Raw genomic sequence first — 72,089 nt, 5'->3', positions numbered from 1 at the left:
CTGCCAGCTCTGTGACAGTTCTTCAGCTTGTCCCCCATTTCCCTCTCTCTTTTCTGGTTTTGGCTGTGCTGCGTCTTTGTTGCATGGGCTTTCTCTAGATGCTTCACGTGGTCTTAGATGCCCCTAGGCATGTGGGATCTTTGTTCCCCCACCAGGGATTGAACTCATGTCCCCAGCTTTGGAAGGCAGATTCTTAACCACTGGACCACCAAGGAGGTTCCTCCTCTCTTTTTCATCTTAAACATAACGCTCACTGCTGATTGCTTTTAACAAAGCATTGTTTCTTCAGCACTCAACCTTCTTTATGGTCCAGCTCTCACATCCATACATGACTACTGGAAAAACCATAGCTTTGACTATACAGACCTTTATCAACTAAGTGTTGTCTCTGCTTTTAATACGCTATCTAATTTTGTTGAATAATCATTTTGCTCCTATCGACTTCCTTTTAGCCACAAATAAACCCTAAACTAAGTATTATTCTTTTTTATGTCTATCTTAATTTCTCACATAGTGTCTAGCCAAATATCTTGCCATGTTAGATATTCTAGACTATTTGGTGAATTAAAAAAAGAGAATTCCTTAGTCAATTGATTAATGGGAGATAGTAAGGGAAGGGGGTAGATTAGGGCTCTGCAGTCAGAGGTCAGGCTTCAAATACATGCTACCATCCTTTGACTTTTGTTGTTCAGTTCCCAAGTCGTGTCCTACTCTTTGTGACCCCATGAACTGCAGCACGCCAGGCTTCCTTGTCCTTTACTTTCTCCCTTAGTTTGCTCAAACTCATGTCCATTGAGTCATTGATGCCATCCAATCATCTTATCCTCTGTCACCCCCTTATCCTCCTGCCCTCAATCTTTCCCAACATCAGGGTCTTTCCCAATGAATTGGCTCTTTGCATCAGGTGGCCAAAGTATTGGAGCTTTAGCATCAGACCTTTCAATGAATATTCAGGGTTGATTTCTTTTAGGATTGAATGGTTTGATCTCCTTGCTGTCCCAGGTACTCTCAAGAGTCTTCTGCAGCACCACAATTCAAAAGCATCGTTTCTTTGGCACTCAGCCCTCTTTACAGTCCAGCTCTCTCATCCATACATGACTACTGGAAAAACCATGGCTTTGAATATCTGGACCTTTATCAGCAAAGTGATGTCTCTGCTTTTAATACGCTGTCTAGGTTTGTCATAGCTTTTCTTCCAGGAGGTACTTACATGTTGTTTCATCTCTCCATACTGCGGTATGAAGACCCATGCAAGGAGGATAGCGTTAACAGATTGAGGTTGTTGGAGGAGGAGTAGCTATGTTAATTTATGTGGAGTGTTTAGAATAATGCCTGGTGCAGGGTGGACACTCAGGAAGCCCCAGTTAGCCATTTCTACTACTGTTGTTTCAAGTGCCGTTGGAATTCAGAGAAGAGCAAATTCTGTGCAAACTGGAATAACTGGAAGAAGCTTCCTGCAGAAGGTAGGACAGGAGTTGGGATCCTGAATGATGTTCGGGAGGAGAAGGTGCATTGCACTTTGTTTTCAAGATCGCAGAGCCAGTCGTGCAGATGGTGCAGTCCGTCATCAGTCACAGAAGTGGTGTTGCTTTTCAGCCTGTAAGTCCTTTTGTTCAACAAAACAAGGACTTTTTAGGGCATTTTTATGTCCCCTGCACCTGGCCCACATTTTCAGTGAAGACCATCAGGACGCAGAGTTCAGGGCTTCCTCCCGGTGCCAAAACCTCTGCTCTCAGCCTTGCTCCAGCCCATCAGCCCAGGAAACATCTGCGAGGGCGGCTGCTCGGTGACACATTCTCAGCATCAGCCAGACTGGCCCAGGGCGGCCTGCTGGGCTCACCTCCTCTGGACCGCAGCAGGGAGGCCTAGGAAAGAGAACTGGGAGGCCGGGCTTGTCACCTGGACACAGACGGCTCTGATGACGTGATCCTATTGTTTAAAGAGCAGCCGTCTGATGCTCTGTTCCTGTTAGTAAAATAAATAGAGCCTCCCATTTCTATGGTGGTGCCTGAGCTGCCTGCCCAAAACAGGCCTGATGGTCCCACCTGGATGCAGTTGCCTGGACTCTCAGTAAGGAGCAAGTGGGAGACTAATGACTTGCACAGCTCTGGCCTGATGAATAGCTCTGGAGGGAACTTCCTGGAGTGGGTGGGGGATGCTCCACCCAGGCATCTTGATTGCAGAGGCTATTTTGAAGCTTTTTTCTTTTTGACTCCCAGAGGGACAACCAGTTGATAGAGAGAGATTTTCTTTGGAGGCTGTTCATGGCTCACTCACCTTTCACCTCAACACGGAGCTGCTGGGCCAATGCTCCTCCCACTGCATCAGTGCTCCCCCTACTCCATTAGTGCTCCCCTATCCCACCAATGTTCCCTCCACCCCAACAGTGCTCCCCCATTCCATCAGTGTTCCCTCCACCAGTATTCCCCCCCCCACTGGTGCTACCCCCCACATCAGTGCTCCCCCCACTCCATCGGTGCTTCCCCCACTCCATCGGTGCGTCCCCACTCCATCAATGCTCCCTCCACCCCATCAGTGGGTTCTCCCCAAGGAAGCCTCATCTAGAAGAGAGGGTCTGGGTGGTACTCTCAGTGGCCTGGTTTCCTGCATCCAGCCTGCTTTCTGCTTCTCTTCCAACTCTTGTCATTCTTACTGTGAATGGGTTCAGCCACAGCTGGAGATGAGGAAAGATTTTTGTGTTCAGAAAACCAATTCCTTTTCCATCTCCAACATCCCATGCCTGTGAACAGCGGAGGGAAAAGTCTTCTGTTGCCAGTGGCCCCGGAAACCACTAGTTTTCCTTTTGAGACTTGAAAGGTAGAACAGAGCTCTGTCTTCTGAGACGTTTTACCTTCTCTCTGCTCATGGACTATGTCAATCAGTACTGAAATACATTTCCTAAAGGGTATGAATGGCAGTGCCAGGGTGGGATGGCATGATGGGTTGGTCAATAGGTGATTTGTAACTGGGGATGAGAGAAATGAGATCTGAGGTGCTTGGGCTCGGAGTTATTTGTAAACATGTACCCAGGAGCCCATCACTCGCTTCTCTCACTGGGGACCCCTGTGATCCGTGTGTGTTTCCCTTTGAAATGGAAATGCGCACATAACTCCAGGCTGGAGGCCAGGAACTCAAAGCTCCAGGAGGAGGCTCAGGTTGAAAGTAGGAGAGCAGAATTCATCTGGTCTCTACTTCCACTTCCTTCCTCCACACTTTGTCTGAAGTTTTGTTTCTCTTCTGGTGTTCTCTTTCCCAGGTCACATTCTCTCTGGTGCTTAGGGATCTCGTCCCATTTTCAAAAGAAAATAAACGAAGCCACAGAACAGGCTTACTCCACTCTTAAAAATACCCAGGAGGTGGGGATGGGGGTAAACATGTCTTAATCTTAAACCTAAAGTGTGATTTGGGAGATGGGTGCTCTATGCTCTGCCATGAATAATTCAGAGCGATAAGGAGATTCTGCTCTGAATGGCTTTAGATGAACTTAAAGAACACGTTGGCTGGGGTGTCAGGCAGCAGAACCAGGGCGAGGAAACCCAAGAAGACAGTTACCGGGGACTTGTGCAGCGTTTCCTCCAAGTGAGAGAGATCACATCTGAATTCGGAGGCTTTTGCATAATGGGACTAACGGTTGTTTTCTTTGTTGTTTGCAGTCTTGTGTTAGCTTTTCTGTACAACAGTGTGGATCGGCTGTAAGTATACACATGTCCCGTCCCTTTTGGGCCTCCCACTCCCTTTCCCCATCCCAGTCCTCCAGGTCGTTACAGAGGTGAGCTCCCTATGCGGCACAGCGGCTTCCCGCAAGCTCTCTAGTTTACACATGGTCGTGTATATGTCAGTCCCAATTTCCCTATTCCATCCTCCATCCTCCATGTCTACCAGTGTATGTGTGCATCTCTGTTTTTGCCCTGGAAACAGTCTAGATTCTACATATATGTGTTAATGCAGAGACGTGAATGGACCTAGAGCCCATCATACAGAGTGAAATAAGTCAGAAAGAGAGAGAAAAAAAAAAGGTTGTTTTTCAAAGTGCAGTCTTCATTTGGGGAGACTTTCTACTTACTCCAACTGTGGAAATCTAAAATTTTCTGGGGCCCCTCCTTTGACAAAACTACAGACAAGGTATCACAGTTGTGGTGTCCCTGCAGTCCTAGAGTTTTGTAAGGCCCTAGAAGATAATATTTAAGACTAGAAAAAAGTTCCTGTTTCTCCAATTAAAAAATAAGACTGTAAATAAAAATAATAAGTTTATTACTTATTATGCCAAATAATCTACAGCAATTCAACACAGAGATGATCTATTAAGCTCTAGTTATTTAAAATGTAGGTACACTATTATATGTTTGATGTATTATGATGTAGTGCCTCCAATATTTAATACGTTTAATTTGTACGAAGTTTGTATGATGACCCTGCTTCAGGCCTATGTGATGAGACATCAGTTTAAAATTTTGAATTGCAGAGGAATAGAGCAGCATAACAGTAAAGAGCTCAGGTCCTGGATTCAAACCCAGTTAAAATTCAGAATTTTTATCTGATCTAGGGCAAATTCTTTACCTCTCAAGCTTCTTTTTCTCATTAATTAAGTAGAAATCAAAGTAATTGTATTTTTTTTATAGAATTTTTTGAAGGAGAAAAGTCCTTTTGTATAGTAATTGGAACACAGAAAGCACTCTTAATTGCAATTCTTGTTTATCTGTTGATCAATAATGGTTTGCCCAGGCGATTGCTATTAGTACTCTTTACCCTGGGCTCTCATTGTCATTTAGGCTGCCTCTAGAAAGCAAATTCATACCTAAAATAAAAAAAATGAACCAGTAGTGGGAGTTCCCTGGCAACACAGTGATTAAGATGCTACACTCCTAATGCAGGGGGCATGGGTTTGATCCCTGGTCGAGGAACTAAGATTCACATATCACAAGGCTTGACTAAAAAAGTAAAAATAAACTAAAAAAAAATGAACCAGTAGTAAGAAGATTTAGAACAATGAACTTCAGATCTTGATGACAATGCTGTTATCATTTCCAACTGTCCTATGTAATGTGAGCACCTCTGAATGACATACCTAGAAACATGTCTCTTAGACCGGAAGTCTCTCACTTGGCCACTTTATTCTAGTACTTTTGGCTTAAAGAACAAAACTCCACATAATAAAGAAGCTATGTTTATTGTTTCTTGGAAATATTTGGAATAATAGCTGTTTCCATTGTCTAAGTGTCCTCTTGAACTCTAACAAATCCACCACACTGTCTCATCACTTTCTCGTGACACAGACATCACAGCCTTCCTGGACTCTGTTTGGACCTATTGCCGTCTTTCTTTATCTGACTTACTCCTCTTCATCCTTCCAAACCTGCTCAGATGTGTCTCCAAAGAAGCCTTGCCTAACTCCATCAGTTTGCATTGGGGACAGTGTTTTCAGCTTCCTGTGATAACATCCAGTTTCTCTTATGTCAGACTGTGTCTGAGTTCAGTTGAATCAAAACAGATAAATGCTTTACTCAATATCTGTTTGTGCATGCTCAGTCACTCAGTCCATGGCATTCTCCAGGCAAGACTGTTGGAATGAGTTGTGATTTTCTCCTCCAGGTGATCTGTCTGACCCAGGATTTGAACCCGCATCTCCTCTGTCTCCTGCATTGGCAAGTGGATTCTTTACCCTTGATCCACTTGTTGTTCAGTCACTCAGTTGTCTCTGACTCTTTGTAACCCCATGGACTGCAGCACGCCAGGCTTCCCTGTTCATCACCAACTTCTGCAGCTTATTCAAACTCATGTCCATTGAGTCGGTGATGCCATCCAACCATCTCATCCTCTGTCATCCCCTTCTCCTCTGCCTTCAATTTTTCCCAGCATCAGGGTCTTTTCCAGTGAGTCAGGTCTTTGCATCAGGTGACCAAAGTATTGGAGTTTCAGCTTTAGCATCAGTCCTTCCAACAAATTTTCAGGACTGATTTTCTTTAAGATTGACTGGTTGGATCTCCTTGAAGTCCAAGGGACTGTCAAGAGTCTTCTCCAACAACACAGTTCAAAAGCATCAATTCTTTGGTGCTCAGCCTTCTTTATGATCCAGCTCTCACATCCATACATGACTACTGGAAAAACCATAGCTTTGACTAGACAGACCTTTTTGGTCAAGTAATGTCTTTGCTTTTTAATATGCTGTCTAGGTTGGTCGTAACTTTTCTTCCAAGGAGCAAGCGTCTTTTAATTTCATGGCTGCAGTCACCACCTGCAGTGACCTGGAGCCACCTGGGAAGCCCAGTTAAATACCTGCAAGGTGTTGTATTAATATTACTTAAACCTAGTCAGTTGCAACTTAATTCACATAGCTCTGTATGTACTATATTCAGTGTATGATTTAGGAGTGTTTTAATATGAAACATAAGAACAAATCTATGAAAATAAAAACCTCCCAGGCATGTGAAGATCTTAAAAGACAAAGCTATTAACAATCAAGCCCTTGAGAGTTCTCACGAAGAGTAGTATAGAGTAGGGAATATCTCTGTAAGACTAGGGACAACACTGGGTTTGAATCCGTTTTCTACTAGTTAGTAATTGTATGAATTAGGTGAGTCATTTAATTTCTCTAAGCCTCAATTTTCCCACCAGGAAAACCGGAAAAATAATAATAGTAATGAACATTGTGGTTTCTTCTGAGCCTGAGTGCCATGTGACATTAATGACCGCATCTAATGGACAGAGAGTTCCCAGGAAGCGCCCTGCCAGGAAGACTGTGTCACTCGGCTGACCACTTCGTGTACCGGGCCCGGAACCTGGCCTGGGAATGCGGATCTTCTCGTTAGTGTTGGTTGCCAGCAGTGCTGGTACCCATCAGACATTCAGCGAAGGGAAGTTCATCTGGACTGTTCCACAGCCTCCTAGCTGCCTGTCTCACCTCACTTCATGTTTCACTCAAGAGTTGGAATGTTTGTTCATTGCAAACTTAATCCTAGGATTCCTTTTAGCCAATTATTTCTTGGAGCTCCAGTACTTTGAGGATAATGTTCATGCTCTTGGGCATGGCCGTCAAGCCTCCTGGGGTCTGGGCTCCACCTGGAGAGGCGTGCTCCTCTCCTGCTCCACTTACGCTGCTCTTCTCTGGTCTCTGGGCAACGTGAGACCCCTCTTTCCTCTGCTCCTTCTGTCTGCTGAGTCTCCCACCTCCCAGCCTACACCCTGGAGTGTGTCATCATTAAAAACCCACTCTAATACTATTTCCTCTCTGAAGGTATTTTTGATATTCTCCTTGTCCATCCCAAGCAGTTTAAGGCTCTTTGTGTACATCACTATTTTATGTATGTGTGTGTGAACATATATGCATGTTCACATCAGGCTGTACTGTTTTCACTGTCTGTTATCCCCAGCAAACTTTAAGCTCCAATGTGTCAGTCTCAGAAGAATTACCTGACACTAGTAGAGTGTCTGGCATAAAGTGCATTATAAATAAATATAGATCGACTCTTGCTACATCTCTTTGTTGAGTCAAGGATTGGGTTGAGGGAATGACTGACTCACTGATTGGATGAATCAACGAATAGTCTTATATGGCAAAGGCTTCCCTGGTGGCTTAGTCGGTAAAGAATCTGCCTGCAAGGCAGGAGACCCCCTGCAGGAGACCCAGGTTTGAGCCCTGGGTCAGGAAGAACCCCTGGACAAAAAAATGGCAACCCACTCCAGTAATCTTGCTTGGGAAATCCCATGGACAGAGGAGCCTGGCAGGCTAAATTCATGTGGTTGCAAGAGTCAGACATGACTTAGTGACTCAGCTACCACCCGGCAAGGACTGTAGGTACAATCTAGTTTGAGTTGAGGGCTGTTGGTGTGATTACACAGGTAGGGACATAATTATGGGTTTAATGAGAGTTTTTTGGTGATGGTGTTGTTCTTTTTCTCTTTCTAGTATTCATTGCTATGGCTGTATGACCCTAGCTTTTTAAACATTAATTTTTAATTGAAGGATAATTCTTTACAATATTTTTTTGGTATCTGCCATACATCAACATGAATCAGCCATGGGTATACATATGTCCCCTCCCACTTGACCCTCCCTCCCACCCTATCCCACCCCTCTAGGTGGTCACAAAGCACCAGTTTGAGCTCCCTGTAACTCTAGCTTTATATAGTATAGACTAGGGTGAGGGGGAGAGAGGAGACTGGTCCCCAGGCCTGGTGCTTACAGTCTACCTTTTCTCCCCACCTGCAAATAAGGATGTGTCTATTTGTGTGGGGAGCTCTTTTCTGACATTTCACTCTCTTATTCTTTGGAAGCTCATTTGAGAAACAGGGAGAGCCCAGTGTCTGTAGCTCATATTTGCAACTTCTCCCCCTGCTGCCCAGGGGGGCCTTTTCCAGACACGGGGACATAATATAGTTGAAGAGGTCACTGGGGTGGGCAGGAGGGTCGGGTGCAGATTCCAGCAGGCCACTTGAGCCCTCTGGGCCTTCTATCCCTCATTTATTAAAGGAGAGGTCACTGTGCCCCCTCCAGCTTGGACCTTCTAGAGTTCTGAGATGACTACGGTGCTGATAAGGATGATCACCTACTGGCGGTGGCCTTAGGAGGGGGTCAGTGATGGGTTCAAGTCCTCTAGGCAAGCTCTGGCCCTCGTGGCATAAAATCAAAGAGGGCACGTTTTGTTCATGTGCTTTATCTTGCCCATCAGCTCTGGGAACTCATTCCACTGGGTGATCACAGTGAGGCGGCCTCCTCATGTAAGGAGACTCAATCCCAGGAGCAGCTGCCCTCTGACCCCGAGCATTACTCACCCTGTCACTAGTCCCAAGACTGGCCCACTGCCTGTCGGGAGCTGCAGCTGGGCCAGGAATGAAACAGGATGCTTGCTGGGAGAGGGGGTGGGGTGGAGAGCCACGGACTGGAGGAAGATGCAGCCTGGACCAAACACACATACATGCTCAGCTTGAGGGCTTGAGGAAATGTGACTGCATCGTGATCTGGGACAGAGACGTGGCCAGACGGGCCCCTGGGAGAAAAGTGTCTGGATGCTGGTACCCAGACAGGAGGAAAAGATCATAGCTGCGCCAAACCAAACAGTCAAGCATGAGGGGCAGCCTTGGCTGATGGGTTGGTGGCTCCAGTCACCTCTGCCTGTGTTTCTCTTCTAATGCAGAGATCTGCCTGCAATAACAAACAACAGGGAGCAGCCCAGATCTCAGTTCCTGACGGGCTCCGTGGTGGGAGAGAGAACAAACATTACAAAAAGCCAGCCCGGGCTAGGGCCACATTTAACAAGGAGCAAGCTCATTCCAGTGGACGGAGCCTTGAAAGTTCTCCAGCAGCTGTGGGTCTGGAGGGCTCAACAATAAATCCTTCCAAGAGGAGGTCATGCACTTTGGTAGATGTTACCCCAGGTACCCTATCCTGCTCCCAGAGACTAAGGAATGGTGAGAGGAGGTGATGGGGAGATGCTGCGGGCACAGAGGGAAGAAAGGTTTGAGTAACATCAAGAAGGAGTCAGTGATCAAAGCTCTAAATCACCATGCTTTCAGGTTGGACCTGGGTTCTGCAACTGGCTCGTGACCTTGAGCAAGTTCATTAGTCACATGGACTGAGCTTCAGTTCTCATCTTGCTTGTGGGAAATGGAAGGAAATCCCTATTGAATTAAGTTTGAAAACAGACGGTGAACTAAGACGTTGTTCAGATATGATAGCCCCAGATACACAGTACTGCTCTTTCTTTTACCAGTGTATGTGGCTGAGTTCATTCTTCTCACATTGCAGACATCCTTCTATGGAGAGCAAAGACAAGAACTATAAGAGAAAGAAATGCCATATTTTTGGAAAGGACATGTTTGCCTTCCCTGATGTTTGCCCACAAGGGCAGTGATTTTGAGGGGGGTAGTTAATGATCATTCTGGTAGGACACACCCTAAGAGATTCTCATACACTTGAAAATAAAGTGGAGATTGCAATGGTCACCAGTTCTGTATCCTAAGAAACAGAAGGAAATAGGCTGTGTGTATGTTATCTCTGCAAGCCTAGCCTCTTAGATTCGGGTTTTGATTCAGGACATCAGCAACTTAACCCAGAGACTGAAACACCTTTCGAGATTCCAGCTCAGGACACAGGGGCCCTTCGCTCTTCCTTCTGGTTTAGTGTCGCAGCTCTGCTGGGCTGAAGGCAGGGCTGAAGCAGCGCTGGTGGACTCTGCCAGAGGAGTGGCCAGAGCGATGCTCATAGAACACAGTAAACAGGACATGGAGGAAATCAGGAGCTGGACTTGGGCTGTTACCGAGCCCCCCCACCTCCCCCCAGCTACCCTGCTCATTGTCAGGAAATGGGGGGAGCTGAGAGCCACTGAGCATACAATGATGCTGCGGGAAGTGGCCTTTATAAATACGCAGGGGTCAGGGCCGAGCCCGGCAAACAATAGGGGGAATGGTGATGGAGGGCAGTGGGTGTGGAGTGTAGGGAAGGCCAGGATGACTCCATCAATGACAATAGCTGAGCAGGCAGTTGGTGGGGGTGGAAGTGCAAGGGGAGGCTGGGGGTTGGGGACCAAACAATACAAATTGCCCGGCGACCCTGTAGCCACAACAAAGGGCAGTGGACGCTGTAAATAGTCCGCAGAGTGTCCCATTGTTCCTTCGAGAACTTCTCCCTGGCCCCCACACGGCGGAGATCTCTGTTTTGCTCTGTTTACCGGAAGCTGCCCCTGATTCAGAGGATGCTGCTCCTCACCAGCGGTGAGCAGTGTGGGCTGTTTGGCCACACTTTCTGCCTTGAGTTCATCCTTTTAAGCAAATAGGCACCAAAGGCAGCTTGGGAAGCCTGGTGTGGACGGGACAGAGAGCAGCAGGCAGTGCTCCCCGACATGCTCTTTGATGTAATCTCCCTCGACTCACTTGGATGGATAGATGGAAGGATAGATCCATGTGTTGCAGGAAGGGGACCCCTTCCAGGGCTCGAAACTGGGCTTTTGTCTAACACTTGGAAGTGAATTGTCCGAGGAGACACATGTGCTGACAAAGCAAGAGACTTTATTGGGAAAGGGCCCCCGGGCAGAGAGTAGGAGGGTAAGGGAACCCAGGAGAACTGCTCTGCTGCGTGGCTCAAAGTCTCGGGTTTTGTGGGGATGGGATTAGTTTCTGGGTGGTCCCTGGCCAATCATTCTAATTCAGAGTCTTTCCTGGTGGCACACGCATCACTCAGCCAAGATGGATGCTAGCGAGATGGATTCTGGGAAGTGGACGGACAGGCAGTGTCTTCTTTCGACATTTCCCAAACTCTTCCAGTTGGTGGTGGCTTATTAGTTCCGTGTTCCTTATTAGGATCTCCTGTCATAAAACAACTCATGCAAATGGTTACTATGGTGCCTGGCCAGGGTGGGCGGTTTCAATCAGCGTGCTTCCCCTAACACATGGGGATGGATAGATGAGAATGTCACCCTCATTTGCCATATAGGGAGATGCAGCCACCAAGTAGAACTTCCCTGGTGCTTCAGTCAATAAATAATCTGCCTGCCAACGCAGGATACACGGGTTCGATCTCTGCATTGGGAGATACATAGGTTCGATCTCTGCATCGGGAAGATCCCCTGGAGAAGGAAATGGCTACCCACTCCAGTACTCTTGCCTGGAGAATCCCACGGACAGAGGAGCCTGACAGGCTACAGTCCACGGGGTCGCAAAGAGTCAGACAGGACGTAGTGACCGAGCAACAGCCGCGGCCACCACACGCAGAGATGGCTGAGTGGTGATGGCTCAAGTCGAAACTGTAAACTCAGCAGAGCGAAGGTTCTGTCCATCCTCCATTATTCTGTTTTCCAGTGCTTCATTGTAAATATAACTACATGTTTAATTGGGTAATGAATTATTCCATGGTCGTCCCTTATCTCTGAAATGGGAGCTTTCTGAAGGCTGGTGCTAGATCTCTCCTGTTGATGTGGTTTTCCCAGGGCTCAACACAGTTCCTCCCATGAAATTGACCCAGAGTTAATATTCATTGAGTAACTAGAGGATGCATGCTTTTTTGCTGGTGAGTTCTCTCCCTTTACAGCCTATACAAGGAGCCAGCTGTACCCTGTGACCTGGGCTGGCTTTATCAGAGGGGCCTTAGTACAGGTCATGTAGATCTAGGAAGACTTGACCATGGATGTGTCCTCAGGGTGCTCTCTCAGGACAACGGAGTTGGCTGTGCCTGCAAAGGAGGTGCTCCTTGAAATATCTTGTAGCATATATAATTAATTAGAATGTTGTCTCAATTGGGGTGAAAATAAAAGATATAAGAAATTCAGATGGAGATTAAGCCACTTTTTATCTATTTTAATAATTGTTTACAACATGCATTAAAAAAAAGAACATAGGCTTTGCCTTTTAGTGAGAAAATACTAAACAAAATGCAAATTTAGAGCTTGCTAAAGGTAGCTTAACTCTAACCTGAACCTTCACATTCTGCTGGTGAAAGTAGAAAGAGCCATATACTTCCTAGCAAGCCATTTTGTGTAAGGTATCTCAAAAGTCTGAAAATATTCAGCTTCTTTAAACCAGCAGTTTTATTCCGGAACTCTTTCATGAAAATGCAGACAAAAAATTATAACCAAAGATGCTTATCATAGCTTTATAGTAATAATGTTTAAAGTAGGAAATAATTTTTCTAATAATGGGGGATATTAAATTAAATTACTAGTGTGAAAAAAGAGTAGAATATTATGATGCCATTGAATTAAGTTAATTAAATTAATGCTGTGCTGTGCTGTGCTCAGTCGTGTCCAACTCTTTATGATACTGTGGACTGTAGCCCACCAGGCTCCTCTGTCCATGGGGATTCTCCAGGCAAGAATACTGGAGATGGTTGCCATTTCCTCCTCCAGGGGATCTTCCCCACCCAGAGAGTTAACCCACGTCCCCAGTGTCTCCTGCATTGACAGGCAGGTTCTTTACCACTAGTGCCACCTGGGCAGCCCCTTAATTAAATGAAGGATATCTTGAAAACATACACATACTTTGGGTCAGTGATGATTGTTTGACTAAATGAAAACATGTAGGTGCGAAATTTATACAGCTTATATTTTCAACTATGAAAAAACACATGCAAATCTAAAAAAGACTGTAAGCAACGTTTTAAACTATTAGTGGTGATGCTTTCAAGATGTCAGAATAGTGGTTTGCTATTTTTTTCTTGATGTTTTTCTGCTTTTTATAAAAGTGAAAATGTATTTATAAACATGCATTTTATAATTGTTTTTTGTAGGTTTCGCTTTGGTAAGTTTACTTTTTAAGTTCCAAATTTTCTCTGTGAGCCTCTGGAAGGAGTGAAGTGTAGGACTGGGTCTCTCAAAAAAAAAAAAGCAAGAGAGGAAGAGAGAGGCTTAGTTGTTGAAGGAAATATTCTTTTGATTTGGGGAAAGATCATGAGGGAATCACTATTGTAATATAGGAAGACAGTCTAAGTGTCCACACTCTTTTTTTCCCTCCCTGCTTGCTGCTAAGCTCTGAGTGAAGAATGTGTTTAGTAGAAGCTGTGCAGAGTGCAGCCCATGACAACTTGAGGTGAAGACGGCATGGTCTCAGCTGCTAGAGGTTGTCGTGGTCTTTGATATGAGAAGGCTTTCGGGTAGAAGTCTGTTTTGATGAAAGGGTGAGGTAAACAGATTATAAACAGGCAGACACCATAGGATGAAGCTGACGAACCAAGGTTAGGTCAAGAAATAAAAACTAACATTGATTGTGTACCCACCACATGCCAGGCACTGTTTTGAGTATATAGTATATGTCAATTCCTTTCATCTCAGTGGCAAATCCATGAGCTGCGTGCTATTACTATCCTCATTTTAGAGATTAGTAAGTGGAGGCATAACGTGCAAGTAATTTGCCCCAGGTCACAGGACTAATGGATAAATCAGGAATTGAATTCAGGAAATCTATCTGGGAGCCTTAGCTTTTTCATCGTGATCTCATCCCTCACTGTAAAAGCTCTGAACAATAGAAAGGTAATGCATGAGTCCCAGGTGTTTGCATTCTCATAGGCCCACGACGCATTCATCAGGACGAGAAATGGCACTTAAATAGAAAATAGTATTGTAAAAGGAAATAGCTAGTGTTCCCTTAAGACCTCAAGTCCCATTCAATACTTATTTGTTTAATAAATATTTATAGAGGGCAGGATGTCCTGCAAGGGGTGATAAAAGACTGACTCTAGAAAGACAGACGGACAAGTAAGTAAATGGTGAAGGGCCCTGAGAGCCCTCGGTGAACTGACACAGATTGATGTGATTATGTGGATATTTTAGAGAAGACACCGACAATCAGTACAGCGGCTGGGAGCCAACAGGGAGACAGATCAGGAAGCGATACAGCAATCAGGTCAGATGTACTGAGGGCTCCAAGTGCAGTCATCTGAGTTGGATGGAAAACACAGTGACCATGTAGTAATTGGGGTATCATCAGGAAAGAGATGGCACAGTCTATCTGGGGGTTGTTATAGTTTAATGTAGAGATAATTTATGATCCAAAAGGATATATGCACCCCAATGCTCATTGCAGCTCTGTTTGGAGTAGGCAAGACTTGGAAGCAACCTAAATGTCCATCAACAGAGGGATGGATAAAGAAAATGTGGTTGTTGTTCAGTTGCTAAGTCGTATTCAACTCTTTGTGACTCCATGGTACATATATATGGTGGAATATTACTCAGCCATCAAAAAGAACAGAATATAAAAAATGAAATAATGTCATTTGCAGCAACATGGATGCACCTAGAAATTGTCATACTGAGTGAAGTAGGTCATACAGAGAAGGAGAAATATCATATGACACCCCTTACATGTGGAATCTGAAAAGAAATGATGCAAATGAGCTTACAAAACAGAGACTCATAGACTTAGAGAAAGAACTTAGTGGTTGCCGGGGGGAAGCATGGGTGGAAGGGATAATTAGAGAGTTTGGGATGGATGTGTACACTCTACTATATTTAAAATGGATAGCCAACAAGGACCTACTGCAGACCACAGGGAACTCTGCTCAATGTTATGTGGCAGCCTGGATGGGAGGGGAGTTTGGGGCAGAATGGATACATGTACATGTATGGCTGGGTCCCTTCGCTGTTCATCTGAAACTATCACAACATTGTTAATCAGCTTTACCCCAATACAAAATAAAAAGTTTTAAAAAATATATAAGGATGATTTATAGAGTCTGAGAGTGGGGATTGAGCAGTACCCGGAGGCTTTACTTCCTCCGAGTTTGATGGGCGACAGAAAGGGATGGTTATCAGAACCCAGAACAAGCCGTGTGGAAAGGAATTGTGATGGGATCTAGCCTTATGTCCAGAATATAACCAGTCCATGGGGACCTGACAGGGAAGGAGAAGGGAAATAAGTAAAACACCTTTTATCTCCCCTTTCCTTCCAGTCTCTGGCCTGTGCTTACTAAAGGCCAAGTGCAACTGGCAGCCAGAGTTCAAAGGAGCTCAATGGTTGATGTCACATACATCAGTTTCCTTGGGGGTGTGTTTGGGAGGGGGAAGTGAGCCTGGATGGAGGGTGTCTGGAAGGTGTCTGGCTCACTTATGCATGAGCTTCCCCGGTAACTCAGTTGATAATCTGCCTGCAATGCAGGAGACCCCAGTTTGATTCCTGGGTGGGGAAGATCCCCTGGAGAAGGGATAGGCTGCCCACTCCAGAATTCATGGGCTCCCTTGGTGGCTCAGACAGTAGAGAATCCGCCTGCAATGCAGGAGGCCTGAGTTCGGTCCCTAGGTTGGGAAGATGCCCTGGAGGAGGGCATGGTATCCCATTCCAGTATTCTTGCCTGGAGAATCCTAATGGACAGAGGAGCCTGGAGGGCTACAAGCTCGTGGGGTTGCAAAGAGTCGGACACGACCGAGCAACTAAGCTCAGTGCATACTATTGTATATGAGTAAGTACTCATAGATAGTAGTGATGGTGTGGGTTGAATCTGTCACAAATCCCAGGTTTCTCTGATGCTTCATTATTTCTAGGTCCTAAAATAGGGAATATAGGAAGATGTACAGAGTGAGGATGAACGTGGTATGTTCTGCTTGGAATGCATTTTTGAAGTGCATGTGACAAATTCATGTAAAACATCTAATACATAGTTATTATATACTCAGCTAAGAAGACAGGATGAGGAATGTGGAAACTGATAGTCACCATAAGTTATCTAGGTGAGAGTTAAAGCCATTGGGAGGTAGTTGGAGAGAATATGCAGAGTGATGTCTAAGGGATGGAGGATCTCCAATCTTTAAAGATGTGATAGAAGCAAAGGCACCCAGAAAAAGCTTCCTAAGAGGAACAGAAGCTTCCAGATCCCTCTTAACCTGGCCGCTGCCCATGTGCCAGGATCCTTGGGTTTGTATTTCTGTACATGGACTCCTGCCATTCCAAGGGCGTGGGATGCAGAGTGATGGGATCGTAAGCTGAGAAGGTTAAGACTTGAGTTTGTCTGCTGGGCCTCGGTATAGAAACCCAAATGCTGACCTTTCCTCTTAAAGCCTTCCTCACTTTTTGGGAAGAGCACTGTTAGACCACATCCTACCTCTCGGGGTGTTTTTAAGGATAAATGAGATAACGTCTGTAAGGCCCCTGGAGAGGAAGTACCAGTGCAGATAAGCATATGCTTGGGTATTTTTAGCCAAGAGCATTGGGTGTTCAGGACGTGCCATTTAGCAATTCCTGGAGCCTTGAAAAGGAAAGAGAAAGGGGTGGGGAGACAGGGAATCAGAGGCAGACAACAAACATTGTTTTTCGAGAAATCCCTCCTACTCTGAGTGTAAGAATCCACGTCAAAGGAAGCAAACACCATGTGTAGATAAAACAGGAAGGTGACAGGTTTGCTTGCTTGCAACCAAGACGGGGTGATGCCAAAGGGCCGGTCCTGGCAGTTCGTTTGCCCTAGGGAGTGGAGGTCCAATCGCCGGCTCCTCCACTGATAATGAAAGCAAGGTTAAGTGACTCTCTGTCCTGTTCAGAATGGCAGGAAACACCTTCATCACCCATGACTCTTGGAGAGAGTGGCTCGGGTGGGGGTGGGGCGTGCATTTCCTGCCCAGATTCCAGAAAGGGTGCTCAGACTGTTTGGAGGCGTGAACCTGCTGACCCAACACATGCAAGGCTGTGGAGTGACCACAGGGCCTGGCCTGGCCCACCCGTGTCAGTCCATATCTGCTTCATAAGCACAAAGCCTTCAGAACGTAATAACAGGAACCTTAGCAAGATAACTTACTTGGAGAAAGGTCTTAGAAGAGTTCATTTGACTGTTTCTTTTTTTTTTAACTTTTATTTATTGATTTATTTTATTTTTGGCCTTGCTGGGTCTTCGTTGCCGCTGTGGGTTTCTCTCGTTGCGGTATGTGGGCTTCTCATCCTGGTGGCTCCCCTTGTGCAGCGTGGGTTCTAGGACATACTCGGGCTTCAGTGGTTGTGGTGCACAGGCTTAGTTGCTCTAAGGCATGTGGGATCTTTCCTGACCAGGGATCAAACCTGTGTCCCTTGCATTGCAAGGCAGGTTCTTAACCACTGGACCACCAGAGAAGCCCCATCCAACTGCTTCTTCAGTGCTCTTTTCCATGCTGCAGTGAGATCTTTATTTTAGAAATAATGCATGCCCTCTGTAGGCAGCTAAATGCCATGCATTAGGGAAGGCAAAGAAGCTTGAGTGCCTATTATGCCATGGGATCTGAGTTACACATTTTATATACGTCATGTCATTGAACTCTCTCTACAAAACTGTAGTGTAGTTGCTGTTGATGCATCTTTATAGGTAAGTCGGCTGAGGTAGACATCCAGAGTTGATTTGAAATAGTTAGATCTGGGTCCAAGCCCTATCTCTACTCTACATAGTGGAAGTGGAAGTCACTCAGTCATGTCCGACTCTTTGCAAACCTATGGATTATACAGTCCATGGAATTCTCCAGGCCAGAATACTGGAGCGGGTAGCCATTTCCTTCTCCAACTCTACATAAGCAGTGTGGTATTTGGTAAGTAATTTAACCTCTCCAGGCTCAGTTTATACACAAATTGGGGGATATAACTTTCTTCATGAGATTATTATGAAAGTTAAATGCTAACAGACAGATTTTGAATTTAGTTTTATATTATGTCTATGTTCTTTCCATGACTACCCTGTTAAACACAGAAGTCCAAAATGACACAGAGTACCATTAGGATGCTTTTCACAAGCTACTTTGCCCCAAGATGCAAGTTTATTTCAGAATAAAATGGATGGGAAGGTATAATTTTATTTAGAATATGGTCATCAACTAACAAGTTTTGTTTTCTTAAAGTGGAAAGAGTGTGCCCTCTGTAGACATCTTCAGAGATATCTAGACAGGTGTTTTGTTTTTTGATTGTGTAAGATTATTGCTTTGTTTGTGAAGGAGTGACAGACAGAACGTATTGTAAAGAGACTGGGGATGAAGCTCACATCACATGCCCAGATTGAGCTTTTTGATATCAAGACAGCAATCACCTGCAAGATAAAGGATTGGGTGATATACAATTTCCTTAGAAGATGGGAAGGTTTTAATCACATGAAGCCATAAAACATTTGCCTTACCAAAGACCCAGTTCTCTTAATTACAAATGAAGAAGTTAGAAGCCAAGTCAGTCTTGCTCAAATTCTAAGTCAGCTAAGTGCAGAACTAGGATGAGTATTCCTCACCCTTGATCCAAGGCTTTTTATACTGCATCAAACATCCCTTTGCATTTTATATCTCTCATATCTTCTCTTAGCTTCTCCTCTCCCCTTTTCTGGGTATTTACCCCTAAAACAGTGGATGGGGTTTGTAATAGTGCCTTGCCATGAGATGTGTTCATAAAATGTTTGTCACAAGAATGAACAACAGCATACCTGGAGGCATTTTATTCAAATGTTTTCTCAAATCTCTGACTGGCTTTCCTCTTTGGTTTGGGTTTGAATCAGTTCATATAGTGTAAACGACAGTTCACTTAGAGTTAGAAAATGAAGGAAAATTGTTCTTTTTTTTAAGGATTTTTTTTTTTCATGAGGATTTGTTACAATATTGCATTTGCTTTATGTTTTTGGATTTGGGGTCACAAGCCCTGTGGCATCTTAGGTCCCCAACCAGGGGGTCAAACCTGTATGCCCTGCTTTGGAAGGTGAAGTTTTAACCACTGGATTACCAAGAAAGTCTCAATTGTTCCTTTTTAAAAAATGTTCCATTCTTCTTATACTCTCAGGATTATCTCTCATTTGAGGAATATTAAATATTATAATTGCCACCAAAAGCCAACAATGATGCCCCCAGTGCCAAGTCTCTGGCAGTGACGGCTTCTTACCAATGGAGAATTAGATGAAATGACAGGGTTAATTCCAAACAGGACACCAGGCATTGGTGATGAGAAGCTATTGCTGACCTGGGAGACGCATCAATTACTCTCCTGACAGTCTGAATGGAGTGGAGGAAGGGTTTCATCTGTGCCTAGCATATTACCTCCTTTCATCATTTATCAAGGCCTTTGATGTTCTTCACGATGTGAGTGGGAGGAAATCAAGGTGCTTTCTTCCAACCCAAGTTTGGAAATTCCATTTGTGCAAAGTTTGCAAATGACTGGGCAGAAGCGAGCTCTTCACATGAAAAGGAGAGACCAGCATCAGCGTACCCCATATAACTTGAGTCTGCTCTTCTGGAAGGCCTCACCAGGATTCATCAAGCCCCGAGGGAACTTGTGGCCTATGGAGTGGAAAGGTTAAATGAGTTTTATCATCTTCTCACAAGAATGACAATCCTTGTGTCAAGTCTCATGTGGGTGATAAATGTCATGGTGGGAAAGGACAGCAGTGAGCCCACCACCTCACTCATCAGCCTGCCCATGAGATGGCCAAGTGGAAGGACGTGGCGGGGAGAGCAGGCTATGAGCTGGAAGGAACGGCAAATAGCCAGCCGTGCTCTGGAAGAAGGGTCTCATCAGATGGTACCTGAGAGATCTCTGGACTCAAAACACAGCTGTGTAGAGTTCCAGACCAATCCCTGTCATATAAATGTATGTCCGCATCAATATATGTTCCCCACCCCCGAGAAACCATTGACAAGGACAACAGATCCAGAAGTCTGGATACAGACATTGCCATCTTGGTTGATTTCCTTTCACAGATTCTCTAAGTATTTATACCAGATATAAAATGGTTACCCAGCTTCCAAACAATTGTAATCTGTGAAATTAGTTGTCTGTGAACACTTTTTTTTTTTTCTCAGTAAGGAAGGGCTGGTGAATGTTTAGTATGAGCCAACTTCATGGTAGATACTCAGTAAATTTAGGTGGAATGAAAGAAGCTAATTGAACTTCATGTTACAGAATTTGATTGCTCCTTTTAAGATCGTGCCACTCGAAATGTGGTCCAGCATTCTCATTATCTGGGCAATTGTTATCAAAAGTGCCGAATCTCAGGGCTCACTCCAAACCAACTGAATGAGTGTCTGCATTTTAGCCAAATCCTCAAGAGATGGATATGCACATTAAAGTTTGAGAAGCTTGGCTTTAAGGTGCTGAGCCTGTGAGTTGGGTGGTTTCCACAGGGCCAATGATGGTGCTTTTTACGTCTTTTAATCTCAGTGATAAAGACCCTCCCAAACCTAGATAACTGAAACAAGCAAGCATCTCTGTAGCACAAAGTCAACTTGTGTTCTTTTCTAGGAAAAAAAAAAAAGTGTAGCTTCTAAAATAACTTAATACTGAATCTCTCATTCCTCCTTTTAAATATTACAATTCTTTATGTATCAACCTGCCTTAGTCCCTTAAAAAAGTTTTGAGCTCCTGGAAAGTAAGGGTCATATTTCAGATATTTCTATGTATCTGTACATTTTAAACATAATAGCTGGTTTTTAAATGCTTGTTTAATAGTATCAGAGCTTCAGGTAAAAATAAGATATTCTCCCTCATTGCACTACATAGTCTCTGGGAAATAAAAATTAACATTTCTAACTATGTATTTCAGTCTCTAGTTTCTTAATGTCTTCTCCCCCTACTAGATACAAAAAAGTTATATGAGAATAAAACAAGGTATGTCTCATTCACTTTGCTGTTATATTTGCCAAATAGATAAATGCACAAGGGGAGCAAGCCGACAGATGTTTCAAAGGCTAATTAATCAAGTCATGATTCACCTTTCTACTTCAAGAAGCAAAAAAAAAGAAAAAAAAAAACCAAAAAAACCAAAAAACAAACCTTCTGTATATACAATCTTTCTATAAAAAGATACCTAATCTGTTTAACAGATTGAAAATATCCATCCATCGCCTCCTTGAAGACCTGAATTCGGACCCTTCTTTCTCCATGAACTTCATCTTCAGAAAGAAATTGTTTTCGATTCTCTGAAGTAGAAAGTCTCAGTTTCAAGTCCTGAGAACTGTCGGTTTTATTTTCCTCCCAGAACTACCCTCCCCAAAGGAAGCCCTGTAGCATTCATCCCTCTGTGGGGACACCTCTGTGCCCCAGTTCCTCTGCCGTCCAGCCAGCCCTCCGTCTCCATTTTTGGCTTTTTTCATGGGCACACGAGCCGACCTTCTGGTGTGCTGAGACTCTGGGGTTAAACTTTGTCTTGGGGTGTGTGTGTGTACGTGTGTGCGTTGCTCTGTGTTTTGTGGTGTCTCTCTGCAGCCCTTACCCTCTGTGGGTGTTTTCTCCATCTGCCTTGGAACCACTGACTCTCGGCAGCCGCGGCTGTTTGTGCAGTTCTCTGCAAGAAATGGCTTCAAGTGTTACCTTGCCTGCTCCACTTTGGGGCGACCACAATGATGAACAGGCACGAACCCCTTGACACATGCACTTCACCTCCCCAGCGGGGCCGATAAGATCAAGTATGAGGGCGGTGAGCGGTCTGGCATTCTCTGCGTGTTCTGCGCAGAGCTGATGCTCAGCCCCCCATATGCCTTCTCAGGGCTGCTGGTGTTGCCAGGCTCCCCGGCCCCCCATTTTGGTCCCCCAGCTGGTGAGGGCCCCGCCTGACTTTCCAGGGGGGCCTTAGGGTGCCTTTCAGACACAGAGAAGGGCCTAGAAAATCTCATATCTTGTCACTTTGGTTGTTTACTTTTAAATATAGACATTTTACAATTTCTTCTTTTTTTCCTTTTTTTGGCCACATGGCACAAAGGATCTTTGTCCCCCCCACCAGGGATCCATTGGAAGCCCAGAGTCTTAACCACTGGACCACCAGGGAAGCCCCCACTCTGACTGCTGATGTCCATCCCTCTGCTAATAACAATAATGAAGACAAATTTCTCACATGGTGAGCATTTATACTGAACCAGGTTCTGCGCTGGGGCATTTATAAATATATGTCTATAAACATTCCCTGTCAGCCACCTCTCTACCTCTGAGCTCACAGGCAGAGCCCCCCACTCACCAGCATCTAAACCAGAATGAGGAGAGCTGGCTGTCCTTGCAGTCCACTCAGGGACTGCTGCAGCTGAGTGGTATTTCTGATAGGCTTTTCAGGCTTTTATTTTTCTTCTAATAAGAATTCTGTCTGACTCGAAAGAGACAAGCAACCTGTGATGGAGGCAGTGTTAGATCGTAATCGTGTTGTGGGCAAAAATCATCTGGGTCTAATCTTTATGACCAAAGACATACTCAGTAAACTCTAACTGACACTGTTGATGGTGCAACACTCAATATGAAGAATCTGATGACCCTGGACACAGGATTCCCTGAGAATCACTTGTCCTTGGGAGAAGACATAGGATCCAGGGCTGAGTGTCCTGGACAGCTCAGGGAATTTTGTTCAGTTGAACTGAAGATGGTAGGTGGTGGGGATTTTTTTCCCCCACAGATGAGAAAGTAGAGGCAAAGAGCAGAAAGTGGACTGGATCAGGAACTGCAGGGAGTCAGCCATGGAACCAGTCATCAAGAAAGTCACCATGGCAAGGGAATTGTTTTTCCCCTAACTGCAAAAGATGGCTATTCATGAAAAGAAGTTATTCATTTTCTTTTCCAGAAAGATGCCGAAAAACAAAATTATCAAGGGTCACACAGAAACATACAGAAATGCCTTTCTTGAATATCTGTGATGTTCTAGATTCCTTAACTCTTTTTTAATGTTTGTTTTTATTTATTTGGCTGCACGGGGTCTTAGTTGCAACATGCAGGATCTTTAGTTGTGGCATGGGAATTCTTAGTTGCAGCATGTGGGGTCTAGTTCCTTGACCAGGGATCAAACCTGGGCCCCCTGCATTGGGAGTGTGGAGTCTTAGCCACTGCAGCGTTAGGGAGTCCTGTGTTTCTAAACTTTGAATTGAGGTGTTTTGAACTTTATTTCATAGATGGAGAATTTGAAGCTTGAAGAAGGTGAGTAACTTGCCCAAGGTCGCCCACACAATAAGGGATTTGATGAGGGTACTGCCATGTGTGACGGTCACTCGGGCTGCCTCCCCACGCCTGAAATGCAAAACAGAGACTGGCTCTAACTTGGCCTGTTGAGAGCTCGCAGCCCATGGTAGGGCCTCTGGTCATCCGTGTCCCAGCCTGTGAGCTGGCCCCTCTTCCTTGGGCATATTCTGGCGCCTGGGAAGTTGTAGCCATTCCTGCAAGGGGGATGCTGAGGCCTTTCATCCAGTCTTCAGCTACCCGCTTCTTCCAGGCTGAGCCCCTCTTCATCACAGATGGTTGGCCCAGTGTTTTCACCTTTGGTCCCCAGAGTCAGAGAAATAGTGTGGCCTGTTAGTAATTGTTAAGAGCACCTGCTGCCCCTCCTCCAAGTCCAAAAGACGCCCACGAGCCATCGCAGCAGTCTCGGTTGCAGCAAGGATGAAATCCAGCCCCCACAAGCCGGGTAGCATCATCTTCGACTGTAAAAAAGAACCAGAGCAGCAGGAGGAGTGATGGGCAGGATTTCGGAAGGTGTGGGGGTACCACTCTACCCCAGAGCCCAGGAAGGAGAATCTGGAGAGACTTCATGTCATGGTCTGTATACAGGTTTGAAGAGGATTTCCAGACACAGAGTATCTCAGAAAGAAGTGAGTTTTTTAAGAACAAATGATGACATGCATGTGTAGTTGTGTCTGACTCTCTGCAACCCCATGGATTATAGCCCGCCAGGCTCCCTTGTCCATGGGATTTTCCAGGCAAGAATACTGGAGTGGACTGCCATTTCCTACTCCATGGGATCATCCCGACCTAGGGATCAAACCCACACCTCTTGCATGTCCTGCTTTGGTAGATGGGCTCTTTACCACTGAGCCATCTAGGAAGCCCATTAAGAACAGAGAGCAGAGATAATGTGGGCATTGCAAGCACCATGCCAGCTGACCTCCTGAGAGATCAGAGAGAGCTGATGCTTTTTGTGGGTTATTAGCCAAGTTTTATAGCCTCAAGACAAAGAAAATTCCTGCTGGAAAGTTGATATTAGGTGATTGTTTAGGGCACTGTAGGGTGAGTACCTGGGTGGACATTTCTACCTAATAAGGCATCAAGGAGCTGGATCATTTAAATCAGATGGGCTCATGACAGTGTTTGCTCTGGGGCTCAGTCAGTTCTGAGATGAACTTGATTCTGGGCTCCTCGTCTGTGGCCTTGGTACAAGGCCTCGAACCTGTGACCTTGGTCTGGGTCACACAAGAAAGTTGCTATGCTCTGATCACTGGGCTCATCTTGAGAAGGGCAGCTCTAGCAAAGGGGGCCTGCTGTCCCGAGCGTGGTGCATGCTCTCTCGTCCCTTCTCCGCTGCCTCTGGGTCACCTGGCAGGCAGCCGCTTTCCCTCTTTCTGGGCTGCTTCCAAGTGTCAGAATCCCAGATTCCAAAGTTCCAACGACTGTGTCAGCTTAATCAAAGTCATGAGTTTCTCCAGAGGAGTTTTTGTTTGCAAAAAGGATCAGGAATGACGGGTCGGGAGAAAAGCGGGGAGAGAACATGGAGGCATCAACAGCCCCACCTCCCCCATCTCCTCTGAATACCCAGCTTGCTCTGGTCACATTTTCCTTTGCTTCAAGCATAATAAGTGATAGGACGGGGACCATTCACACACTCATGAAAGAACAGAATCACTTCTGACTGCCTCTCAGATACCACTTTCCTCTCAATACTCCCCCTTTTCAGAGGAGTGGAAAAATTAAGTCATATCATTTTCTGGCTTTCAGAAGCTTACTTTGAGTCATCCTAGGGCCAGACCTTTATTTAAAAAATTTGAGCTGCAAAAAATTGCAGCTGCAAAAAATTGCACACACCTAAGGAGTGTGGCCATTCAAATATTTTACGACAGGATGGTCGTGTTTTATTCAGTAGTGCAGTGCTCAGTTGCTAAATCATGTCCGACTCTTTGTAACCTCATGGACTATAGTTCCTCTGTCCATAGGATTTCCCAGGCAAGAATACTGGAGTAAGTTGCCACTTCCTTCTCCAGGGGATCTTCCTGACCCAAGGATTGGACCTGAATCTCCTGCACTGGCAGGCGGATTCTTTACCACTGAACCACCTCAGAAGCCCTTTATAAAGTCACAGAGTTTCAAAGCTGGAGAAGCCCTTAGAGTCTCTCCCTTCTAATTCTGTCCCTTGACAAATGGTGAACGGAGGCAAGAGATGAAAGTGACAGGGCTGTCACGTAGGAAATGACTGGTCCTCTGGCCTCAGACCCCCAGCCTCACATGTGCCCAGGATCCTTCTTTCTTTTTATGGGGTGTAGCATCAGAACAGGAAGGCTTTGCAGCAATGCAGCAGGGCTGGACATTCTTGTCACCTTCTCCTGCCTATTATTCTTGTATTCAGTTACAAATCTGGCTCTGACCCTTGTTGAAAGGGGTCATTGAATTTAGGGAAGGGCAGAGAGAGCTACAGGCTTGGTCATGACCAAATCAGTCCATGGTTACTTAGTTTCTTGGGACTGGAGCCTCTTTTTACAAGGTCGAGACATGGAAGTGGTGGGAAGGCAGGGGCTGTGGACAAAGGATCCAGGGGAGGGGGTGGACAGCTGGCCACGCCATTAGTTCTGGGATCACGCAAAACCCCCATGGCCCCTGCTCAGCTCTCAGCGGCAAAGCAAAACCCACAGAAGAAATTGATTGTCCAGCAGTTTCGGTGTAGATTTCACTCTGTCACTAACTAAAACAGGCAGGAAGAAAGAAGATAATCTGAAAAACAGTTGCTAGGAATGCCCTAAAAATAGTTGTTCTTAAATTTTAGGAGTTATTAAAATTATGGCTTGTTATACCCCTGTACCCACACTCCAGAGATTCTGATACAGTTAAGAGTAGAGGCCAGAAATGTCATCTAATTGCCCAATAGTGGGTTTTTTTGTTTGTTTGTTTTCTTTTTTTTGGGTTTTTTTTTTTTTTTGGATGTGGACCATTTTAATGTCTTGACTGAATTTGTTACAATATTGCTTCTGTTTTATGTTTCGGGGAGATCTTAGCTCCCTGACCAGGGATTGAACCTGCACCTCTTGCATTGGAAGGCCAAGTTTCATCCACTGGGCCCCCAGGGATGTCCCCTAATAGTGTTTTTATGGTTATTTTTTTAATAAACCTTTTTAGGGAGAATCATTTTAGATTTACAAAAATGTTGCAAATACAGCATCAAGAATTCTGTGTATCATTCATCCCATTTCCCCTGATGTTAATTTCCTTTTTTAAAAAAAGTTTTGGTAAGATACACATAATATGCAGTTTACCACTTAACCATTTTAAAACATGCAGTTCAGTGGCATTAAACAGATTCACATGGTTGTACTAGCATCATCACCATCCGTCTCTAGAGCACTATTATCTTCCCAGTCTGAAATTCTCTCCATTAAAGAACAACCCACCACTGCCTTCCAGCCCCAGAGTGACCCCTGACACACCACCTTTCTTAAAAGCTTATAGAAAAACCCAGATGAACTTTTTGGCCCACCCACTACTTTCTGTCTCTATGATTCTGACTAGTCTAAGGACCTCATATCAGTGGAAATCAGGAATATGTGCTAATTGCCTGTTAATGTGTTAATTAATGTGTTAATTAACAATGTGTTAATTAATGAGTTAATTGCCTATGCCTGTTCATTCCATAGGCAGTTTCCTATGGCAATATGTTGCAATTCCTATGCAATATGTGCTATTTTGGAACTGGTTTATCTCACTTCACATAATGTCTTCAAAGTACATCCATGCAGTAGCCTGTGTTAAAATTTTCTTCCTTTTAAAGGCTGAGTAATAATCCACACACACAGACACACACACACACACACACACACACACACACGTCATTTATTCTTTCTTCTACTAGTGGACACTTGGATGGCTTCCACCTTTTGGCAGCTGTATATGGTATGGTACGTCTATAAACATGGTGTACAAATATCCATTTGAATCCCTGTTTTCAGTTATTTTGGGATATTACCCAGAAGCCTAATGTTAATTTTGTTACATAACCATGGCACACCACTCTTTACTCACCTACAGACTTCAGATTTCACTGACTTTTCTGGTAAAACATAATCTTTTAATAATCTCTCCAGATGACTCTGGTTTATTGGGCTTTTAGAAACATTCATTTTTATTTTTATGTTTTTAATGTGAGATTTACTCCAGAAAACAGGAAACTGTTGGACAGCAAGTCAGTCTTACACTGGGGGCTTGTATGCTGGATCTTATTTCATTTCAGTGCCTTTCACTGGATGTAATGTTCACCAACTTTCAAAGAAGAATGCTAGACTAGATGGGTTGGAATTATCTGGAGTGTTCTAGAGAGAAGTTCTGGGATATAAAGTTCTTCTCAAGGTAGAAATTTCCAGACAGCAACTGGCAAAGGAAAATTTTGCCAGTGTTTCTAAAATCCTAGAAGCAAATTCAGTAATAGAAAAATAACTTTGAAAGAAATATGACTGGGGGTTTTCTGTATTTCTTGTTTGTCTGGCATCGTCTAAGCACAGGGTCGATTCAGATATGTGACATCTGCCTTCCATTGCCACAGAGGACAGAAGCAGAAGAAATGTACTTGGTTGCAGTGGTTAAGATATACATTAGCCTTGAAGCTCTTTCTGATGTGAGAGTGGGTGACCCAAATCTTTTGTGCCCTGATTTTTCATTCCCAAGTGAATGAATCTTCTGTAGTTTCTCAAGTGACTAAAGCTAATTTTATTTTTTAATTTACACAACACACATTTATTAATTAGTAAGTATATACCAGAGCTTTCCTAGGTGATGAGGATGCAGAGGTCGCTTCATAGAACCTCTGCCCTTAAAACACATGCAGGTTGGTGGAAAAAATAACGGTCCATGTCAGTACCCTGGAGAGCAGCGGTTATTTCAAATTGCAAATGATTTTTGCTTGAATTAAGCATGGTTTTGACTAAATGTCAAGAGTTCTCGCCTGCCAATGCAGATCTAAGATGTGGGTTCCACCCCTGGGTTGGGAAGATCCCCTGGAGAAAGGCATGGTAACCCACTACAATATTTGAGACTAGAGAATCCCATGAACAGAGAAGCCTGGCGGATTACGGTCCATAAGGTCGCGGAGTCACACATGACTGAAGCGCCTTAAGACGCATGCACAAGAGTTCTAGGGTCCATTGACAGATACACTGGGTCCTTACAAAACAGCATGGGAGTATTTTTCTATAGGAACCAGCCCCACATAGCCCTACCACGTGGAGCCTTTCCAGATGAGCACTGAGACTAAGTATGATGGAGAAGAGCAAAGGTCTAGAAACATGTGAACCAGCTTCCTTAGGACTGTCCCAGGCATGTGGTCTCCAATTGTCCTTTTCACTCAGACTTTTCATGAAAAAGATGTAGGAGAAAATGTAAATTGAACCTGGGGGGGACTTTTTTTAGGTGTAGCCCTGAATGTATGTCTTTCGTGGTGGAAGCGCATGAAGCCTAAACCAGGCAACCCAAGATACTCCAAGGAAGTACTAAAAACAGGGAAGCGGGAAGTACTCAGCAAGAGAGGAGGACCTGGACCAAAATCTGGTTTAGATTCTCTTAATCTCAGTGGCTTGGGAAAAGCCCTGGAGGGCCATTAGCAAAGGGAGGGGCGGTCATGACCTCAGCACTAACATCTTTACATCTTTTCGGAGTGGTGTCAATTCCTGGGGACCCCCTTGTGGCAGCCCTGACTCAGAAAGAAACTCACCAGCTACTACATCACATCATCTTAGACCACTTCCTGAAGGGCTCTGGGTTTTCCCTAGAAGGCATGTACAGGTCCTGTTCACGCACAGATCCTGCCAGGAACAGACAGGGGATCAAGAGGTAGGCAGGCCAATTTGAAACTGAGGCCTTCTATATAATAAACATACACACCACAGCAGATAGCTCTAGAGATAGGGAGATAAAAGGCAGAAGTCGTTCCTTCCTGTGTGTTTATGTGTATACACATATACACATGCAGGGACTTTCCAGGTGGCTCAGCGGTAAAGAAATCCACCTGCCAATGCAGGAGATGCAGGTTCAATCCCTGGGTCAGTAAGATCCCCTGGAGAAGGAGATGGCAGTCCGCTCCAGTATTCTTGCCTGGGAAATCCCAGGGACAGAGGAGCTTGACAGGCTACACAGTCAGACATTACTTAATGACTAAATAGCAACAGCAATACACACGCAGACACATCCATACTCACAATTTATTTAGTATCTGTGCTTTCTAGTATATATGTAAAAAGTAGATTCAGAAGTAGAAAAATAATCCCTCTAGAAAAGGGAGAGAAAAAGTCATTCCATGACCTAAGTCAGGCTTTCCCAACTTTCTTCTGTGCTTCAGGATAATTATGCAAAAGCAGAACTCTATAATCAAATAACCTTAGGAGAGGTTGGATAAAACAAATTCAGGCTTTGATTGCTGGGCTTCTTAAGATGGTTAATATGCTAGCGGAATTGTAAATCTCTTTTCTCACACTTGTTGCCGTTAGATGTGTTTTGTGAAAAACATCTTCAGAGGTGGTCTACAGGGCATCATTTTGGCAAACACTGACCTGCTCTGATGCAGCTGCCTTATTAGATGTTAGCTCTGCCAGGGCTGTCTGGCAGGCAAGGCAATGAAAAGAAATATGATGGGTCATAGTTTTTTCATCAGATAGAAACCTATCTTTTTCACACACTCCACTGAAATGGAGTTTTGTATGTAAGGAGGTCATTGAACTACAAAATGAATTATCTAGTTAACAATGGCTTAAGGGAAAATGTAGAATAATAATAATTATATTATTAATTACAATAATAACATTATTATTATTATATGTATTTTAACTATATTAAATGTTAGGCATAAGCCAAGAATGTGGCCTAAAACCTTAACTTAGGAAAAGACATTTTGTGCTGGGGGAAGGAGAGTAGGCCTGTTGCTTTCTGATAATCCTATGTAATAAAAATTATTAAATTGAGAATACCTTGAACACTCATTCATTTAACTATGATTTGGAGAGGAGTTGAAGTTCAACAATTAACATTTCAAATCTGTAGCTGGATCCAGAGCTATTTTTTTTAATGTAATCTTTTTCATTTAAAAATATTGAATAATAATTGCTTTATAATATTGAGTTGGTTTATTCCATATATCAACATGAATCAGCCACAGGTATACATATGTCCCCCATGTCCTGAATCCCCCCTCTCATCTTCCTGAAGTAAGTCAGAAAGAGAAAGACAAATACTGTATATTAACTCATGCATATGGAATCTAGAAAGATGGTACTGATGAACCTATTTTCAGGGCGGCAGTGGAGATGCAGACATAGAAAACAGGCTTGTGGACTGCAGGGGAGGGAGGGGCTGGGTGATAGCATGGAAACATAAATATTACCATATGTAAAATAGACAGCAAGTGGGAATTTGCTGTGTGACACAGGTAGCTCAACCCAGAGCTCCTTTTTGATGAAGGAGTAATTGGCACACCTTTTTAACAGGATATGCAGATGACAATGTTTGCACATTCTATTAGGCATTTGAGAAGGTGGCCTCTTCTTTCACCAAATAAAAGTCCTTCCAACCCCTCCATGGATGAACCTGTGGGGAATCCTGCAGGCAAGACCATGACTCTCTTCAGAGCCTTCTTAGATCTTTCTCCGATGCTCAGAGAGATGCTTGAGTGGCTGAACAGACTGATAGGGTGGTTGGCTGAATAACCATAGTACCATGGCATCGAAGTTAAGGAAGAGAATTTCCCTTTTTGGATGGCAGAGTTTCTTAGAAAGTAAAGAAGTGTAGAGAATCTTCATCACAGCTGTCTTATCCCCTTGATCTCTTGTCTTTATTAACACAAACCATTTGGGACAGTTAGAGTGAAAGTCCTGATAAGCAGGAAGTCATCACTTTCAAACTAATCTAGCACATCTGTCTTGAGATGGTGATAAATAAGAAAGGTCTAATTATTAAGTAATCAATAACATAGATCTGTATTTGGAGACAGACTACTTGTTCCTCCTTGACTAGCTCTCCCATCACCCCTACCACATAACACACACATGCACACACACAGACTTTAACCAAGCAGAGTCGGTTTTTTTTTTGTACCCATGGTACCCTGTGTTTTTGTTTATCAGAGAACTTACCACGCGAGGTTGAAATGAACTGTTTATGTGTTCACTAAACAGAAAATGTTGCCCTCTTCAAAGATAGGCTCAATATAATCATCTTAAAACCCTACTAACCTGTGGAAAAAGTTCTTACAAATGTGTTAAGTATCTTACTTCTAGACAAGTTCCATAGACACTCATTTATGCCATACTTACTGGTGGATTTGACAGATGTTTTCTTCCTTGAAGTAATAATCCACTCTTTTTTAGATGAGTAGTCAATGAGAAAATAAGCTTTTAGTCCAGATCGTCAAAATGAGGTAACACCTCCAAAGAACCAACGTGTATCTTTTTAGGAGAACTATAACTCTGAAACATGACAAGAATAAAAAAAAAAAAAAACTGAGACAAACTAGGTCAGTCTTGTTGGTGAATTCAGTCAAATTCAAGAAAATCAGAATGATTGTGTGCTAGATAATGGAAAAATAAATTAGTCCTTTTATCATTATCTTACTCCCAAGTCCACTCTGTGTTCTAGCAAAATTCCTTTCTTTCATATCTGATAAAGAATGGAATTAAAGGTCCATGTAGGGACTGCCCCGGTGGTCCAGTGATTAAGACTTCACCATCTAATGTGGGAGGTGCACATTGAATCCTTGGTCTGGGAGCTATGATCCCACACTCTTCCTGGCCAAAAACCCAAGAAATATAAAACAAAAGCAATATTGTAATAAATTCAGTAAAGACTTTAAAAAAATGGTCCACATCAAATTAAAGAAAACTTCATGTAAAAGTGAATTTATTTTCTAAAATCTTCCTTCCTTACATGCAAATAATATGAACTCTTTTGAAGAGAATCAAGAGATTGGGCTCTTTACATTTTGCTTGCATCCTTAAATTCACCCCCGCCCCTCAAATATTTTTAGGCATGAGGGTATTATATTCAAGAACAGCACTGTTCAGTATAAATATAATTGACCCACATATGTAATTTTAAATTATCTAGTAGCCTTGTTTAGAAAGTAAGAAAATGCTTCAAGAATTTATTTTTTTTAACTCAGTACATTCAAAATGTTATTTTAACATGTGGTCAATACAAATTTTATCATGAGATATTTTGCAATCTTATTTCTGTACGACTTCTTTGACATCTAGTGTATATTTTATATTTACAGCACATCTCAATTTGGACTGGTCACATTTCAGAGTTCAGAAGCTCGTGTGCAGGTGGTTACTATTTTGGACAGTAGCTGTCTGTAAAACCCATCACATCAGAGCAAAGATCTCTGCTTTTCTTATGGTATCTATGGTTTTGTTGAGAAGATATTAGTACCTGAATTGGTGAGTCTAATTGTGCTGAGTTGAGATACAGTATCTGATAACAAATATTTATTGAGTTTTTAATGTGTTCTTAGCTTTGCTCTAGGCATTGAGAATGAGAATGTGAAAAAAAAAAGTCAAAATTTCCTCCCTCGCAGAGCTAGTGTTCTATCAGTAGGAGACAGACAATAAAATAGACAAACTTATTTAAATATCAATAAATGGTAAGGAAAAAGCTTAAAGTGGTTGAAGAGGTGTAGAGAGTAGTGACGCAGGAATTTAAGTTTTAGGAACAGCTATCAGGCAGATTCACTCAGAAGATAGTGTTTGGTTAAAGACTCTCACGTTGGCAGTATTTCAGGAAAATCATGGTCTTGGGTAAATTTCCATTTTATTTTAGTAAAGAAGATTGATGATGCAATTAATCTGGTTAAAGTTTTTTAACTAAAAAGTCTTATGTATCTATAAAACTGAATGAATTGGGACAAAAATTCTTTCATTCAACAAATAGCTTGGGAAAGGTAACCACATGCTAAAAAGTGTTGGGGATGCAATAGTGAGAAAAACAAACAGTTTCTGTTCTTCTGGGGTTTGTATCCTAGATAGAGAGAGAATTAATGTACTAATTACATATTTGTGCCAATAAATATGTAATTAAAACTGGGGTTGGTACCGTGATCTCATACCACGAAAGGACCCAAAACAAACCTAAGCGAGAGTGGACAGACGCCCCAGTTCCTGAGACTCAGGGGAGACGTGGAGAGGGCATTCTTGGAGGAAGGCACAAGATGTGGGAATGCTCTTAGCAGTGAATTGAAAAATCAAAACTGTAGCTTGTCTGTCCAGAGCAATTGTCTACAGAATGAACCTGAGATTTAAGCTGGGATTCACAGGAACTTGTAGGCCCATTTCCTTCACAAAAATTCCACCTTAAGAGTCCCAGTCCGTTGTGACAATGGCTAAAAAGAATTTTCAGTTCTAAGGGACCAAACTGAGAAACGCTGAGGGTGATCTTCAAAGGGTCTTTGGATAGTGCAGGGCTCCTCTGGTGCCTCACATGGTCAAGAATCTGCCTGCAATGTGGGAGATCTGGGTTTGTCCCTGTGTCAGGAAGATCCCCTGGAGAAGGGAATGGCAACCAACTCTAGTAGTCTTGCCTGGAGAATTCCATGGACAGAGGAGCCTGGTAGGTTATAGTCCATAGGGTCGAAAAGAGTCCCACATGATGAGCGACTAACACTTTCATGTTCTGGATGGTATAAGATATAAAAGACCTGCTGAGGCAAAATGAAGGAAAGAAAAAAAAAGTTTACAAAAAGTTTAGTTATAGAGGGTGGCAGTTACTTGCTTTGGGACTCCATTTGAAGCCGCCATTTAGTCTAACACACTCCACTCTGTCAATTACCCTGTCTGCAGACTCTTCTTCCTTCAGCCTGTGGCTTGGTCCAACCCGTGGCTCTCAGACCTGAGGTGGGGGCAAGGGTGGAGGTTATGTAACCAAGAACAAAGGGGAGAGAGGTCACTTGTAAGAGATAAAGATGGGGGCGCTGGAAGCCCAGGCGAATTTCTAGAAATAATCCTTTACTTGCTCTTATTCTTGTCAGACTCTTAAGCCAGACTCATAAGAACTTTTTGTGTGTGCTAAGTTGCTTCAGTCATGTCCGACTCTTTGTGACCCTCTGGACTGTAGAGTCCTCTGTCCATGGGATTCTCCAGGCAAAAATATTGGAGTGGATTGCCATGCCCTCCTCCAGGGAATCTTCCTGACCCAGGGATTAAATCCAAGTCTCTTGTTTGGGTCTCCTGCATTGGCAGGTGGATTCTTAACCACTGTGCCACCTGGGAAGACAAGTTTCCATTGTAACCAGAGTTTATTGAGACTGCATCTTCATTTGTTGTTTGTATCTGTTTAATAGAGTGTAAGCTTCCAGAGGGCAGGGCATTGCCTTGTTATCCCTGTATCCTCGATGAGCAGAATGCTGCCTAGCGTATAGTAGATGCTCAAGAAGCACTGATTAAATACACACTTATGTAGCTAAGATTTAATTAGCAAATGATTGAATGCCCAAATGTATCAATTTAGCACTCAATTTATCATTGAGCTGTCATTTGTCATTGTCATACATCAGTAACTTTGAAAGTGTTTCATAGATTTGAGGGGAAAGAGAGAGAGAGAGGGAAATGAAATTGAGAGCATTTGTGTACCAAAGTATTATTTTCTAATTTTGTTCATAAAGTCCTGGGTAAAGTCCTGAATACTTCACCCTCAGGTCAGTCTCACACTTCCACAGGCTTGAGACATGTGGTGAAAGTATCAGTACAGTGGCCCATTTTCCTTTCAGAAGCACCACACCAAGAGCTTGTGGCAGAGTGAAAGCACATCCTCTCCCACGGCACAGAGTCCACACCAGGGCAAGGTGGGCAGCCCTCTGTACTGTGTGACTCCGCAGGTCCTCAGAGTGTTGTCAACAACTGATCTTGTCTGCCAGCTTGCCATTAGGTATGACATTTCTGCAACTGAAATTGTTCCTTTCACATAAGATGGTATCTTCCGAAATTCATGTGTTACACACAAAGCAGGTGCCCAGGATGGATATCACATTCAAGGTTAATGAACATGATGCCTTGGCAGAATTAGCTCCTACCGCTAGAGAACCCGCCTTAAAGAAGGTGCCCTACGAGAATGGGCCATGAGAAGGTTCTTGGTGAAGAATTTGATGTCGGGAAATTTGAGCCTGAAGTACCGAGAGCAGGTGGTGATGGGAGACTCAGGTGTGAAGCTGAGTTGTGTGCAGTAGCTCAAAGGCTCAGGGGTCCATTTGAAAAAAAAGGGGGGGAAGTGGATCCGGATGGACCTGCTTCTCCGAGTCTTCACAGCATGTTCCTGTTTGCCCCTAAGTTGGGCTTTCAAGGTTAGGACACATTTTTCATGATGTTAATGAGATATCACAAGACATCTTGGTTTCTCTGTTTTCTTGCAAAAGTGTAAAGCTCGCTCTTTCCAGGGTGTGTCTGGTTGCCACAATTGAGAAGTGTGACGCTTGACAGCAGCAGCACCTTTGATAATAAAATGGAACTTTGTGGCCACTTATCTCCTATGATTGTGCTGAAAGAAAACAAAAAACAGGCTCAATGTTATGCAGGAAAGGCCTGAATCAAGCAACAGAATATTTTTTGGAAGAGGTGATTAACATGGCAGGGTCACAAGCTTTCATTGGCCCAAGCAGAGGAGCTCTGCTAAATCCTGTCCTATAAAAATGCCTTACCTTTTCTACAGCATAACATGGGAGGGATTCTGTGTAAGCATTTTCCCCTAAGAGCAAAGATACTGATGAGATGTCCAGTGTAATTAATAACCACAAATAATTGAAACATGGGACTGGAAACTTAGGATCTCCATTCCCTATAAATTTCTAGGTTTATTACCTGAATTGTCAGCCTTGCTCTTTAAAACCCACTAGTTCCTGCTAATCGTCTATTTGCTTATCTGTGCCAACCTGGAATTGGGAGTTTGAGGAAGACCTAATTTTCCAGATACTCACCATGTGGTTTTTTTTTTTTTTTAACTTAGAAGTGTAGACTCAAAACAATTTGTTGTTGTTGTTGTTCAGTCACTAAGTTATTTCCAACTCTTTACAACCCCATGGACTACATCACGCCAGGCTTCCCTGACCTTTACTATCTCCTGGAGTTTGCTCAAACTCACGTTCATTGAGTCAGTGATGCCATCCAACCATCTCATCCTCTGTCACCCCCTTCTCCTCCTGCCCTTTGTTTTTCCCAACATCTGGTTCTCATCAATCATTTGTCTTTCTCTAGAACTTACTGGAAGCCCAAGAAGTATTTTTTTTAAGACAAAAAAAAAAAAAAAAGATGTCTAATGCAAGGAGTGAAAAATGAGCTTTTTATGTTTTACACTGACCACAACAAACTTGTGAAAGAGTGCTTACCCCATTTCAGATACGAGAGACTGGGGCTCAGAGAAGTGGAACAGTGAGAAGGCCACACAGCTCAGAAGGCATTGAGCTGACACCAAAACTCAACTGTAGGTTCTGTGCTTTCAAGTCTCACCAACAAGAGAGACAAAGATGTCTTGGGCACCCAAGGGTTTATTTTGATGCATTTTTATTTTTTTCCATTTATTTTTATTAGTTGGAGGCTAATTACTTTACAACATTGCAGTGGTTTTTGTCATACATTGAAATGAATTAGCCATGGATTTACATGTATTCCCCATCCCGGTCCCCCCTCCCACCTCCCTCTCCACCCGATCCCTCTGGGTCATCCCAGTGCACCAGGCCCGAGCACTTGTCTCATGCATCCACCCTGGGCTGGTGATCTGTTTCACCCTAGATAATATACATATTTCCATGCTGTTCTCTTGAAACATCCCACCCTCGCCTTCTCCCACAGAGTCCACAAGTCTGCTCTATACATCTGAGTCTCTTTTCCTGTTTTGCATATAGGGTTATCGTTACCATCTTTCTAAATTCCATATATATGTGTTAGTATACTGTAATGGTCTTCATCCTTCTGGCTTACCATGCTCTGCACAATGGGCTCCAGTTTCATCCATCTCATTAGAACTGATTCAAATGAATTCTTTTTAATGGCTGAGTGATATTCCATGGTGTATATGTACCACAGCTTCCTCACCCATTCGTCTGCTGATGGGCATCTAGGTTGCTTCCATGTCCTGGCTATTATAAACAGTGCTGCGATGAACATTGGGGTGCACGTGTCTCTTTCAGATCTGGTTTCCTCAGTGTGTATGCCCAGAAGTGGGATTGCTGGGTCATATGGCAGTTCTATTTCCAGCTTTTTAAGAAATCTCCACACTGTTTTCCATAGTGGCTGTACTAATTTGCATTCCCACCAACAGTGTAAGAGGGTTCCTTTTTCTCCACACCCTCTCCAGCATTTATTGCTTGTAGACTTTTGGATAGCAGCCATATTTTGATGCATTTTTAAACTCCAGGCCAACAAGCAGACAAACAAATCTCCCCACTGAACACTGAAACATCCCCAACCAAACTCAAACAACCAGAAATGGGAATGACTTTTTCCTTAGAGGAGGCAGATAGAGATGGGTACCTGCCTGGTGGGTATCAACAACACTCAGCTCCAACTGAAGGTCTGGGAATTTATCGCTCTTCCATCAGTATTCTTGCTGACGACTGATTTAAAGATATGAGTCTCCTTGATTATCTAAGAGTTAGGGAGAACTGAATCCAAATTTCACTGACAGGGAGATGAGAACCCAGGGCAGTACCTAAGACTATGACTGGCAATTAATTAGACAGATAGCATCTTACTTTTGGAAAGGACCTTAGAGGTTGAATCCAATCTCCCTCCTAGTGCAGGAAGCCTGACAGATAGCCATCAGACATTTGCTGCTGGGACAGGAATTTTCCTGTATCTCCACTATTGTTAGTTGGGCCCTTGTGAGAATATTTTGCCTTCATGGAATTGAATTCAAACCCCTCTTACACTGTAAGTCTATGTTCTGACCTCATTCTGCACTCTGGCACTTTAACGAATATGGTTACTTGTCCATTTGTATGTTCTTTCCCGGATATTTGAAGTTAGCTGTCTCGGCTTTCTTAAAACATCTCTTCTCCAGCAAAACATACTCAGCTTCTCCAACTGTTTCTGTATTTGCTGATTTTCATGACTCTTGACTCTCTCCAGATGATCCCTTGTTTGGATTTTTTCTTCCAGTGAAATGTCTATAGCTGATTAAGGTTCGTTTTTTCCTGCTTAACTTGTCCCAGTATTATTGTACTTTTAATACCTTTACTGGTCATGAGCTCACCAGTGGGGCTATGTATATGGTGGTCAGTGATAGGATCTGTTCCCCAGCTCTGTAACCCACCGGAGATTACCAAATGAGAACTGGTTTTCTTCATGTAATTTACCTCAGAAGCCACACCATCAGCAAGAGGACCAGAACGAATTGTCATGTGAAGGCCACAACTAACACATAAGTGTCACTTAGAACCAGTTTTTGCTTCCATAAGCAAAACCAGCTTTTTTGTTTATCTAGTACTGCATCTCTCAAAATACAGAGAAAAAACAGGTAAGAGACTAGTTTACCAACGACTTGACAAAGGGCCTATGAGGGAGACTGAGTGACGTTTGGAAAGTTGGTAAAAGCCGCCAGACTCAAAGCAACTTCTGAAAAAGAAAAAAAGAGAAAGAAAGATTGTGGCTGCGCTCTGCTCAACCAGGCCACACCTGTTTTCAGAAACCACCAAGTGCTCTGCAGATAAACAAAGATGCCAGCTCTGACAGTCTCTAAGGCAACGAGATACAGATCACGCCTGCACGCGGACGAGATGGAAAGAGACACTGGTGACAGGGCCCCGTCTTAAGACTGCTCAATGGCGCAGTAACAGCTGGAGTGAATTCTGCCCCAGGGGCTCATTCCACGTCCAGTCTCAAACCCTAAACTCTAGTTGTAATGGGGAGAGCCCTGCAGTTAGAGAAACACCTGCAGGATCTGGACCCCACTTCTTAAGCAATCATCCCATGACTCATGTGAACCTGAAAATGAGCTTCTGGGTGAAGAAGACATGATGCATCTCTTTTCTGGGTTCCCATTTCCTCACCTGCAAAATGATGTTTTGTTGTTGTTCAGTTGCTCAGTCACGTCCAACTCTTTGTGACCCCATGGACTGCGGCACACCAGGCTTCCCTGTCCATCACTCTCTCCTGGAGTTTGCTCAGACTCATGTCTATTGAGTTGGTGATGTCATCCAACCATCTCATCCTCTGTCATCCCCTTTTCCTCTTGCCTTCAGTCTTTCCCAGCATCAGGGTCTTTCCAAATAGGTCAGCTTGTCACATCAGGTAGCCAAGTATTGGAGCTTCAGCTTCAGCATCAGTCCTTCCAATGAAAATGATGTTTATGTGGCTAGGATTCATGAGGGTCTGCACTTGGTGGTAAGCCAGTGAATTTGGCTCCCTAATGAGCGGGTTGGATATAGGAAATCACCATTAAAATATAACAATGTCTCTGATTTCTGAGCATTTATGTCTATTAAAGATGGATAATACCAGGGTTTCCCATTTTGTGATATTTCCAACTTGAGATATTTTAAAAGCAGTAAAGGAAAGAAGCAGTTTGTAAGAAGTTGGCAGAGACACAAGATGGATCCAGGAGGTGGAATGGGGGCTTGTGCATTGTCTTGAAATCACTGTACTGGGGTTGTTTATGCCTGTTTTTCTTGGTCCCTAGATTTTAAGTTGCTATGTCTTGTCCCCTGATGTGATTCCCACTCTCTTGATTGGTATGTTTCTCACCTAGCTGGTACCCAAGATACAACCATTGAGTTGAATCACTGTGTTGCTTTGAGGAGATACAGCTTGAAGATCATGCAGATGAACTGGAATCTCATGGCTCATGACATGGGAAACCACACTGCAAAGTCAGAATAATTAATAATTTAATGAACTTTGAGAAAATATCAGAATCATAAATGTCAATGACAAGTATTAGTTTAGGAAGCCTAATTATAAACAGCAGCAGAAGGAGTAACTTAAATGATCAAACGGCAACTATCTTTAATTAAAAGGCCTGGCTGGTTGGGATAAGAATTGTTAAGTGAAGATGACTGAGGGGCAAAATGTATAGAACTAATTATGATGGTAATATAACTAGCTTTATATCAACACCAAGGTGTACAGTGGAGACATCAAAATAAAATTCTAAATCTCACCCTGTCAGTATTTATAGTTTATTGTCAAAAACTTATAAAATACAAACAACCAAAGAGACAAAACCAAAATTCACACAAAGGCCTACCAGCAAGAAATAAAATAGCTGTTTTAGTATTATGAAGGCATACATATTTTTTTAGTTTGTCTCTCTCTGTGAGTATCACAATATATATCACACATTCATACACACGTTTTTGTTTTTTGTCTCTTTAAAAGTAAAACTGATACATACAATTAGTTTTGTAATTACTATGTCGCTTAGTATAGCAGGGCATATTTCCATGTTATTTAAATATTCTCTACCTTTCATAGTTGTGTATTATTTCATTATATTTATGTATCATAACATATTAATGGACATTTAGACTGACTCCAAGGTTTTTCTTCCCCCATTGCTTTTTGGTTGTATCTGGTCAAAATTTCTGCAAATATTGTCTTCCGGAAAGTTCATGCATTTTATTTTCCTTCTAGCAGTATATACAGGGCCTGTTATCTTCTAATTTAAGAGGAAGTGTGGCTATCGCTTTAAATGGCATGACACACATCTTCCTAATAATTAAAGAGCCCTTGCTATTAAAAATGACAAGAATTTAGAGCAAGTGACTTAGTCATCAGATTGATCTACATTGATTAGACCCCCAAGGTTGATGGTTAAAACACTCCAACAATGGTTTTTAACATAAGATTTAAAATCAGGTCAAAACAGTATTACCCCAGGATATTTTTACATCATCAAGAGTTCAATGAATATTATCACCCATAAGAGAAAAATTTCTCAAAGATGTTTTCTTATATTTAAAAAGTGATCAAAGAGAATTGAGGTGAAAATAATGAAATATGAAACAGTCTTCAGAGAGTATTTCTGCCCAGTGGTTGCACTCCCTCTGTGGTCTTACCACTGCTGTCTTTTCTCCAAATACTTTCCATAAGTATCTTGCCGGTGGTCCATGCCCCAGAGACTTCACTGGCTACCATCTCAAAATTTCTCTTTTCCTCTTCTGCTGTGAAAGCCAGAGCGACAGTTTAGCTGATGAGAACACAGGACTAGCGAGTGCAAAGCTGCATGATTTGGGCTATTTAGCTTTGAATAGGACAAAATAAATTAAAGCAGGAGACATAAGAGATACAGGTTTGATCCCCGGGTTCGGAAGATCCCTGGAAGAGGGCAGGGCAACCCACTCCAGTACTCTTGCCTGGAGAATCCCCATGGGCAGAGGAGCCTAGCAGGCTACAGTCCACAGGGTCACACAGAGTCAAACATGACTGATGTGACTTAGCATGCTTGCATGCAGGACAAAATAAAACACTTCTCTATAGACCCAGACCATCTATCTCTCACTCATAACAGGTCAACAGAGAAAAGATGGTTGTTGGATGGCTCAGGACAACTTGTCACAACAGCTAGGAAAAGTACTTACTGTCGAAGCCTGATTGCACTGGGTCAGGAATGTGATCACATGCAGAACACAGTAGCTTTCTCCCTCCACAGTCTTCCTGCAGGTCTTCCCATGAAAATCCTTTGAAATATGATGACCAGCCAAAAGCCTATAGCTGGCAACTATATTGAGATAGAACATAATTATTATGGTCAAATACCCCCATTTGTAAAGGGGAGAACCCTTACTTGAATTTGAAGACTGTTTCATTTCTTTAACTAGTGATGTTAGGCTTGTTGTTTAATCACTGAGCTGTGTCCAACTCTTTGTGACCCCATGGACTGTAGCCCACCAGGCTCCTCTGTCCATGGAATTTCCCAGGTAAGAAGACTGGAGTGGGTTGCCATTTCCTCTCCAGGGGATCTTCTTGATCCCAGGATTGAACCCACATCTCCCGGCAGACCGATTCTTTACCACTGAGCCACCAGGGAAGCCTTGATGTTGGATTTAGTGTGAATTAACTCTTAACTCTGACCTTTCTCCATGCTTGACTTCCAGAATATAGGTAGAGTTTAGAGGGGCTGCGACCTGATCGTACAGACCTGAGTCCTAGCTCTTCCACTGATTCCTGAGCCCTAGCTCTTCCTCTGTGTGGCCTTGGCGAGTCTCTCAACCTCACTGGGCCTCAGCTTCTAGGTTAACCAAAAATGAGTGATGACAGTACTTACCTCCTAGGAGTGTCCTGAAGATGAAATCAGCAAATGGACAGAGAGCGCTTAGACCAGCGCCTGTTACGTGCTCACTGCTCCCTAAATGTTAGGGGCTCCCGTGGTTGTCCCTCCCCTGTTCTGACCAGTGTCTGGACACACGGCTTTGTCTAGGATTGCCCTGGCAGCCTTGCTGTTGTCTCACCACAGCTCATGTGAGTCTAGGAATATTTACTGAGAGCTGTAATTCTAAACCCCGAAGGGCCCCAAGGCATGAGCGAAGGCTGTGGGAAATGTGAACAGGGCACCAGAGAGTCATTGCTTTCACTTAAACGGTTGCTGTTTCACCAGCCTTTTCCCACCCATCAGCGCAAGACACATCCACAGGCTAATAAGAAACATGCCCAGCAGTTGGGTCAGCAGAGAGGAGTGGAATGGAGTCCAGCCACAGACCGGCCAGTGCTGCTCAGCCTGCGAATACCTGGGGTGGCCACCCCTTCTCCTTCCTCCTGTGATGACACGAGCAGGCCACGAGCTTGAGAACACGTGTGCGCACACCATTCTCACAGCCGCTTCGAGCAGTCCCGGTTCCTGATCTCGGGGAGCAGCTGCTTGGGTCAGACAAGGTGATTCCATGATTTTCCTGGTTCCAGGCTCTGGGGAGAGGTGTGAAGGGAGAGGCTTCAGGGCAGGGCCCGGAACAAGGTCTTGCCTGGAACATGTAACCTGCCCCCCACTTCTTCTCCTGCAGGCTCCCCAGCTCGAGGAAGCCAGGGCATGAGAAGAGTTGGTTAACTTGGTCGTGTCCCCACCCTGCTGTGTATCATTCCCTTCGAAGCCATACACCATCTATTGTGCTGACAATGTCTGTCCCTGGAGGCCATTCCAAATAGGCTTAAGAACATATTGTTCCTAGATTTACGGTGAGTGCAGCCAATCAGTTGGAAAGAATCCCATTACATCAGAAAACACAGTTGGGAATTCAAATCTCTTTCCTTCAATGTTTGTCAGGCAGCGTCTCTTCTCACCTAGGTTCAACTTCCTTTCTGATATTAAATGAGATAGAGTAACACTGAATTTTCAGCCAGATGAATGGCCAGAGGGACCAGGGAGATGATAGAATGTTTGTGAAAGGCCAGCACTGACCTGGAGCTGACTTCTCCAGAAGAAATAGAAACAACAGAACCTCAAGCCTAATCTTAAGAGTTCGTCAGAGCTCCACCGTTCTGCCAATGCAGGAGACATAAGAGACACAGGTTCAGTCCCTGCATTGGGAAAATCCCCTGGAGGAGGGCGTGACAACCTACTCCAGTATTCTTGCCCAGGAATCCCATGGACAGAAGAACCTGGCGAGCTACAGTCCATAAGATCACAGAGAGCTGGACATGAATGAAGTGACTTAGCACATCCTCATAAAAACTATCAGCTTTAAGAACCCCTAACCTCTGTGTTTACTGCAGCACTATTTACAATAGCCGAGACATACAGGCAACCTAAATGACCATCAACAGAGAATGAATAAATGAGGTATGGTACATATATACAATAGAATACTACTTAACCGTTAAAAAAAAAACAATGAAACAATGCCATTTGCGACAACACGGATGGACCTGGAGATTATTTTACTAAACAAAGTAAGTCAGAGAAAGACGGATATCACATGATATCACTTATGTGAATCTAAAAGGAAAAATGATACAAATGAACTTCACAAAACAGAAACAGGCTCACAGACTTTGAAAACAAACTTATGGTTAACTGAGTGGAAAGGTGGTGGGGAGGGATAAATTAGGAGGTTGGGATTTACGTATATACGCTATTATGTATAAAATAGATAAGCAATGAAGACCTACTGGATAGCACAAGGAACTCTATTCAATACTCTGTAATAATCTATATGAGAAAAGAATCTGAAAAGGAGTACATATATATATATATGTAAAACTGAGCCTCTTTGCTGTATGCCTGAAACTAACACAACATTGTAAGTCAACTGTACTCCAATATAAAATAAAAATTAAAGTAAAAAAGAACTCAATACTTGTTTTACACTTTACCTCTACACGAAACTTTCACATTCATATGTATCTCATCTTCACAAGCCCAGTAGACAGACACACCCCGCATGCCAATTTAAAGATGGTGGCTCAGATGGTAAAGAATCTGCCTGCAATATAGGACACCCTGGTTCGATGTTTGGGTACGGAAGATCCCCTGGAGAAGGGAATGACAACTCACCTCAGTATTTTTGCCTGGAGAATTCCATAGACAGAGGAGCCTAGCAGGCTATCATCCATGGGGTCACAAAGAGTCAGATACGACTGAGCAACTAACACACACACACACACAGACAATCTCACTAACACACACACACACAGAGACAATCTCAAGGGCTTCCCTGATGGCTCAGCAGGTAAAGAATCCACTTGCCGATGCAGGAGATGTGGGTTTGATCCTTGCTCCATGTTTCCACTGCAGGAGGGTGCAGGTTCGATCCCTGGTCTGGGAACTAACACTCCACATGCTATGCAGTGAGGTCAGAAAAACAAAACAAAACAGAAACATATACTAGAATGGGGAAATGGAGGCATGCATGTTTTAACAATTAGCACAGAGACTTATCCAAGGTCAGAGAGTGAGTCAGAGGAAAAAACTGAGCCCCTGGTGATCTGATCCGGTCCTAAAAATTCCCTGGGGAGAACCATCTCTGCAGAAATACGTGCATGGCCAACACTTGCGCCAGCAGATGTTTTATCAAGCCTACTGTACAATGGGGCCCGCCCTGGCCTATCTATTCCTATCTGCTTTTATTATGCTTTGGGGCTGTAGCACGATAAGACCTCCCATATGGTACTTGTATTAACATTAAATAATGACCATTGTGTTGTGTATACTATCACCATAGAAATATTTACTTAGTGGAACACAGACACCGGTCAGGCATGGTGATTGAAAACAAGCTAATCATAAAAACCATTCATGCTCACATCTATTTATAAAATCTGTTTCTCTTGTGCCAGTTAAGCACAGGCTTTGTGCTAAACAAACACACGCAAACCTTCCGCACACCCAGGGACATGAAAGACAGCCCATCCCCCCTCGGCCAGCGGGGGCCCTGGGGTGTGGCCGCTTGTGAAATAGCAGGCGTGTTTCTGAGGCCCGGCAAGGTTCCTCGGAGGCTGAGGCTGGCCCATGCTTTCTGGGCTCCTTTCTTTTCTCCTGGTGCTGACGTCCTGCCAGGGGCCACCCAGGCCTCGGTTCTCAAACCTGGGTGTGCTCAAAAGCAGCAGGGGTACCTGTTGCGATTGCAGTTTCCACTGCACACCCGAGAGCCCCTTTGAGTTGTGATAAGTGGGGCCTGGGAAACCCTCTGGTGGTTCTGGTTTTGACAGTCTGTTTTCTTCACTTGAAAAAGGATCCTGTCCTCTGGGCTGTGAGAGCGGGCCCCTGCCTGCTGCTCCTCCTTGCCTATAGTAGATGCTAGGGAGTTCTGAGACCAGGCTCCTGGGGGCTTCTTTTGTCTTTTTTTTTTTTTTTTTTTAAGATCAGTTTTATTAGTTTTGGAACAAACTAGTATCAACCAAACTAGTGAGTACATTTTCACTTTTGTTGCATATCCCAAATACTCAGATTCATTGATTCTTAACAATGAAATGATGCAGAAAATGGAACATCATATTGATGAACTTGAGGTCTGCTTTATTTTTTTGGTTAGTTTTTTATTTTGTATTGGGGTATTAACAATGTTGTGATAGTTTCAGGAGAACAGCAAAGGGACTCAGCCATACGTATACATGTACCCATTCTCCCCCAAACTCCCCTCTCATCCAGGCTGCCATATAATATTGAGCAGAGTTCCCCGTGCTTTACAGCAGGTCCTTGTTGGCTATCCATTTAAAATACAGCAGTGTGTCCATGTCCCTCCCAAACTCCCTAATTGTCCTGCTGCTGCTGCTGCTGCTAAGTAGCTTTAGTTGTGTCCGACTCTGTGCTACCCATAGATGGAGCCCACCAGTCTCCCCCGACCCTGGGACTCTCCAGGCAAGAACACGAGTGGGTTGCCATTTCCTTCTCCATTTCATGAAAGTGAAAAGTGAAAGTGAAGTTGCTCCGTAGCGACCCCATGGACTGCAACCCACCAGGCTCCTCTGTCCATGGGATTTTCCAGGCAAGAGTACTGGAGTGGGGTGCCATTGCCTTCTCAACTGTCCTGAGGGCTGCTTTTTGATGCCCTTGAATTTTGTTTCAAGAGATACCAGCAATTTCCATTAACGCAAACTCTTTTAAGAACAGTCAAGTGGCTGAGAATCTGGATTTGGAGTCAGTTTGTATCTGTATCTGCAACTTACTAACCACATGGCCTCTGCAATGATGGAGGCCCCTCCAGACACCATATTTTTTTTTTTAACTTATAAAATGAGGATAATGATACCACCTGTCCCATCAAGTTGATGGGAGAGTAGAGGCCATCATGAGTGTTTGGCACACAGCCCCTGCCATGTGCTGTTCTGCTTCAGAAATAGATTGGGCATGCCTTTCAGGTCAAGGCATGTGGGAAGATGCCCCCTGAGAGAAGGCAGTGTAAAGAAAAGGGCAGAGAGCCTGTGCTGATACCTGACCCTGCCACCAAAGGACAGTGACTGGGGGCTGGTCCCTGTCCTTCTCTGGGAGAATCTATGAAATATTACTTGTGACATGAGTGGGCTGGTCCACAGTAGTCATGTACAAACGACCTGAGCAGGGCTTGCCTTTAGATGTGAAGAAAGTAACAGAGTATCTGCTGGTGTTCATGCTCTTGTGTTCACTGACACATAGTGACAAAAGGTTTTTACATATTCTGTAATTTTAAATTTTTATATTAATATTTATTCACCCCAACCCTATTTACATTAATTTGGGAAAGAGGCTTGTTTTGCATGACAGATGTTATTGATCAGACAACAGACAATGTTTGACCAGTCATTAATGACACCCAGTAGTTATGATTGTTTCAAGTGGGGGTCACCGGGTGCAATGATTGTTTTTTAAAATCTTTCAGCCACACCACATGGCACATGGGATCTTAGTTCCCAGATCAGAGATTGAAGTCGCGCCCCCCTGCACTGGCAGCATGGAGTCTTAGCCACTGGACCACCAGGGAAGGTTGCTTTTTACTAGATCACTCTTGGTTATGTAATGGGATCTGAAAGTCCAAATTGTGAAATGGATTCCCTGGGAGCTCCTTCACTGTTTCTCCCCCTCACTTCTGATTTTCAGCCAGGAAAGATTTGTCGGGTGCCTCTGTTTACTCAATAAATCATTTCTGAGCACCTACTGTAGGGAGGTGCGGTCCCAGAAGCTTGGGGCATGTCAGAGACACAAGCGCCACCCTTCCTAGTGACTGCACACCTCTCTAGTCTCTCACAAGGGGTCCCAGGTCTCTGAGGCTGGGATGCCTGGGAGGACCCCGGGGGAAGAAGTGAGGCTTGCTCAGGCCACTTGCTCTGTCCTTTTCCCCCTTCCACCCTTTTCAGTTACTTCTTTCTCTACCTTACTCTTTTTTTTTCTTTTTAAACAAATCAGGAGCTTTGATAGTGACTAGACAAAGATCTTTCTCTCTCCAAACTTTAGTTTCCTCATTTATAAGGACAGAGGTTGGCTTCTCAGATGCCAAGCTCCCCACTAGCTCTGTAATTGAGTCTGATTCACTCAGCAAAAACAAAACACTCCATTTACCTCAACTGTCTTGTCACCCTCTCCCCAATTGCCCCAATAAACACTTTGTGGTACCCTAGAAACAAGCCAACGATATTGATATAATTTTTTTTGTTTTTTTTTTGCCACATCTTAGAATCTTAGTTCCCCAGCCAGGGATCCAACCCAGGTCATGGCAGTGAAAGTGCCAAGTCCTAATCACTGAACAGCCAGGGAATTCTCAGTGTTGGTATAACTCTGAAGCTATGTTTGTTCGCAGAGTTTAGGACTACTTCTCTCTCTAAATGTCAATCTCTCAGTCCTGACAATAAACACTCAAGAACATCTTTTTTCTTAGGCTCAGCCAGGGGACTGATGGGAACTGAGGCCAAGGTCTTGACATCAAGAGTTTCTAAGGTAGTTGTGTATTAGATGCAAAATGGGGGGGGGGTGCTCCCCACCCCCAGTTCCAATCACACTGTCCTTAATTTTTTTCACTGGTATGGCATCCATGTGCCTGTGTGGACTAGGTTTCTAGCATGTGGTAGATGCCCAGTTGGGAATATTTGTTGAATGAATGAGCAGACTCTAACATGGTTCATTTTTTCCACTTGCTTTTCCCCACGCTTCATCAGCTGGCTCTGCTTTGGAAGGGAAAACACACACTATTAGGCAAATTCATCTGCAAAAAAGATGGAGGGTGGCTGAAGCCAGCCCCGTCTCTGTTCTGGTCACTCCACGCTCTGCTTCCTTTTTGCACTGTGTTCTTACACATGCCCTGTTCAGCATCAGAGAATTCAGCCAAGGGTTCTCTAAGGGGACTAGAACTTTATCGAGGGCTAACGTCCTGGCCTCATCCTCATGGGAATTAAGTGGCAAACCTTCAGATGGATGGTAATACACTCGATGCACCCTCCAGGTCTGCCCATGAGAGCTGCTCAGGCTGGTCCCCCAGGAGCAGTGCCCGCACACATGTGGTCTTGAAATTGTGTGAAGAGCTGATGTGCCTGGGTGTGTGTCTACTTCTGCAGCCAAGAGCATCCTGACCAGGAGCCTGTTTTTGTAGACAGTTCTGTGGATTCAGAGGGCTTCCCAGGCAGTGCTAGTGGTAAAGAGTCCGCCTGTCATTGCAGGAGACATAAGATACGCAGGTTTGATCCCTGGTTCAGGAAGATCCGCTGGAGAAGGGCATGGCAACCCACTCCAGTACTCCTGCCTGGAGAATCCCATGGACAGAGGAGTCTGGGGAACTACAGTCCCTAGGGTCGTAAAGAATTGGACATGACTAAAGCGAATTAACAACACACCCTTCTGTAACAAGTGAGGGTGGGGGGGCTTTGGGGGCACATAGGCTCAGCCCATGCTGACTTCCACCTGCCTCCAGGATCAGCATTGATCCACTTCATGTGCCCTGTCTCTGGCATTTCCAGGGGAGCAACCCCTGCCTCTACCCCACTGCGAGATGCTCCCACCCTGGAGAGGAATCTGATACATAAACCCTTGGGGCAGGCCTAGTGGACGCAAAGTGGTTACATTAAGGATTGGGGTTCTGTTTATTGACGAGGTCATGGCCTCTCCTGGTTATGACCCCCGAGGGACCCCGGCATGGAAACGGGATTTGTAATGTAACACTAACAATAACACACTAGAGACAGCCGTGACAGGGCCCGTCTCTCCTACATGCTGCAGCTGGTTCAGGAGGAGGATGGAGCAGACGGGCGGGCAAGTGGGCAGCAGACAGAGGAGCGGAGATGGAGTCGCTGTGACTGGAGGTCCTGGGGCCAGGAGTCCAGTGGGGTTTTGGGATCCCTGTGGTTGGAGAGCTTGCCCCCTGCTCGTGAGCCTCCGTGGGCCCATCTCCTCCAGCATCTGGGGATGCGCTGCTGGCTCTGCGCCCTCTCACCTGGCTTCCAGCCACCCTCTCACCAAACAGGCCTGCTCACGGGGCCACCTCCCTCTTGCTCCTCATCCTTTGTTTGTGGATGTATTTTGTGTCTCAGGGGTCGGGGAGGGAGTGGGGCAGGGCAGGGCAGGAAGAGGGCAAACATGAAGTCCCAGGACATTCTCGTGCCTTTCTTTCTTTTTTTTTCGTCCACAGGCAACCTGGACAGAACTGGAATAGATATTTTCTACAATTTCTGTCCTTGCCTGTTAGGCGGAGGACTTGGGGGGAGTGCTGTGACATATTTTTGATGGGATATGACATAAGGGTTCTCTGAAATCCCACCATATTGGAAATCCCCTCTTCCAGTGTTTCATCAACGACTTCTCCTCTGGTTCATGTGAGATGAGAAATCCACGTGCCCACGTGGGACCTGACCCAGGAGGATTTTCCCGTTAGCCGATGACTAGCCCTGGACTCGGCTATTTTTCTTCCGTCAGGGCTGTGCTTTACCTCTCAGCCACCCAGCGGGCCAGAAGCACCAGTGAGTGGAGATTCTAGAAGAGCCTGGCATCGCTTCAGGGGTGATTTCCAGAGGAAACAGTTAAGAACTCTTTTCTTCATCATGTGCTCTAGGATTGTCCGTTTCCTTGAACTGAGGTATCACGGTCCTCGTTGGCAGCACCTCAGACAAGGCCTTCCCTTCCTGAAATCCTCCAGGAGCTCAGGTTTCCAACTGGTCTCCTCTTCTGAGGTTGTTTAACCAAGCTTGGTGTCCCAGGTGTCACGGCAACCCTCCTTCTACCACATGCTCTTGTCCTTTTGATGGAGATGCCAACTAACTCAGTGCTATGTTTGAAATATTAAAAAAAAAAAAAAAAGAAACTCAGAAAGGGTATCCCTGGAATTGCCTATACACATAGCATCATGTTACATGGAGAGGTGATAATAGTGACCTGACCCTTTATCACCCAACTAGGCACAGGCAAGCTTCACAGACAAGACGAGGGAGATTCATGCCCAAGTCATTTTGTCATCTCACCAGTTTTCCACATTCAGTGATTATAACTTGAACTGGAAGAGACTTCTCTGGGCCCTTTCCAAGTTACTATGTAGAGATTTGGGCCACAAAGTGATACATTATATGTCTTTGGTTGGCTAAACGTGACAGGAGGAGCCGGTTGACCAAATGTGATATTTTTCATGATTTCTTTTTCAAAACACAGCTGTCTGCCTACATCAACTCACACCTACTTCAGCACTCAATTTCCATCTCGTTTGTGAACATCTTCTAGACCACTGTGGTTCCATCTCTTCCTATCCAACCTGTATAAAATCTAGCCCCTGCGTCACCCTTTGCACGGTTGGGTTGACCATTGTCCACTGTTTCATGTGCACTTTCTACTTCCCTCCTGGCGGGCAGAGGCTTTAGGAACGTACACATCTCATCCTGGCATCATTCCCAGCTGGCTGACCCATTCGTGCTTCTCATCACGCAGACAAGCCCCATGTTCACATAGAGTGTCGTGATGACTTGAAGTGCTGTGTTAGTTCAGAACGATAGCCAGGGATTGTCTGCAAGACAGTCAGAGAAGAAAGTCCCAGATGACATGTCATTTAGATAATATTTGCCTAATCTTTTGCATGAAACCTACACGATGATTGTCTCTTATGTGCATCAGTGTTTATCTTCTTTCGGTCACTCTCGCTCACTCTCTTTCTTCCTCTGTCTCCCCCACCCCTTTTGCCCCTCTCCCTACCTCCCTTTTTGTAAAAGTGGAGACAAAAGTTACCGGAAGTCTCAATTGTCAGACTTCAAAGTCTCTGCTAAACATTTGACATTTGACAGTGTTGTCTCCCTCCCCTTCCTCCTCACCCTCGGCTCGCTTGCATGGGCATAGTCTCACAGAGATAACCATATCGGGCAGAATAAATGAAGCCTGTTTCCTTCTAAATTTGCTTCCTCCCACACACGGTTCGACTGTGTACCCTGGGGCTGGCAGGCACTCTACCCGAGACTTTTCCCTCCTGACTTCTGGGTGGAGGCGGTGGGCTGGATGCGGTCGGAGACTCTTCATTCACCAGGCAGAAATCGTGGAGTTTTTTGAACCAGAAAAAGATCCCACACAGAGTCTCATCTGAACACTCTCACTTTATAGATGGCGGAGTGGAGGCTGGGAGGAGTTCATCGAATTGTCTGAAATCAGAGTTAGATACCAATAGAGCAAGTCCTGGGAGCCAGAATGCTTTTATGACCCAGGCTGGTCTTCTTTCTGCCTGAACACAGAGACTCCGACCCGCACATGTCAGCAGTTAACACTCGAAGCTCAGAGAGTGGGCTTCTCCAGTCTCCTGGTGGACTGAATCCTCCTGGGGGTTCCTCAGGGTGAATAGAAGGCCTGGCCTTGGCTCCCTGCCCGCGAGGAGACCCGGAGACCCAGCTGCCTACGTGCCTTGAGGTCCGTGGGAGAGGGAAGCAGCTGGTAGAAGGTGGTCTGTGCACTGGATCCACCCCCGTGCTCCGCAGAACCACCCAGAACCGAGCCTGGGGCCATCCCCCGTCCCCAGCCCACAGTACGGCCGTCACAGTTGATCCTCCAGGCGAAGCAAACATGGCGGTGGCAGACAGGAAGGGAAGGCGGAGCTGCTGAGGCAGAGGGCTGGGCATCTGAGGAGAAATAGGTCCCCATGGGATGCCTGGAATATCGCCCCCTACACGCTTCAGAGGAAGAGAAACTCCACTAGTGAGGTTCCTTAACTTGAGGTCTTCAGGGGGTTTTAGAATGGAATCCATAGAAAATCACAAATGCTTTTCAAAATGGTAGCGGGAGGTCCCTGGTGGCTCAGAGAGTTAAGCGTCTGCCCGCAATGCGGGAGCCCCAGGTTCGATCCCTGGGTCGGGAAGATCCCCTGGAGAAGGAAATGGCCAGCCACTCCAGTACTCTTGCCTGGAAAATCCCCTGGACGGAGGAGCCTGGTAGGGTCGCAACGAGTCGGACACGACTGAGCGACTTCACTTTCTTTCTTCTTTCTTTCTTAAAAATGGTAAGACTTTAGTAGGAATTGGAAGGTTGAATAGAGAGACAGGCTGGGCGAGGAAATTGCAAAGAACCTGTAAAATCTTGACTTTCTCCTCTTGCCACCTCCTAGCATGTGCGTGAACACACACACACACACACACACACACACACACACACTCACACACACTCCCCCCCCAGCACAGGTTGGCAAAGCCCCCTTCCTCTGCCACCGTCTGGCTGAAGCAAACGTCTCACCAAGACCCGCCCCCGTTGCCACCTGTGACAGGCACCCCAGCCTCAAATTGTTTCCTCCTTTCTGGGGGCTCAGCAGGGCTGTTCACACCTCCCTTCTAGCAGGCTTGGTGGCTTTGGCTTGCCACCCTCCTCGTGGGCACCTGCAGCCCTCCCCGCAGGTCAACTAGTTTTAAGCCTTTTTTTTTTTTTTTTACTGCTTTCTCATCCGGCACCCCCAGCCTCCAGGGTTCCTGCGGGGCAGGAGTACTTCCCACTTGCTCACCGCTCTGCCTGTATGCTTCCCAGCCTACGAGGGCAATTTTTCAGAAAACTATTTTTAGAACTAGTAACCTCAGAATAAACACAGCACACCAGATGCTGGTGTTTTTCTGGGGCAACTGAGCTGAGAATCATTTGTTTAAAGAGAAAGGTAAAACAGCCGACCTCGCTGTGCCGGCAGGGCCACGGGCTGCAGATGGCTGGGCTTTACGCCCTCTAGCGACGGGATCTTAGATGGCAATGAAGCCGCCTTGACTCAGACTAGCAAGACTTTATTATGGACTGTATTTTTACATGAACTCAATTTTACATAAAATTGTTTGATAAAAGTTTCAATAAACTTTTAATAAAAGTTTCATAAAAGAGCATGTGATGGATGACAAAGGATAGATGGAATCCTAATTTTAAGGGTGTGTGCATGTGTATAAACTCGCTTCAGTCGTGTCCAACTCTTTGCGACCCTATGTTCTCTGTCCATGGGATTCTCCAGGAAAGAATACTGGAAAGGGTTACCATTTCCTCCTTCAGGGGATCTTCCTGACCCAGGGATCTAACTAGCATCTCCTGCATTGGCAGGTGGGTTCTTTACCACTAGATCCACCTGGGAAGTCCAATTTTAAGGACACAAAACTCAGTTTTACTTGATATTCAGGCTTCTAGTTTAATGAAAAGTTGGGTTAGATGGTATCCTAATTTTAAGTGTACAAAATTATATTAGGACAGTTTCTCTGCATCTTTTCCTTATTTCAAGAAACGTTGATCACTGTATAGAACTGTACTTTGAAAATGAGGCTATGGTACAACTGCTGGAGACCTTTGGTTAAATAAAATGTTTTCCCTGAACAGAATCTGCCTGTAACAGGAAACTATTAGAGCAAATGCTGCGCTATATGCCTCTTCCCTAAGCAAGGGTCAGTCGTTCTGCCAGTTCCATAGAAGATGGGATAAATAGGGACAGGTTGGAAGGTGCATTTGTTGGTCTAATGTTGGAAAGAAAACAGAACAAAACAACAACAAAGTTTTCTGATTGTAAAAGCAGAGACCAGACCTATTAACTGAAAGCACCAAGACTGTCCCTTTCAGAAAGTTTCAAGCATATTTCTTAGTGAATTTGGTGCAGCCTGCAAAAAGACATTAAAAAGAAACTGGAAGACTTTTGCAGACCTTCTGAATTCTAGAACTCTACAATGTACAGCCTTAAGAGTCTTCTAACTGGAAGAAAGCTGTAAGAGAAAGGTCTTCACTGGCCTGAAGACTTTAGTGCTCAGATCAAAAATGCTTCTCAGTGTGGAAAATAGCTGGTGGACAATTATCTAGTCACATTGTCAGTGACAGGGTTTCTCCTACCACTGGCTGTGGCTTGTTGGTATCAGGGTGATGGAGGAAAACCAAATGGCTGTGGTTGACAGAAGGGAAAACGTGCTGTAATCGATCAGTCAGATCAGGCTCCATCTCTCAGCCCATTTTGAGTCAGACTTTGTGAATTATGGAACTGCGTTCATTCATTCTGCAGAAAGCTCTCCATTCACAAATAGTTCAGCTGAACTGACAATCGAAGCATTGAGTTCTTTTGCTCGAGGGCTGACAGTTTTCCAGAGTAACAGCCTACTCTTTGACTGCCCTTTGCTCCCCGTTCACGTTCACTGTTTTCACTCACAACTTACCTAACTTCTAGCAACTCCTGGTGGAGAGACCAGCGCGTCCTTCCCCCCACAGCCAGGAGCACCAGCTGACACCATTTGTTCCCTGAAGTGACAATCACAAAGAGCATGTACTGCTGGTTTTCCTATGTATACCCACAGAGAGAGGGCTTTCATCGTGGGGACTTGTAGCTTCACTGCAGGCAGGAGGGACTAGACTTGGGGTTAAGATGAATTTCACAGACATGTTTTGCTCATTAACCATATGCCTGAGCATAACGATTAACAAGACAGGCAAGATCCCTGCCCTCATGGAGTCATATTCTAATAGTGGGAACAGAAGGCAGGGAGAGACAAAGAACAAAAATGGGGAACACTTTAGGAGGTGATAATGACTGAATTAGAGTGACATGATGGCAAGCCATAACCACACGCTGAAGGGATAAGGAGGGTCTCTGAGCAAAGAACATTAAGCCAAGATCTGAATAACTGGGTGGAGGCAGGCAAGGGAGAAGTGGTCACAAGGGCATGGGGAATCCAAGGAAGAGAGGCCTCAGGGCTGACTCCTATATGCTTGGCTCAAGCCACAGGTTGTCATTTGTATTAAGAAGGGGAAAACTATAGAGGGGTAGATTTTAAAGGGGGTGAACAGTGGCAGAAAATCAAGAATTCTCTTTTGCCACAGGAAGTTTAAGCTGTCCAGGGGTGGCCATGAAAATGAAGAAATTCTAAGTGTGAAAAGAGCACTAGGGGAGGCTATAGGTGATGACGTTTAAAGAGTACCAAGGACGAAGTCCTGCAGGTTGTAATGGGTCATAGACACCCTCCTGGGACTCTCCTGATGCTCCAGTGGTTGAGAATCTCCCTGCCTATGCAGGAGACCCAGATTCGATCCCTGGTCTGGGAAGATTCCACCTGCAACTAAGCTCATGTGCCACAACCACTGAGCGTGCACTGCCGAGTCCACGTGCCACAGCTACTGAAGTCTGCACACTCTGAAAGCCATGCTCTGTGGCAGGAGGAGCCACCACAATGAGAAGCCTCTGCACCATCCCTAGAGAGTAGCCCCCACTTGCCCCACATGGAGAAAGTCTGCGCAGCAACAAAGATCCAGGGCAGCTGAAAATAAAATAAATTCATAGAAAAATAAAACAAATGTTCAACTTAAATATATCCTCCTTGTGCAGGATCCTTGAGGGTATTACCCAGAAGGGCAGGATTTGGGCTGTAGAAGAAAAACTTAGAGAAGGAACTGAAATATTAAGGACTAAGGGCAAGCTTTCTTGATAGATTCCTAGAAGTTAGCGGACGATGAGGATGGTGAGGATGAAGTAAAAATAAACCCCAAAAGTAGTTTAAGATGGTAATTGATGATGACAGTGTATATTCTTGATAATAATTACAATCATATTTTAGCAATTGAGCAAAGATGCTCTTTAGCACAGACTGCATCAAAGAATACAATGTAAGAAGTGAATGACCCTGAAATATATAGTAATATCCTTATCTCATTAAGTGTACCAATTTCTTGAGACAGAGTATTAAGAGAGATATTCAGATTATATTACCAATAATAATAGCAGTGAAGATCCAGTCTGACTTGGAGACTTCTTAACAAATTCAACCTAAGAATTCTTCTTTTCTACATCTACTTTTCTGTGTGTGTTTTTGTGTGTGTTCTCAGCACAGATTTTGGCTACTATTTCTCTAAGCAAACATGTGATTCTAATGAAATTGCTGAATTTCAAGCAGCCACACGTGTATGAAAGCTGCCCAAGTTGGATATTTGTGGAATGCTGATTTTCCATACATATCAACATTTGGTAATTATCATCAGAACTATTCATGCAAGTTTAAAAGTGGAAATAAAATTAAGAGAGATTCAACAGGGACCTCAGATGACCTAACGGGTAACCCTTGGAGGTAATCAGTCCTTTCAGTGAGACCTATGTGAGCAGGCAGCCTTCCTAACTCAGTTTCTCCTGGAAATCTTGAAGGAAACACCTGATATTTCTTCTTTAAACCACACACTGGGTGGACTAGGAAACTACAAGCGGATTATAATAAGCATGCCTCAAAATTCTCAAAAGCTTGTGTTTGTCATAATTTTGTAAGTTTCCCAAGCCTTCTTCCTGTTTTGTTTTTTCATTCATCTCTCTCAAAGGCTTAGCATTTAGGTTTTAAATGAGAGTACCCTGGTAGCTCAACTGGTAAAGAATACACCTGCAATGCAGGAGGCCCTGGTTCAACTCCTGGGCTGAGAAGATCCCCTGGAGAAGGGACAGGCTACCCACTCCAGTATTTTTGGGTTTCCCTGGTGACTCAGTGGGTAAAGAATCCACCTGCAATGCGGGAGACCTGGGTTTGATCCCTGGATTGGGAAGAACCCCTGGAGAAGGAAACAGCTACCCACTCCACTATTCTGGCCAGGAGAATTCCATGGACTGTAGAGTTCGTGGGGTTGCAAAGAGTCAGCCACAACTGAACAACTTTAACTTTCACTACTGGTGAAGTGCATTGGTTATTGATCTCTATACAAAGCACCCCCCAAATCTAGCTGCTACAAAGAATAAACACTTATTTTCTATACATTTCTGTGGGGCAGGAATCTCTAAGTGTATTATTTACATGGTTTATGACATAGGATCTGTCAGGAGGCCACAGTCAGGTGTTGGCAGGGCCTGCAGCATCTCAGGGTTCATCTCTGAGGACCCAACTCCAGGATTGCATGCACGGCTGCTGGTAACCCCCAGTTTCTTGTTCACAGGGCTGCCTCTCCATAGTAGCTGACTTCTCCCAGAGGGAAATGATCCTGAAGAGATGAGAGGGAGAACCTGAGAGGGAAGTCAAGTTCTGCTTATAACCCAAGCATGGAAGTGATATTCCATCATGGCTAGTTTTCCATTCATTAAAAGCAAGTCAGTGACTGCAGCCAATGCTGAAAATAAAGGGAATGCACAAAGATGTGGATATGAAAAGGTCAGGGCCATTGGGGACCATCTGGTGGCCAACCACACACAGATAGCATCACCGAATCAGTGAGTATGAAGCTGAGCAAACTGGGAGATAGTGGAGGACAGGGGAGCTTGGCGTGCTGCAGTCCATGGGGTCACAAAGAGTGGGACACAATTCAGTGACTAAAGAACAACAATAAGAATGACTCACATACACTGAGTGTGTCAGATTGCCTTGCGCTGCAGATGAGGAAACTGATTCTCAGGATTTTAATTTGTCCAAATCCACAGGTCTTACAGATGGAGCAAAAATGAATGCAAAATTTTGCAAAAGATACATCTGACAAAGCACTGTTATCCAAAATATAAGAAGATCATTTAAAACTCAATAATAAAAAAAAAATTAGAAAGTGGACCAGAAACCTTAACAGATACCTTTGGAGGGTATTGTCACAGAAAACTGATCTGCAGCTGTGGAATTTGAAATACCTTAACAGAACTTTTGTTAAAGATTTTAGGCTGAGCAGAAGTAGGAATCCCTCTGACTTCCTTTCAAAGTCCTAAGACTTCTAGATACACTTTTAAGCATTAAATATATAACATGTTGTTGTTTAGTTGCTAAGTTGGGTCTGACTCTTTTTCGACACCATGGACTGCCAGGTTCCTCTCTCCATGGAATTTCCCAGGCAAGAATACTGGAGTTAGTTGCCATTTCTTTCTCCAGGGGATCTTCCCAACCCAGGGATCAAACCCAAGTCTCCTGCATCGAAGGCAGGCTCTTGACTGCTGAGCCACCAGGGAAACCCAAAACAAAGAAATGGAAAATTTGTGAAAAATACAGAAAATGATTATCAGTGCTGTCAAGATGATCACAATTAATGCTGATGTCAAAATAAATCACTACCACTTTACAATATAATTTTGTAGCATTTGTCTAGGTTCATATAGTCTTTATAAGTTTTGATCTTCTAAACTCATTGGGGAATGTGTTTAAATAAAATCTTCTGAGAAGAGGAAAAACTATATATGTTAAATGTTCATTTTTATGTGTGTGTTACTCTATCAGCTGTGTCCGACTCTTTGCGACCCCATGGACTGTAGCCCGCCAGGCTCCTCTGTCCATGGGATTCTCCAGGCAAGACCCCATGCCCTCCTGCAGGGGATCTTCCTGACCCAGGGATCGAACCTGAGTCTCCTGCATTGGCAGGTGGATTCTTTACCATTGAGCCACCTGGGAAGCCCCCATCATCCTTACAGGGGAACAGGAACTCATGTGTAGCTTTTGTGTTGTGAGACTGATGTTAACTCTGCTTTTGCAGACTTCAATCCCCTCCCCGCCTTGAAAAACAGACTATGTCTGAATCTCTAACCTTCCATGAACTTTCTAGTCTCCTACAGCATTTATAAGATTACAGATTGCATTTTGACAGTCACTCTTCCAAAGGCTTTCTATTTTCTGGGAAGGGGTTATTCTAGGCATGAATCTACTAAATGTAGTTATAGATTCCTCCATCCTTTTCTCTCTCATTTAAACTTCTTATCCTTTTTTTCTGATTTTTAAGTGTCTTTTTCAGTTAGAGCACCATTTATCCGGAAGCAAAATGTTACTTGTGAAGTCTTCCCTTTTCTCTGCCATCTGATAACTTTGTATCATTACTCCCAGCTAGTTAACCTCCTACTTTCATCTTCCTGTTCCAAATATAGCTTGAAAGGCCCTTTTGGTTTCCTTTGGCCTTAACCTTCCTGATTCTATTGTTGTCAGGCCATGGTCTCTGACATTCTACCATCCACGATTTTGCACCCCTCTCTTTCATTGTTGGTATGCATACAAATGTAGATTTCTCATACAGTGACGTACACAGGCATGTTGAGTTTGTTCAATATCTCTCCTCTTGTTAATTATCCTCAGCTCATTCCCCTAAAGGGAGCTTCCTGAGATTTGTGATCTTTTTCTAAAAATAAAACTTCAAGCAGTGATATCACATCTGATTGCTAGAGTTTTTGGAAGAAAATCCAGTTGAGAAAGAAGAAAATGGGAAATATGATTATTTTTAATTCAAAACAGTTTCCTTAAGGACATGCCAGTGAGCAGTACAAGAATATGTCTTTCTTTGTATAACAACAATCATTGAAAGAAGAAAGACTCTATGGGCTTAGTTTCTCCAAGACATGTGGGAATCTTCCCAGATCAGGGATGGAATCTATGTCTCCTGCACTGGTAAGTGGACTTTGCACCACGAAGTTACCATGGATACCCATTACCAACTGGTTTTTATTCATCTGGGACACAGCTCTGCACAGATGCACAGTTAGGTGATAAAAAACATTGTCAGGGAATCATGACACTACTGAATTGTATGATCTTTTTTCAGGTCGCTTATTTCTGATTGCATTGGCAAGTGGATTGCCTTCTGACTCCTAAATAGCTTTTTAATGCAGGGAAAACTGTTTATTTTGAAGATGCTTGTCAACTTCTCCTCAAGCATGTGTCCACAGATCAGTTTGATTAAAAGCAAAATAATGATATAGTGACTATTTTGTTTAGAAATATTCAGTATTTTAAACAAATAAAATAAAGCTTTGACTACTGGGAATGTGCATTGTCTCAGGCTATTCAAAGAGCAGTGGATGAATAATTTTTTTTTTTCTGTGTGCCTCCAACATCTGTGTCTTCCTTCAATAAGAGCTCAGTTTAAAACAATAGACCTCCGGAGGCTTCTCGCCTGCCCCTCTTCTTATTTGCCAATATTACCTGATGAACCAAGTTCTCCAGCACTAGGACTTACCTCCATTTGTAAGGTCTGTTGTGCGTGGTTCAGCGTTCGGCTTCACACCAACCTTTCCATAGGGCACACTCGGCCCCAAGACCCGCCCTCCCCGCGGAGCCTCGGGGACCCCGTGGGGCGCCGCTGATTGCTTCGCGTCGTTTGATTTGTGACCTTGACATAAATAGATAGGCTTGTGGTTTGTTCGTTTTTTTTTTTTTTAATTTAAAGATATTAAGACTTAATTCACTAAAATTTATTCTAAGGGGATATTTATACTTTTGTACTTTTTTAGGTATCTGTATTTTATCAGCTTACAGTTTAATGCCTAAGTTTCCCCTGAAAATAGCAAATAAAATTGTGTATTTATGACTGAAAAAAAAATAAAAAATAAAACAATAGACTTCTCTGAGTATAATAAATTTATTTTGATGTTAATGTTTAGAGAGCTTATTCCTAAGGAATATTTTCCGACATTTTCTGCTTCTAGTATAAACTCATTAACACATGTAGTAATGTGCTCTTCTGAATATTGGAGGATTTCATGATACATTTGATCATCCTATAGGACATTGAATTTGTCATAGCATCCAAAATTTCAGTGTCACATGAATTCAACATAAAACCTTAAGTAGAATTTAGTAGGTTAATGCTATGTTTTCTAGGGAAAACATAGTAACTCATGAAATAATTTCCACCCCTCTGCCAAGATTCCAACCTAAATTAAATTTCTTTGATGATCAGATATATTATTCCCCTACTTTTAAGCTCGTGGAGAGGAGATGAGTATCTGGGTTACACTGTATTACTAACTCAGAGAGCATTGAGGTGTTTATGTGAAAGTAAAAGCCAATGGACCTCATGGATAAAGAGATGACACATATATACAAATATACATATTGAATACACACATACATCTATGGGTAGTTATATAGCTATAATTTGTTGTTGTTTAGTCACTAAGTCGTGTCCTACTCTTTGTGACCCCATGTACTATAGCCTGCCAGGCTCCTCTGTCCATGGGATGCTCCAGGCAAGAATATTGGAGTGGGTTGTCATTTCCTTCTCCAGGGGTCTTCCCAACCCAGGGATTGAACCTGCGTCTCCTGCATTGGGAGGTGGATTCTTTACCACTGAACCACCTGGGTAACTCCTATAGCTATATATATACTTTTATAGCTCTATTATAAAAATATAAATATTTTAATATACTTATAATTATAAAAATATAAATATTTTTCTATATACTCCATTGGAGTATAGTTGTTTTGCAATGTTGGGTTAGATTCTGCTGTGCAGCAAAGTGAATCAGCCATGCGTATGCATATATGCCCTCTTTTTTGGATTTCCCTCCCATCTGGATCGCCACAGAAGAATGAGTAGAGTTAGGCAACTAAGGAACAATCATCTCTAAGAATATGTGAGCCGCCTGAAAACACTAACAGACAGTGCTATTCGGGTGGTCCATGGAAGAAAGGGGTAAAAATTGTTTGCTCTTTGTCAAATTATTACCTGGCTTTTAGGTATCATGGGCTTCCCTGGTGGCTCAGAAGGTAAAGTGCCTGCTTGCAATGCGGGAGACCCTGGTTCGATCCCTGGGTCGGGAAGATCCCCTGGAGAAGGAAATGGCAACCCACTCCAGTACTTTTGCCTGGAAAATTACATTGACGGAGGAGCCTGGTAGGCTACAGTCCATGGGGACGCAAAGAGTTGGACATGACTAAGCAACTTCACTTTCTTTCTCTCTTTCTTTTCTTTTTAGGTGTCATTGAAAAGCATTCAAGAGCCTCCTCCTTTCTCCCATAACCCTAGGAGGTAAGAGAACAGATGTTAAAGGAAGCAAGAGATGGAAGGAGAGAGGGAGAAGAAGTTGAGGTCACCCCCACCTCCCTGGTGGGGCGCTTTTGGAAGTTTACTGAGTGAAGAAAGTCTTATGAGACTGCTGAAATACAGAGAGAACGAGGGCAATCAGAGACAAGGAGTGAACCCCTTTCCTCACTAAGCTTCAGTTCAGTTCAGTCGCTTAGTCATGTCTGACTCTTTGTGACCCCATGAATTGCAGCACACCAGGCCTCCCTGTCCATCACCAACTCCCGGAGTTTACTCAAACCCATGTCCATCAAGTCAGTGATACCATCCAACCATCTCATCCTCTGTCGTCCCCTTCTCCTCCTGCCCCCAATCCCTCCCAGCATCAGGGTCTTTTCCACTGAGTCAACTCTTCGAATGAGGTGGCCAAAGTACTGGAGTTTCAGCTTCAGCATCAGTCCTTCCAATGAACACCCAGGACTGACCTCCTTTAGGGTGGACTGATTGGATCTCCTTGCAGTCCAAGGGACTCTCAAGAGGCTTCTCCAACACCACAGTTCAAAAGCATCAATTTTTCGGCTCTCAGCTTTCTTCACTAAACTTAGTACACATCAAATAACCTTCCTGTTACTGTGTTGAATGATCTGTTTATGGTCTCGTTGGCAACAGGCTGGCCTCACAATGAATCATCAGACTGACTCACAGGGGTGATCCCCAATGTGAGGCAACCATTGCTTCTAGGTGATGGATTTTCCTATAACATGTCTTAATTCCTTTAAGGCTGCTAACCTCTAAAGCTGGCTTCGTGTCTCATGATGCAGACCTGACAATGCCTCGGTTTTCTGTTGCTTCATCAAATGTCTACTATTAATTTTTAGTCATTCTTTTGGTTTGAGGCATGGAGAGTTCTTAAATAGATGCATACTATTTTTTTTTTTGGCTGCCCTGGGTCTTCTTTGCAGCTCACTGGCTCTTGAGCTCAAAGACTTAGTAGTTAAGGCCTCCAGGCTTAGTTGCCCTGCAGCATGGGAGATCTTATTTCCCAGACAGGGAACAAACCCACGTCCCCTACATTGGAAGGCGGATTCTCAGCCACTGGACCACCATGGAAATCCCTAGATGCATATTATACTAATAGAACTGACTGAGTTCTATTCAGTCTTTTTAGAGGTGAGAGGACCCTGTCCCAACCTGACAAGCAACTTATCATGACCTAGTTTAGCAGATCTAAGCTGCAAGATAATGGACCAAGTCTAACTGAGTTCATTTCAGTCGCTCAGTCGTGTCAGACTTTGTGACCCCATGGACTGCAGCATGCCAGGCTTCCCTGTTCATCACCAACTCTTGCAGCTTGCTCAAACTCATGTCCATCGAGTCAGTGATGCCATACAACTGAGTAGGTGAGCTTAACAGCAAGAAGGGTGGACAGTAACAAGGTAGATTTCACTGTGGAGCCTGATACTCTGCCCAGGAGACCCAACCTGAGTGTGGTACCACCTACAGGGGGTTAAGGGCAGCCAACTAAAAGCATGTGAAGTCACCATGAACTAAGTGTACTTAGAATTGGAAGGAGCATAAAACACCTCTGCCCTAGGTCCACAGATGTTAAATGAAAAATAATGAAGGCTGAGAAAAATAATGTCTTGCTTATGATCACTCAGGTTGACATCAGGACTAGAACTTCCTTGTCCTGATACTCTGTCCAGATTTCTCTATACAATGCCTCACTGCCTTCCTTCTCTCTGGGGGGATGCCCAATGTTCTAAATCTTATTCTGTGGATCTCAAAAACATTGTTTGGTTACTGTGAGCAATAACCATAGTTATTTTTTTTTAAGCAATAATCATAGTTGCTATTTTCCTCTTTGGTTAGAATTCAGAGACTGACAGAGAATTGTACAGTGGTCATGGTGTTTTTAATTTTTTTAATTAGTTTTTGGCGACACCCCATAGCATGTGGGATCTTAGTTCCCTGACCAGGGATTGAACCCAGACCCCTTGCACTGGAAGACAGAGTCTTACCCACTGGACCACCAGGGAAGTCCCAGTCTTGGTGTTCTTTATGTCTCTAATCAACTTAAATCATCTTAGAACTCAGAGTGACCCACATAGGGGAAGGGAGCAGTGGAAAGTTTGTCTCTTGAGTCAGTTGGTAGATAAAGATTTAGACTGGATTTGAGCTTACTTCATTCTCATGGACTAGAAATTTTTCTGCTTGAATAGGTGCTTCGATTCTTTTTGGGGGGAATGGGGCATTATTGGGGTGGCTGAAGAGCTGACAGGCACATGTTATCTAAGGTGCCTAAAAATATTATTTGCTTTGAACAAGAAAAAAAAAAAGAATGATGTGAAGCACAGATCCTTTATTCTTGCATTTCCTATCACTGGCACCAAAGCCAGTAATCACTACCCATGGGGCATATATTCCGTAATGTAAGATGTTATCATTTAAACCCAAATCACTGGGTTCTCATTTCCTGGAGATCTTACAGAGTCTGTCTGTGAGAATTGTTGAGAAACAAGAGGTCCTCTTGAACCCTGTCACTTTGTAGGGTGCTAAGAATGCCTTCTTGTAATTTTACTGCTTGATATTGCTATAGCTATCATGAAAGCTGTGAGAAAAACTAGAAAACTGAGAAAATAAGTACCTGTTCTTGATTATATTAAATATTTTTTAAATGATAAAAGTGATAAGTTAATTGTAGGGAAGAAAACACAACTAACAGGGACCTTCAGTGATTAAAGTAGGTGTAGAATAATTTCAAGTTATTACATGAGGCAGGAAGCAACAATGACCAAATGCATGGGTCTTCTCAACTCATTTCTGGTGACAATTGGAATAGAAATTTAAGTCTGAAGAATGTTTAAGTGAATTGTTCCCAAAACAAACTCATTATCAGATTTGAAAATGAAATATATTTCATAGATGAGAGAGAATTCAGATAGCTCTGTTTCCTACTAGAAAACTAAAGCAATTTCAGTACAGAGGAAACAACAAAAATTACTGAATTGCTAAGCAACAGAGATCCTGTTTACATGCAAATATTGGTAGTAATAACAAAAAAGAAACAGTGCATGAATAACACAGGAAATATGATCTGAAAACAAAAATGCCTATAATAAAATATTTGGCCTTTGTTTTGGACCAGTTTGATTTTCTACAAGTCAACAGCTATTTATGTTGACACTATGTGAATTAGCCTGCTCCAAAGCTAACCTGATGTTCAGCAATTTGTCTAAATGTCTGAAAATGAAGTTTATCTTGACAAAGACAGGGACCAAAAAGGTGTTTTTGTATCAGCTTATCTTTACAAATGATCTTAACAAGAAGGCCAAGTTTATGGTGTTTCAGACACTTCTTATTTACTCCCCAAATCTAACGAACATTGGAGCATTAAATATTTACACTGTGATGTTGGTCCTTATACTATATTGTTATATTCTTTTTAGGATAGACTTTTTACCTTCCAGGGGAATTCACAGAGGCTAAGTAATTTATCCTAAATTAATTTACATATTAATTTCAGAATAGATCTACTCTTGATCTAAGACATCCACTTAGGACTCTAGTATTTAGGATGCTGTTGCTACTGATAAAAAACATTACAAAAACATTTATGCATCATAACATCCATTCATGTACCAGTGTGAAACCTTGAGGTTAGCTGGTCCTGACTAAATTCACACCTGCACTTTTTTATCTTTAACAGTACTCTGTTCTCCACCCACCACTTCTTGATGGAAAGAAAGACAACCTCTAAAAAATTATCTTAATCTATTATATTGCCATACTTTCCAAATAATTGGTATATGATAAATGTTTATTGGCTAAATCATCAGATTCTTGACTAACCTAGTATACTGAATGCACTCTGTCTCATTCATAGGTATATTCATATACTCAGTAACTACTTACTGACCACCTACTATGTACACATAACAAGTGAGGAGTTGCTTGCCCATGATGGTAGGATTTTATTGGGAGGACAGATAAGCAAATAATCATTAAACATGAATGAGTGTTCATGACAAGGTACAACAGAAACATACAGTAAACATTTCAGAAAGAAAGAGTTACAGAAGCCAAGATGGCAAGGATGAGTTGGAGTTGTTTAAGCAAACGGGACGGGAGCTGGTAGAGGAATAGTGGCAAAAATTCTACAGGATTTTCAACAGCTGGAGGTTGGGTGCCCCTAACTCTTACATTGTTCAAGGGTCAATTGTATAAATATTTTATGTACTTGATTATTTTAAAGATTTTTTTGCTTGTGGGCCATTTTTAAAAAAGTTTTTTATTGAATTTGTTACAACACTGTTTCTGTGCTTTTATGCTTTGTTTTTTTTGGCCGTGAGGCATGTGGGATCTTAGCTCTCTGACTAGGATCAAACTTGTGCTCCCTAAATTGGAAGGCAAAGTCTTAACCACTGGGCTGCCAAAGTGAAAGTGAAAATCGCACAGTCGTGTCCGACTCTTTGCGACCCCATGAGTCACAGCACACCAGGCCTCCCTGTCCAACACCAACTCCTGGAGCTTGCTCAAACTCATGTCCATCGAGTTGGTGATGCCATCCAATCATCTCATCCTCTGTCGTCCCCTACTCCCCCTTGCCTTCAATCCTTCCCAGCATCAGGGTCTTTTCCAATGAGTCAGTTCTTCACATCAAGTGGCCAAAGTATTGGAGTTTCAGCTTCACCATCAGTCCTTCCCTCCTCATATCCTCCTTGTAGAAATCACAATCCTTTGGTGGGAGGGGGGACCGGGATGGGGAATACATGTAACTCCATGGCTAATTCATTTCAATGTATGACAAAAACCACTGCAATGATGTAAAGTAATTAGCCTCCAACTAATAAAAATAAATGGAAAAAAAAATTAAAAAAAAAAAAAAGAAATCACAATCCTTTGGTTTTAACTTAGACTGGCCTTTTTAAAAGACCTATTGCAGTGAAGGGAAAAAAAGACCTATTTCACATCCTGGCACTTTCCTTAGATATGATTTTGCCAACTTTAGATTCTCTCTTACTGCTCATCTATGTTGGATGGACACCTTTGTTCACTTTGTTGACATAGTCTCTTGTTTTTTTTTAAGATTAAAACAACGGGTATTTAACTTGTAATTAGAGCTCATGACTGATAACTTTTAGTTAGGTCTTGGTTTCTGGAGAATCAGTATAACCTGGTCCTTTTTTTTTTTAACATTCATAATTTCTCACTTTATTCCTCCATTAAGAGTATGGTTCTTTTATAAATTTTTAAATTAATCTATTAATTTCAGTTGGAGGCTAATTATTTTACACTATTGTGGTCATTTTTGCCAGATGGCTCATATTTTCAGCAACATTTTCTGAAAAGCAAGGGTGGGAATTAGGCTTTTGCTTTTTAAACTTTGTTTTTTTTTTTAGACATTTCATATGTGAAAACATTGTTTTTATGCTCTCAGATGTGTTAGGTTAGTGATTATAAAATGTTAGCCTAAAAATCAATTTTACTGAAAATCTTAAGGGCCTTGTTTTAATGCCTTTTAGCCTCTAGTAGTACTGTTTAGAAATCTGAAGATCATTCATGATTCTCAGATTTATTGTGGTTCTTTCTTCTTCACTTGTTTTCTTTCTTGGTAAGATTTTAGAACTTCTCTGTATCCCTAGTATATTGAAATTTCATAAGAACATACGTTAGTTTGGATTTTTTGAAAATAATTTGCTGGGTGTCTGATGTCACCTTTCAATCAAGGGACAAATGTTCTCAAATAATAGAAAAGAAGTTTTGTAGAATTTCTTTGATAGTTTATTCATTTATCCCTGAAAATGAAATTGGTTCTCAATAAGATATTGTGAATTGATACTCCATTTTTTTCCATCTTTCCTATCCCATTTTCCTAGTAATGAATTTGCCTAATAGTGTGATCTCAAACTCATATTTAACAGTTTTTAAGGATATTTTTTATTTTTGTTTTTTTGTGTTGAATTTTCGAGAATTCTTGCTTATTCTCAGATAGTTCTTTTATCATCATATTCTATTTTTGTTTCTTAGGTGCCAGGAAAATTTTCTGAGGCTAGATTTTTGGCTTGAGTTTTAGGGCATTTATATTTTAGTGTGTATAGGGGCAGACAGACAATAAACAAAATACATAAAAATACTCAGAATATGAGAACATATATCTAGGTGCTAACTTTATATAACTAGTATAGTAGTTATACTATTATATATAATATGATATAATATATATACTATCATATGTTATATGTGGGGGGGACAGGGAAGCCTGGAGTGCTGCAGTCCCTGGGGTCACGAAGAGTTGGGGACATGACCTGGCTACTGAACAACACAAGTATAATAGTGAAAAGTGCTATAAAATTAATGAGATAAGATGATAAGATGAAAAATTGACCTCCATTATAATAATGAGGAGTTCCATCAACCCATACCTCAGTGAACGTTGTGAAAATTATAAAACTATAAAAGACTTATGAAGTTTGCCCTAAAAGAAAAGAAAGAATGAAGGAAAAACATCTATTTCAGAAAATGTATGAACATTCTGTAGAAAGGCAAGACTCTTTGTTTTCTCTTTTCAAATGTTATTTTATGTTGGGGCATAGTTGACTAACAATGTTGTTAGTTTTAGGTGTACCACATAAGGCAAAGTGAGTCAGTTATACATACACACATGTATCCTTTTTTAGATTCTTTTTTGGAACCAGGATGCTCCTTCTCTCCCACCATCCTGCTTGGTGAGGTGGAGATTCCACTGCAGACTTCTGAAACCAAGAATACAGACTTCCTTCTTGACCCATCTCCCAGCCAGAGGGCTTTATGCCCAGAGCAGTAGGACTTTGGAATTTCTCACCCTGATATTCATGGCCTATTATAACTGAGGCTGTGGGCTGGGTGAGTGTGGCTGAGAGGCTTAAGCTCCCTTCTTCTATCCAATTCCTAATTATGACAAGAAGGCTTTACGAATGACATACTGATCATCCTGGGGCCCCATTAGTCCTTCCCCTCATTTTTGAGGCAGTGGATTCATGCCAGGAGAGGCAATCTGAGAAGACCTCAGGCTGCTGCCTTTTCCTCCACTGATTTGTTCAGCTCCTAGAGAAACTGTCATGCAGAGAAGACTGCAGATTTTCTTCTACCCCTGGCTCTAGCGCCCTGGAGGAAGCAGATTCTAAAAGATATAGCTCTTGATCTTTCTCCAAAGGAACTGATTTCATTTGCAAAAGAGGATAAAACAGTTTAATCCTAAAGGCACTCAGCAACAGTGGTGGTGTGCTGAAAGGCAATTGGAAGGAGATTCCTGTGTCTGATGAAAATAGAGCCCAGTCTGTAGGCTGGCTAGTTTGCAGTAGAGAAACTGGGAATAAAACAGCTGGGAGGAGCCCTCTTGGCCCTGGAACGAATATCAAACACTGGCCTCAGAAACAATTCTTTCGAAAGACCCACGCTTAGATTGGGTTAGTTTATAGACAAATATGTACTCCAGAATGTTATTGAAGATAATAAAACCATCAGTTGGCAAATAGTGTAGTTTAACAGCAGGGTGTGGTCAGGGAAAGGGTTTAAGAGAGTCTTCCCAGTACCATGGCCATCCCAGGGTGACTGTGGGCATATCCACAAATTACCTCCCCGAGAAACAAATCAGGGCCCTCGCACTATGGGGATGAAGAATAACTTCATTATGTGTGTATATAGTGTACTCTTAGGCCTACAGCATATAGAATTATAACAAATGTGTGATGTTTTTGCCAATAACAATACAAAGGAAGTGGATATGAATAAAGTTTTAATTAACGAAGGAAACAGTAACAGATGGTAAACTAATAACAATATTTTTTGTACTTTGTAATATTTACATATATATACATTTTATTTACAATTATAAATTTAGAATCTATAATATGTTATTATATATAATATAACAAAAAGGAGGAAGAGGAAGTAGAGATATATAGGACTAATGAGCCAACATATCACTAGAATTAAGTTGATATAAATGTGTAGGTGATTATCATAATTTCATACATGTATAGTAAACTTGGGCCACTCCAGTACTCTTGCCTGGCAAATCCCATGGACAGAGGAGCCTGGTGGGCTGCAGTCCATGGGGTCTCGAAGAGTCGGACGCTACTGAGTGACTTCACTTTCACTTTCAGTTTCTATATTAAACTTGAGAGCAACCACTAAGAAAACCCAAAATATGTTGAAAAAATTATTAATGGACTTAAAATGCTATGCTGGGAAATATTCACTGAACACAAACCAGGAAATCAGAAATATGAAACAAAAAATGTATGCAACATTTAGAAAACAAAAAGTAAAATGACAAGCCCAACTGTATCCATAATAACAGAAATTTGAATAAACAACCCAATCAGGAGGCAGAGACTGTTAAGCCTAATGAAAAATTAATTCAGCTCTATGTTGTCTCCAGGATACACACTTTAGATTCAAAGACACAGTAAATTTAGTGTAAAAGGATAGAAAAAGACATATAATTCAAACAGCAATCACAGGAAAACTGAAGTGTCCATACTGATGTCAGACAAATAGACTTTAAAATGAAAAATATCACCAGACTAGTATTTTATTATAAAAAGATGTCAATTCATCAGCAAGGTATGAAAATTATAAATACATCTACACTTTGTAACAGAGCACCAAAATACACGAAGCAAAACCAGACAGAAATGAAAGTAAACATGAATGAGTCAAGAATAATAGAAACTTCAGTACTCCACTTTCAACAACAGATAGAACAAATGGACGAAAAACAGCTAATGAATAGAAGACTTAATACTACAAACTAACTGAACCTATAAGACATCTACAGAAAACACTACCCAACAATAGAATGTACTTTTTCTTAAGTGAATGTGGGTTAATCTACAGGATAGATTATATGATACATCATAAACCTAACCTCAATATGTTTCAATTCAGTTCAGTTCAGTTGCTCAGTTGTGTCCAACTCTTTGCAACCCCATGGACTGCAGCACACCAGGCTTCCCTGTCCATCACCAACTTCCAGAGCTTGCTCAAACTCATGTCCATTGAGTCGGTGATGCCATCCAACCATCTCATCCTCTGTTGTCCCCTTCTCCTCCCGCCTTCAATCTTTCCCAGCATCAGGGTCTTTTCCAATGAGTCAGTTCTTCGCATCAGGTGGCCAAAGTATTGGAGTTTCAGCTTTGACATCAATCCTTCCAATGAATATTCAGGACTGATTTCCTTTAGGATTGACTGGTTGGATCTCCTTGCAGTCCAAGAGACTCTCAAGAGTCTTTTCCAACACCACA

The sequence above is a fragment of the Odocoileus virginianus genome, chromosome 28 (genome assembly GCF_023699985.2).
Source record: "Odocoileus virginianus isolate 20LAN1187 ecotype Illinois chromosome 28, Ovbor_1.2, whole genome shotgun sequence".
NCBI lineage: Eukaryota > Metazoa > Chordata > Mammalia > Artiodactyla > Cervidae > Odocoileus > Odocoileus virginianus.
This window is presented reverse-complemented; position numbering follows the sequence as displayed.